Raw genomic sequence first — 72,089 nt, forward strand, 5'->3', positions numbered from 1 at the left:
CACCTGCCCTGCTGCCAGGACAGGCCCATGTTGTAGTCACTGCTTTACCTCCAGGGCTGAACTCAATGCCCAGTGAACTGACATGAATCAAGTCATTTCTCTGTTCAAAATTCTTCTGTGGCTTCTGATAACTCACCTTCTAAAATTGTCTCCCTCTCCCGTGTATGCTTGACATTGCTGCAGATTCCTTTCATTGATACATAAGCTAGTCATCCCTATCAATTAGTGATCATCCAGAGAAGCAGAACCAGCACACACACACACACACACACTTATTTGTTATAAGGAATTGGGCTTTACCATCATGGAGCTGTTGAAGCAGTTTCTGTAGGTGTTTTTATTCTTCACCTTGACGTCTACAGGCAGGCAGGAACAGAATATGGCGAGCAGGCTGAGCTCCCCTGAGCACAGACTGGACCCCAAGTGGACAGACTGAAACCTGTGTGGGTTTTTGTTGCCTGTGAGTAGAGGTCGAATGGAAACAAAGCTGGAAGCGAAACCCAGCCTGCTCAGTGATCCTGATAACATTGAGTTTGTTTCATCTTCTGGGAGTTTTCAACGTCAGACCAACCACTGCAAGAGGGCAGAAGCCAGATTCAAATCCATACCTTCCTGCTTGATTTCAAAGCTTGTATTTCCAGAGCCCATAACACACTACTTTATAAATTACCACATGACGTTATTGTCTGTTATTGCTGCTGCTCTACGTTCTGTCGCTCTTCCTCCACGTAGCTCCTCTCAACATATCATTGGGTCTTATCTGAGTTTCTTTCAGTGAACAGTTTCTCCTATTGGTCCCAAGTCTTCACCTTTGGCACTTTTATTAAAAACAGAATTTCCTCATTCTTAGGTTTTTGGCTCAGTGTACAATTTTCCTCTGTCCTTGAGATGATGAATTCTGGGAGAAATTGCTTCCTAAATCTTAAGCCCTCTCCATTCCAAACTGTAGAGTGCCTTTAATCTAATTATCTTATCTTGGCATCATGCCCTCATGGAATACAATACCTTCAGCATCCGTGTTCCCAATATAATTTATTTTCCAAATAACTCTTTGTTTTATTAATTCAAAATAAAGACTGTCAATATTTAATATTCCATTCTTGGTTAACAAAAATATATAAAATACTGTATAAGCATTTCCTCAGCTTGGTGGGTTCTTTATCTCTTACTGTAGCCTATGGTTTCCCACTCCACATTGGAGCACATGCTATCCAAAATGCCAGCAGGTGTGTGCTCTTCCGAGAGCTCGCAGGTGAGATTTTAGTGCACTATGAAGACATTTCTGTCTAGCACGGGGACTTTAAAGGCAAGCTCTGAAAACTGTGTCACTGCTGATATCTTCTCCCCTCAGGCAAGAGAACAGGGGACTTTAACAGGGGAAAGCAAAGGAGGCCTCAATCTTATTAACCTTATGCTTCCTTGCCCCCGGAAGCTGCCTCCAGGCCTGGCTCCCACTGGATGCCCTATCAGCTTTGGCAGGCAGGAGACAACACTTCTCTAACACAGGATGAATTACATAACTGACTTCCCAGATCTGAGGAGGCTAGATGTACAGACTGGGTTAGGCCTGTCCTGGTTTCTGAACAGCTGTTCCCAGCGGGCAGGATTTAAGGAGATCTTCCAGGCAGGGTATGTTACAAAGTCAGTCCAACGGGACAGCCCAGTATGGCATGGATGAGGGCTTCCCAAACTTGAGAAATCTGTGCACATTCTTTATGATACCATCTCAATTATGTTTTTCCTTATTTAACTCAAATCTTAGTTAAATGTATTTATTAAAAGAGTAAGCTTTATGTTGTCACTATAAATGGAAAATCAGCATGACCTGCCATAAAATATTTCGCTGTAATATCATTAATAAACATAGTGAAAACAATAACTATTTTCATTTAAAGAGATTCTAATATAGTTGGAATAATATCAACCATATTTGAAACTGTCTTCTATTCATTACTTAAAGAAAGTAGCATTGTCGAGATATAACTCATATCCCACACAATTCCAACATATATGGAGCTTGGAACTCATCACTCCTATCCTTACCAAAAAAGCTAAAAACCTGATATTAAACAATTTTTCTTGAATCTATCTGAGAATGGGGGTTATATGACAATCTGCCACTCTGAAATGTGTAGAGACAGTGAATCCAGAGTCACAGATGAGATTTTCTTACCTGGAGCAGAAGCTGCTGGAACTATAAGTTGTTAGGAAGACTTAAATGGAAATTTTGAAGAACTTTTGGAGGCTCCGTTCTGAGTACTGTGAGAATGAGAAACTCTTGGGGTTCTGTCTTAGTTGGGGACACCCGATTTTCATGAGTTTTAGCAACAGGAACCTTGCCAGGTCCTCATGGTGAAGACACCAGAAAGATTCCCTGGTGACTGTAATGGGAGGAGGGGAAGACTAATCTTTATGAAATCTGCCCAGTGTGTTCTCTGTAACAAATGCCTACTCTCCAGGATAAAAGACTTTACCAGAACCTTATCCTACATGGACAAAGAGCATTTCTCCCACTTCATCCCCTTCAGGAATTTCTGTCTCCTGTAAGGATGGAAAAAGGAAGGTCAGAGCCCAGGGACACAGGCCCACTAAAACAATAAGATTTAATCAAAAGATATAGAGCACTTCCCCTCCTCTGGACCTTATCACCACACCAAGAGGAGTTGAGTATATTCACAAGGGCTTGCAAAGAGAAAGAGCTGCAAGACACAGACTCTCCCTGAGGAGGAGTACTTAGGGAAACATGACATCAAAAAGGAATACAGAAATGACAACGCTAGGATAATTTGGTGCCTCTGACACCACAATTACAATAAAAATTAAATACAGTCCAATTCCTAGCCAGAATAACATAAAACTCACGCTAAAGGCCTATGACTTTGGGTCCTAATATCCAATATATCATGTTTGGCTTTCAACAAAAAATAGAAGTCATGCCAAAAGGCAACAAAAAACACATCTGAAGTGACAAAGTAATCATCAGAACCAGACTCAGGTATGACACAGATGTTGGAATTATCAGACAGGTGATTTAAAATAACTATGATTTATGTGTTAAGTGCTTTAATGGAAAAGATAAACAACATGCAGGGACAGATGGGTAATGTAAGCAGAGATGGAAACTCAGATAGTATTCAGAGGAAATGTTAGAATTAAAGAACACTGTAACCTAAATAAAGAATGCCTCTGATGAATTTAAATAAAAAATGACTTTGATGAGCTTGTCAGTAGACTGAACACCGCCAAGGGAAGAATCAGCTTGAAGACAGGTTGATAGAAAATTCCCAAACTAAAAGGCAAAGAATGAAAAGAAAATACGAAAACACAACATAACATCCAGGACCTGTGGATAAATTTCAAGAGATATAACATATATCTAATTGGAATATCAGAAGGAGAGGAAAGATAATGGAACAGAAGATTTGAAGTAATAATGTCCAAAATCTTTCTAAAATTAATGAAAAAACTAAACCATAGATCCAGGAAGTTGAGAGAATACCATGCATAACAATTATCAAAAAACAAACCCTACACATAGACATATCATATTTAAACTGTAGAAAGGCAAAGACAGAGAGAAAATCTTGAAAAAAGCCAGAGGGGGAGAAATACCTTACTTATAGAGGAACAAGGACAAGCAGTACACATTGATTCTTGTCACAAACTATGCAAAGAGGAAGAGAGTGGATTAAAATATTTAAATTGTTGAAAGACAAACAAAACAAACCATCTATAATTTTATGCCCAGTGAAATTATCCTTGAAAAATGAATGAGAAATAAAGACTTTCTCAGGCAAACAAAAACTAAGAGAATTAACTACTAGCAGATCTTCCCTCCAAGAAAGGTAAAAAGATGTTCTGTAGGGAGAAGGAAAATTATATAGATCAGAAACTCAGATCCACATAGAGAGAGAAACAATGTCAGAGAAGGAAAGAATGAAGGGAAGATATTTTATTTTTTTATTCTTAGTTGATCTAAAAGATACCTACTTGTGTTTAAAGTAATAACAATAATGTAATTGGTAATTACAGCATATATGTATATGAAATAAATGGCAGCAATGTCATAGGGGATGGGAGGGAGGAACTGAGAATGCTCTGTGATGCGGTAACTGCACTAACATGAAGTAGAATAGTGATATTTGATGGTAGAGTTAGATTAGCGTAAAACATATATTGAAAATTTCAGGGCAATCCCTAAATTTTTAAAAAAATAATTATTATTAATATGCTAAGAGAGGAGATCAAATGAAATCATATAAAATGCTCAATTAAAACCAGAGAAATCAGAAAAAAGAGAGAGGCAAAGAGAAATACAATAAAGTGAGAATAGTTACAAACATGGTACATAGTAATCCAACTATACCAATAATCATTTTAGTTGAAAATTATACTAATTAAAAATAGAGGTTGTCAGAGTGGATAAAACAAACAAGACTCAACTATATGTTGTCTACAAGAAATCCATGTTAAATATAAAGATGCAGATCAATTAAAAATAAAGAGGTGAATAAAGATATGCCAGGCTAATGCTAATCAAAAGGAATCCAGGGGCTGGCCTAGCGGTGTGGCGGTTAAGTTCCTGCGCTCCACTTTGGTGGCCCGAGGTTCACAGATGCAGATCCCAGGCGTGGACCTATGGCCCACTCATCACAGCATGCTGTGGCGGCATCCCACATACAAAATAGAGGAAGATTGGCACAGATTTTAGCTCAGTGACAATCTTCCTCAAGCAAAAAGAAGATTGGCAACAGGTGTTGTCTCAAGGACATAATCTTCCTCAACAAAAAAAACAAAAAACAAAAAACAGAAAAGGAATCCATAGTAACCATATTAATCTCAAACAAACTTCAGAAGAAGAAAAATGATCAAAAATAAAGAGAGGTATTACATAATGATAATGGAGTCAGTTCTCCAAGAAGAAACAAAAATCTCATTAAGCGTGCGATACCAGGGAAAAAATTACCACCCACCAGCACATTAGTAACACAAATTTCTTTGGTTCACAAAGCATTTTTGCATATGTAAACTTGGTTTATTTTCTGTCTGACTTTTTTTTAAGTATACTCTGTCTGAGTTTATTTACTGTGCAGATTACTTAATATAGGCTCAATGAGTTAAAACACCAGGGCAGGCCTTCCAGCCAGGGCTCCAGTCTCCAAGTCCTCATTTTCCACTCCCACATCTTGGGCTCTTTTTGTTACTTTTTTTACATAAGATGGACAATTCCCCTTCTCTATCCATACAATGACAACAACAACATAAGAATAATAATTATCATCATCATCATATCAATCTTTATTTGGTCTTATCTCTTAGCCCATGCTACTTGGAAGAAGATTGAATGAGCAATGTTTGTACATATTTTCTCTCCAAGAAGTAGTGTTAAAGTTATATACTAACTTGTTTTCCAATAAGATATATTTCTTCAGTTAGTTTCTTACTGGAGTCATAAGAAAAATAGGAAGGCATAGTACTGAGAGGTTCTGATGTTTTTTAGGTCCCTTTCCCTTAGGAAAAAAATGTAATAAATCCCAGATGAATAAACAGAACCAGACATGAAATTCCTGCTGTCAATCAGAAAAAGTGGAACTGGGGTTTATTCATATTTTCAGAAATTTTCATTTTCCTTCCAAGAAATGGTGTTAATGGCTCATAATGTGACAGATGAATATGATGAATATTATAATTGCCAGTGCTAACATGAAACCTCTCAAGGTCCTTAAAAAAAGACTAAATTGTACATTGTCTTCAGGGTATCACTGGGGGTATTGAAGCGATTTATTGAAATTATGCATTTTCAAGATTAAGAACAAAATATAGTATCACATATTTATTCGTAAGTATTTATTCAGTGCCTACAATGTGTCAGGAACTGTGCTAAGGGCAGTGGGTGAGGAAATAGTGCATTCAAACCACTATCAGATATTCACTATCAGGTTGTGGGATGAAAAAAATAGGTCTGCCTTTGAGGCCACAACGATAATAATTGGCATTGACTTGGCATCAACGTTAGTCTGAGCTCTTTTGCAATATGTTATTTCATTAAGTCTTTTCATCAATGTGTCACATGAAGACATTAAGATAAAAGGAGTTTGAGTAAACTACTTCAAACCACAGAGCACAAAAAGGACATTTTTGGCCTGTTTTTTTTTTTCCCCTCATGCCAGAGCAAGCAATCGTAAACAGTATGCCACTCTAGAATAGACGAAAGTAATGCTGCAGACACACCACACACCAACTACCAAGGCCAAAGCCAAACCATGGCTGCCACTATTTCTATCCAGCTCTGCATCTGCGCATCCACAGTCCATCCGACAGACCACCCTCATGAGCAGCAGTGACGGCCTCTGTGCCCACCTGGCAAGCTGGCCAATACCTCAGGCCTTCAAGTAATGGGTTATGTAGCCACAAAAAGAGAAACACAGTGATAGAGTGATCCATTGTGATAGATTCAATGGTCCTATCGCAAAATAGCATTTATTCGGCAGTGATTATACTCAAGGCACTACGTAGAGTGCTTTACGTGCATTGTCCTGAATCTTCACCTGCCGCCCACAGCCTGCAAGCAGTCATCATTGTTTCTGCCTGACAGGTGGTAACACCGAGAATCAGGGAGGATAAATAATTTTAAGTCCACACAGCTAAGGAGCATATATAAGTTTCAGCAAGTTCATACTATTTCTAGAATGATGTTCTTTCCACTTATTCTGGCACCAACTAGTATTTTGCTATTCAATTCTGACACTAGCTATTCAGAGTTGGCATCATATTCCACGGGTTTAAGGGTACGGCACCCAACAAAACTGTCCCCACTTGAGAAGTGAGCCACAGGTGGGATTCCCAGGCCAGCTGCACTTCTGACCAATTGGATATAAACCTGGGAGGCTCCTACAATGCCGCCCATGCTCAATAATTCTCTGGAAGGAAAAAGTAGCAGGGAAAGAAAGAGAAGACATATTCTTGACTCAGTATCCTATGTTGGGAGGAAAAAGGACAAGGTCATGGGCAAATGGTATAAAAGATGCATGTGTGCCCACTGCATTAAGCTGAACAGTCACATTGGGCCAGGTAGTAGACATGATGCCTGCGAGGGAAGCTGCGTGTCAGAGTGGCGAGAGAGGACTGACTTAGGAAGGAGATAACTTTGTCCGCAGGGCACCAACTGAAGGCTGAGAAAATGAATTATTGAATAAAATCATCCAAATTGAAACTGAGCCTGGATGCCTGGGAGCAGCAGTACTGGACATCATAGGTGGAATGCCCAGTGTGAGGTTAGCGGTGTTTTAGATAAGGTTTACGAATTCTTAGGTGGCTAAGATTTCTGGGCCGATCTCAGCAGAGTGAAAGAACACGTGAAAACCCTTTGCTATCATAATAACAACAGCCTTTTTTTCCTGAACAAGAGTATTATGCCAGTCACTGCTGGGCTCCCATATCTAAAAATTCTCGAGAGCACCCTCAAGGTAGTTTTACGCTTCTCATTTTACAAGTAATCTGAGGCTCAGAGAGGTTAAGCTAATTTGTCCAATGTCACAGAACTCCTAGCTGCAGAAGGCAGTGTTCTAACCCAGGCCCTGCTGGCTTCTAAGCCCCCACTTTTTCATTTTATCACGCTGCCTCGTCTACGGTATGAATGCTGGATTTTATCATCACACTCCCGACTTCCCAGTCTGCTCCAAACTTATCATCTCCCTCCTAATGATCCCTCTGGAAACCAAGCTGCTCAGCTTAATGAAACACAGGCCACTGTGACAGGAGCCAGACCCAGAGGGGCCCTCAGGATGGGACGAGGCCCAAATCTCTCCAACAGAGGATGTGAAAAATCGGCCTTCCTCGTTAATCACGCGGTGTCAACGATTCCACAACCACATGTACTTCTCAGCCAAATGAATTCCAAACACAGCCATCTCCACCAAGTGCAATTAGCAAGCCACAGATTTAATACTGGGGAAGTAAGTCAGTGTCAGGGGTGAGCAGTCCGAGTGGCTTTGTTCCTTCCCTGCCCTTGGACATGTGGAGGCGAGGCCTGTCCTCCCACAGCGCCCTGGAAAGATACAGATTTTATTTCTCCCGAGGTTCTGTAGTCTTCCTTTGCAATTGGCCTGCTGCCAGGAACACTAATCTGATTTCTCAGGCAAACTAATCCTATTTCTCCCTCAGGTGCAAATTTCCGCTCTCTAATCATTCCCCTCTTTGCACCTTTAATTAACAAGCTGCTGTGATCAAGCCATCAAACCTTTTAAGCCCACATTATTATTACATTTTAAATATCTGATGAAAGAACTTATACAGTAAGGTGTTAGCATTCTTCTCCCTCTGCACAGGCTTCACTTCGTTAATACGGGGGGTGGGGAAGCAACTTTGCTCAGGGGGGACATGCACATGGCTTTTGTGAATTTTCATGATTTCTTGCCAGTTCAGTCTTTCCTTCTGGTTCCAGTAACTCACTTTCTAAATGGCAGAGAGTGAAAAATCCCAATATTCTTTGTAATGCCAGGGAACGATAACCATACATACATTTTATTAGCACTTTGCAGGTTACAAAGCTCTCTCAACTTAATCAATTCAAGATTCTGGTTGCTGCCTCTCTCTCCAGGCTGCTCTCCCCATCCCCTACGTTGCTCTCTGTGCATCAACCCAGCCCCACAGACCGTCTTTCAGGTCCTTGAATGAGCCTGCTCTCTCCGCCACAGGACTCATGCTGTTTCTTCCAAGTGGGATGCCCTCTGCCTCTCCCCCCACCCACATTTCTTTCTTCACATCCCACTTCATCCAGGCACCTCCTACTCACTCTACATATTTTTGTTCCAACTTCACTTCCTCCAGGAAGCCTTCCCTGATTCGATTCCAAGTGAAGATACTTTCTCTGTATTGCATCTTGAGCTTGGGGTTTTCCGCCATAGCAATCAGCTCAGCTGCAATCTTGTATGCTATATTTATTCTATACGTACAGTTTTTGTGGTTGTTTCATTAATGCCTGCTGCCCCACTAGATTCTAACCTCTGGAGAAAGCGACCTTGGATGTGTATCATTTTATTCCCAGTGGACAGCACAGTGTTCTGCATATTGTGGCTGCTCCATACTTATTTACTGAATGATCTAATCTTATTGTATAGAAAACCCATTATGTGCATCTGCAGGTGCAGAAAGTGAGGCTTAGAAAGGTAATGTAACTTGCTAAAATTCTGTTAGTCAGTACTTGATACTATCAACAAATACAAACCCTAGTTTTCTAATTTCCACTCCATTGTTGTATCCACTGCCCCACAGACACACACATACACCCACACACATACACAAGGACACACACCACTTTTCCTGATGTTGAAGGACGGTGAGGAATGGTCTAACAGTCTGGCACTGTCTCTGGAGAAGAAAGACAGAAATCCAAGTCTATGCTATATACTCTACTGATTGGACGCTTATGGGAAAATTCTAGATGAGCCTCTCTTACCTTCAGTGCTCTGGCGTATAAAATGAGTGTGCCAGTCATAATGCTATTGTTTCTAGGCAGCAAACCCACCCTTTTATACTCTGCTTTCTGGTGCAGAGCTATGACTCAGCCAACAAAATTTCTGCTTTGAAAACTGACTCCGTTTTATCACGGGCCAATAGGGAGTGCTAGAGGAAGACTGGAAAACTGGAGGAGAAAGCAGGAGTGCATTCTTTCCTGCTCCTGTTCCTTCTGTCCTTCTGGTTTTGCTTCGTGTGTTTGTGAGCTTCACGGAAACAATGGTTCATTGAAATAAGTAGTTTATTCCAGTCTGCAGTCTTTGCAACACTGACAGAACCAGCCTCATCATCCCTCCAGATGCCAGCACGAGCTGACCAGCGCTCAGAAGTCTAAATCCCAACTCTGCAGAGTTCCTCCTCTGAACTTTTAAGTTTTAATAATTCCAACTTTTCCTCTTTGTTCCTGTTTTGTCTTTCCAGGTCTTCAAGACCTGGTTAACCATTACTATATTAATTTTTCTCTTTTAAAATAACCAGCATGGTTTCTATCCCCTAATTGGACCCTGACTGGTAATATGGACATGAATAAAATCTATCACATAAAGTTACTGTGGCAATGAGATGATAATATGTGAAAAAAATGTTTCCTGAATTGTAAAGGGTAACATAGTTGTCAATTTTTATCTTGTAGGATAATATATGGTGATTTCATATAACCCCAGCAGAACTACAATCATTTTGTAAATGCTACTGGGAGTTGTACTTTGTTCCAGTGTAAAAAGACCAGTTGCAATGGCTATAGCTATTCATAAATGAGGATGATTTATTATGAGGTGATAATTTTTCTCTCAGTGAAGAAATTCTAACCAAGGCTTCTTATAACTTCTATACATATGATATGAGAATTGACACACACATATATATTATGCATAGATATTTATATGTATACATTTAATATAATATAGACAAATAATATATGTATACATAAAATATATTTTATATTTACATATCTGTATTCATTAATTAAAACAACAATTCATTTTTTTAATATCGATATGTGTACATTACTTTGTAAAGCACTTAAAACAGTGAACAGAACATACTCTATAAGCAGCTTACATTTTAGTGGTGGAGATAGAACAAAACGCCAGGGAAACACAGTGCAGTGGGATAAGGGACACTGTGGAGATCAACACACATTGTTATGGGACCATGTAGGGTGGACTAGCCCCAGAGATGTGTACAAGTCAGCCAGAGAACTGGCTTAAACATCCCTTAAGAATAAGGGATAAGTTGTTGCTGTGGGTGGATTGGAGGAGGTGAGTGGGGCCAAGATAGGAAATGAGTGATGAGAGATGAGTTTGAATGAGAAATAGAGAAAGAACTGTGCTCTGTACTCTCTGTATTTCTCTCCCTCTTTCTGGTGAGCAAGGTTGGGTTCCAACATGCCTGATGGCTAAGCGTGCCCAGGTTGTGCCAATGAGAATAATGTGCATATCAGAGTTTGATTTGCACTTGGGCAGAAAAGAACCATTCTAATCTTTCCATTTCTGCGTTTTCCTCTTACTGGAGGAATTAGGGAAAAATTACATAATCAGAGATGCCAAAGCATAAGAACTTGTCTCATACAGTCTCTATTTTGAGAAAAGGTATCTATGATTATTCGAAATTTACAGCTGAGGCAACTGAAGTTTGGAGAGGTTTCTGGATGGCCTTGGGTTAGACAGACGGTGCATTTGTCAAGGAGGAGACCCCCTTTAAATCCTTTCACAATTCCGCACTGCTAGAATTGTATTCTTGTTTTTTGAAACATTTTTAAATTATTTTGTAAGGATTTCAAACTTTCATTTCAATGCAGAGTCTTAGTGTTTCTTATCTTGCTTCTGTTATTATGAATTCATTTTATTTTCTGATTTGGCTATAAAGCCCAGGGGAATTCCAGATTCGGGAAAAGTGGCTTGGCTATCACTTGAGCTAGTCACCAGCAGCACGTCTAGACCACTGAGAGTAAAATGAAATAGTCACATTTCAGGATCTGGTCGGACTTTCTGAAGCAGGGTAACCCTTGCAGTGTGGCAGGCTTTTGCAGGTATGGCTGGGAGGAAGCCTTTTAAGCAGTGTAATAAGGAGCCTGAAGGAATATGCGAGCTACAATACAGACATTTCTATAACAATAGAAATGTAAAATCTTTACATATTCAGTATTATTGAGACATCCAAGTATACACATACTCAACAACTTCCGCCTATACTTTGGGCATTCTCCATTTCTGAATCCTACCTTTTTCTCTTTTGAGTAACCCAAGAATGACAATGACCTAAAAAGTGATAACTACTCACCTCGGTGTACTGTGGGTCAGGGCATCCACGCCAAAGACAATTTCACCCCTCTTGCTGTGGTTTACCATTTTTAAAATGTCTTAAAATTCCTCCCCTGGAGGCAAACAGATAGTTATGTTTTTGACCATTGTTATCTGAAGGAGTAAATAATCGATTACATCAGTATCAAGAACATTCAGTGTCAAACTGTGAAGTGTTCCAACAGACAAGAGGAGATCGTCAGGAACCCCTGAGCTGGTAATATTCAGCCATAAAGGCAATTAGTGAGGGTGTGGTTCTTATGCAAGGGCTAGCCTCCAGCCACAGGTAGAGGTTGGGCTGGCAAGAGTGAAAATTCTGATGTTAGAGAGAATTGAAGATTTAAAAATATGTGGTGAGAAGGCAGAAAGCCAGAGACAGTAAGTGGCGTATGGGATTGCTCAAGTGTTATGAGTAACGTCAAATGCTCTGTCTTAGAGCAGAGTACTTTAAAAGTCCTCACGCCCTTCACCAGGACTTGTCTTAGGAACTGGGGCAGCGTTGTGTCTCAGTGTGGGAATCACGCAGTTCCACCTCTGGAAAGAAAAAATATACAGGGAGAAGAACCCAAGAAATGAACAGACATGTTCTAACGTGGGTCAGGGTGAGGTTAAATGGGGATGTAATTATCGTTCAGCAAGGAAAGGTCCAATATGCAGTCAAATTTGTGACATACACATACCCACAAACAAATATAAGCACATGCACATATAGATATACAAATATGCACATAATCATTTGCATATGCGTATATATACATATACATATACAACATATATACATAGTCAAGCATACACACATATGTACATATCTATATATGCACCCATCCACAGCTGTATGCATGTACATGCATGCATACAAGTACTCACATACATAGATTTAGTAAAGTCAGAGCAGGTTTTACAAATCAAATAACACTTAACTAATTCCCTACAGTTCACAAATGTTCTCAGATACATTATCTCATTTACACAGACAATCTGGATTCGCTCCCTCAGTGTTGTAGTCACCAAATCCTCTTTCCTAGGGTTATGGAATACCTGGCGTGAAGCTTGCCAAGCTGAACAGTGCCAGGGGCAATTTCCATTACAAGGTTTAAGCAGTCAGAGTAATTTCCTGTGGTGATTAGGAAAACAAACCTGGGCCCTGGACAAAGACCATACGATCATGCCAGAAAAGCCAGATATGTCCTTGGGTTCAAAGAATGAACGTATTATCTGGGAATGGAGGTCATGAGAGAGATAAACAAAGAATGGAAGAAAGGAATAGGTAAAAAAGGCAGACTGAGGGAAGATCATTCACTCCATATTCTACCCTGAACTGGAGCCCTATTGGCCACATACGACCCCAATTTATCAGTTGCCAGCTACACAATTTGCGTGGACATTGATCTGAGTTAAAGGCCCAGGGTTTGAGATGTAGAGTGTTTGTCATCATTTATCCTAAGTTGGAATGAGGTTTAGTGATCTCAGTTTCACATTGGAAGAAGTTTTATGAGACAAAAGTGGCATACAGTTACAAATACCTCTAATTTTGAACCAATTTCTACCAGAATTTGAGAGTTAAGAAATTTTGCTGTAAATGAAAAGTGGTGGACCGCCTCATTTTTAAGTGAAGTTAAATTACAGCAGGGTGCTGTCATTGAAGCTATGGAAAGACGAAGATACATCGCCCTTAGAAACAGCCGTGGCTCATTAACTATTGAAACTTATATTGCTGGTAAAATGCATACTCATATCATCGGACTGAAATAAATACTCTTTTTGGGAACTGGTTTGGATAAATCACTTACTGGGAAAAATGAGTCAGTTTAAAGAAAAAGAAGTCAGTTCTCAGCTAACAGTTAATACAGCTCATTGGCTCAATGCAACAATGGAATCATATAAGCTGAATGCTGAGCAGACAGTGGGAGGGCAGCTCCCCCAATTTATCATTTTTAACAAACAAGAAAACTCAGTTCTAGAAAGTTCAGGTAATTTACCTAAGGTAGGGCATAAGGTTAGTAGAGTGTCTCAGACTAGAGTCAAATTATTCTCAGTTTAAGCCAACTGCTTCCCACAATTAATGTGAGGAAAAGAGAATGTCTTTGCAATTTTTCTCAAAATTCAGTCTATTGACTTACTTCAGTCCTATAAAAATTAATAGTAGAAAATGTCTTCATCAGTAATTTAAACATAGATCAGGTTCTTTTCGAGACCAAAATGTAACAATGGTTGAAAAATATCCTGCGCGAGGCTGCATTATTTCTATTGGTAATAAACCTCCCACTTTCTTCTAGTTACTTCCACGCCTCAGCCGGCTACATTTGTGACATTTTATGTCATTAGACATTGCTTGCCTCCATGCTCACTTCTCACTAGCCATGTGACCATCAGTAAGTTCATCTCTCAGAAATTCTGTTTTCTTCTCTATAAAGTGGACTTTCTCTCCCACCTTCTTCAAAGGATTGTTGTAAAAAGGAAACGTGATGATGAGCAAATGTTATACATTTAAAATTTGCTAACAGGTTGAATCTTATGTTAAGTATTTTCCTCACAGGGTAATAGATGGAGAGAGCTGGAGGAAGCTATTGGAGGTGATAGGTAAGTTTATGGCATATATTGTGGTGATGGTTTCATGGGTACATACTTATCTCCAAATTCTTCAAGTTGTAGATATTAAATATGTACAGCTTTTTATATGTCAAATAAAAAAGAAGCGAACAGGAGAGTTAGAAAAAAGCCAAGAGGAGAGGAGTGTCTTCAACTGCATCAATGGCTAAAAGTCCAATACTCCAGCCTCTTCCTGCCCCATCTCTCACCACACCAATTCTCCCATTGGAACTGATTTGGTCAAAATGTCTCACTTACGGCCGGCCCGGTGGCACAGCAGTTAAGTGCACACGTTCTGCTTTGGCGGCCAGGGTTTTGCCAGTTCTGATCCCTGGTGCAGACATGGCACCGCTTGGCAAGCCGTGCTGTGATAGGTGTCCCACATAGAAAGCAGAGGAAGATGGGCATGGATGTTAGCTCGGGGCCAGTCTTCCTCAGCAAAAAGAGGAGGATTGGTAGCAGTTAGCTCAGAGCTAACCTTCCTCAAAAAAAAAAAAAAAAAGAAGAAGTCTAACTTAAAAAAGTGAGTGCACATAAAATAAATAATTATGCAGAAAAAACCCAAATACCACAAATCTGCTCTGGAAAGCCATTAATTCAGTAAATAGTTATGGAGATTTTACTCTGTGCAAATCTCTAAGATGGGTGCTGCTGAGCTGTGAGAGGAATCCCAGAGAGTTCTTTGTTTTTTGTTCTGTTTTGTCTTTTGCATTTTTTAAAATGCTTGGTTTTCATCTATAAGTTTTTAAATCTAGTAGAACAAAGTCGGTTAAGGCATAGTGAAATAAGAACGTAACCTAAGTATAAGCAAAATACTTGTAAGTGCCCGAAAGGAGTTAATTCTAACAAAAGATCAAAGAAGTCTTCCATGGAAGGTGTCATTTCAAATGTCTTGAAGATGCTGGACAATAAAAAAAGGAAGATCTTTCAAGGCTGTGTGAACAGATGGTATAAAAAGCAGAGAGACATAAAAATTTACTGGCAATCAGTCTGTTATGTCTAGAGTCTCGGATGCTGGAACAGAAGCAGTGCGGAAGGAGACTAAACAGATATGTGGGGTCTTATGCATTGATTTGAATATTACGCCAAGACGCTTAACTTTATTCTTTAGGCAGAATGAAAGAAAGCAATTTCTTCTCTCAACTTGGATCCAATGTGCTTATTAGTGTCTAAGTTTGTATTTATCATTTGGCAGTCAACTCATGACTCATTCCTGAGCATATTGTCCATTAAATAGGACTATGTCCCATTTATCATGTCCTGCGCTATTTCAGCCGTTTAACAAGACTAGGCCCCTCAGTCACACATTCTCTCCATTTCCTGTGCACCTGCTCTGTGACAGGCACAGTTTGGGGTTTTAGGCATATAGGACTAAATATGAAAATGACAGTGTTGCTGCATACATGTCCAGTCATGCAGAGGAGGCAGCTATGGAAACAAATAAACACGGCAAGTATTTGCAATCTAGGAAGGAGGGTTGTCAGTTGTCTTCTCAGGTAGAAGAAGGAAGCCAGATGGGTCAGCAGGGGGAGGAATGCTGGGAGAATCTAAACAGGATAGCAATGATGCTCACTTGAGGTTGAGCCCCTTACCAGGTTAGTGCAGGAAAGGAAAAAAGCTAAGCGGATCAAGTGCCAGAGGCAATGTATGTGAGTAAAATGTCGCAGTGGTAAATGTTTCATAAGTCAAGAAGAAGGTGAATTTTGGAGTTACAGAGGACATGGACTTGATATAAAATGATTCTTGCAGATGTGCTGTGATGAGATCTCCTTTGAAGCCCGGAAGCTGGCTGAGTCTCTGAGCCTCTAGTGCTCTAAAGATATGTTCCTCTGAGTTTGGCATCTGACAAGCACTCTTTATGAAATGTCTTTATAATTAGGTGCCAAGAAAATTTTTAGGTAGGTGTCTTCCTTCCTGATAATCATTTTTAGCTTACTGTGTTTTACTCTTTGCCATGGTAACCGGGAAGTGCAGAGACTAATTTGGTGCTTGACTAGTCCTCTTGGTTAGCATATTTCATTCTTTCTGTTTTCCATAATTATGATTTCTGTCAGTACTTGCTTTAAATTGTTTTGTGTATCATATTAGAGCATGCCAGCTATTCTTTTTGTCCCCTTTCTGCTGTGTGCACACACACACACACACACACACACCCCTGTAAGGCTCTCCCCCATACCTCCATGCAAGATGCCTTATTAATACTCAATAAAACTTATGAGAAGTGATTGAAATAGAAAAGGGCATTCCATTCATAGCTTTACTTACTCACGCACTCAAATATTTATTGATTGTTTGCTAAATTCTTCAATTTCAGACATTGAATTAGAATGGGTGGGGGGAGCACAAAGATTAATGAGAAAAGTTACTTGCCATCTTAATATGCAGTTGGCCAGACCAGAAAAGAAAAAGACCTGTTAACAGACAATTGAAGCACAATGAGCGAGCACAAAGGGAAGTGTGAAATGTTGCAGAAGAATGCATGATGGGGAAAGGAGCTCGCCATTTTCCAGCGCTAAGAGTTCGCCGTTGTTGCAGTTGTCCTACAACTGATATTTCATACAAGATGCAACCTAAGCTAATTAGGAAAAAACTATTAGCTTCACTTTATATATAAGGGCCCTAAGAGTTTAAGCAAATGGTCCCATAGATAGAAATTGTGTGTGTGTATGATGTGTGTGGTATTTGTGTGTGTGACAGAGAGAGGGATAATATTCCAATTTGAATCTTTTTGACTCCTAAGATGATTTCCTTTATCTGTCTGATTGAGTCAGCCCCCGAGGAGGAAGAGATCACCAACCATTTTTCTGGAGAGAATGATGGCTTTACATGTCAGCAACTGGCTTGTAGAGGGTCTTTGACCTTGGTAAAGTTACGTAAGCTTTCAAATCTTCATTTCCTTGTCTTTACCATGGAAGCAACGCCCAGAGTTTTGTTGGAAGGACGAATGTGGTTATGTATGAAAACGTTGAGTATTGTCCTTAATGCATAGGAAGTGCTGAATATATAATACTGTAAATAATAATTTATGGAATAAAGTGAGCTCCATGGGCAAAGGAAGATAAAGTTATCAGAAAAATAACTGCAGAAGAGCTGCAAGAAAGATATGTTCTAGAAACACCTTAAAAAGATACACCAAAATTTTTGAGGAGGTCACATGAATTATAGAGTCAATAATAAGTTTACCATATTTTTTTTCAAGTTAAGCTAAATCAGAAATCAAAATTACGTCTATAAGAAAAGAGATTTTGTAACATATATTAGGACGCATATTTGACTTCAGGAAGAGGCTATTTTCTTAGAGAGATTGATCATTTTAAGCTATCTTCATCACTGGCTTCCCTGTCTGTAATCTTTCCAACCACTAATGTATAGCTTCCACACTGAAATAAAACTCACCTCCTGAAATCCTAAGTTATTTCACTACCTTCATTAGAAATATTATTCATTCTCTGTTATTTGCCACATAAAATCCAAAACTCGTTTTATTCATCCAAGGCCTTCAAAATGTGGGATCAATGTACTCTTCCAATCTTGTCTTATCACACCGTTTACCATGGACCATAGCCACCAGACCTCCAGAGGTTAAATGGCATTTTCTGAACTTCAGACACATACTTCAAGGCTAACATTTATATAGGAGGAACGTAAAAGATGACCCATAAATGAGAAAACATTCTTATACTTTGAACCACTGCACATTTGCACATGATGCTCCCAAGACAGTAGTCAGACCCAGTCTCTGACATCACCTCCTCCTCTGTGCAGCCTTGCCCAGGGCACTGTGTACAAGAGGCAACGCGGGCTGTAAGGAAGAGTTGCAGGCTCTGTGCTCTCAGGGCATGTTGCAGGTCCTTAGTTTATAGTACTCTTGCATTTCATGATGCTAATTATTTTCATCTCCCTTAACTCCTGTTGACTATCATAGCTTTCTAATACATTTTAATGCACATTTTCTATTGTAATACAAGGCAGATTAAAAAGAATCATACCAAGTTTTGTAAATTAAATTAAGATAAATAAAACTTGAGATTTGAGCTAGAAAAAATTTGAAAACATATTCTAGTCCAATCCTTCCTTCTTTCAGCCGATGAAAAAAAAAAAAAAACTTAAAGAAACCAAACCAAAATGAAGCAAAAACTGAGTCCGAGAGAGAGAGAGTGATTTTGTCAAGATTATTGGTTGAGTTTTATAATTGAAGATTTTTGACTCAAAACAGTTTCTTCAGTGATTCTCCATGGTGCAGTTGGGACCTGCTTCCAGATACTTCACCTTTTAACTACAGTTTGGTATAGATGCCTTTAGTGCTTGTTTCTCTCCCTCCTTCCCACGTCTTGAATCTGTTCTCCTCTATCCAACACCCCCACACACCCACACCTCCAGGGCCCACATTGGCTCCCATTGGCCTTTGAAAAAATAGGAGAAATTCACATGCCTCATATTGGCCAAGCAGTGATCCGGAGACTTTCATTCGTGGTGGAGTTTGTGCGTATGTGTGTATTTTGTAATTAGAATAAGTACCTTAGTTCAGGTGAGAAAACTAGAGTTGGACATGGTTAAGTTAACACTATTTTAGCATTCCGTGATGGAGATGAAATGGCTGTTGAGGTAGCCTTAGTCCTGAAAAGATCTCAGCACTTCTAGTCCACTCATTCACGTCTCGTTCCTTCAACAAGTATCCTTTGAATCTCTAAAAAGTGCGCAGGAGTTGTTCACAGTTCTGAGGATCTCCAGGAGGAAAGACACACAGATATTTAATCATGTTATCCTGAGAAGACACAATGACGATATCCACAGGGAGTGCTTGTCACCAAGAGGAAGAAAGACTGACGTCAACGCATTGTTCTTCAAGGTTCTCTCCTTGAAAAACCTCACAAGGTCCCACATCCTCAAACTGCTCAGCCTGCCCCTCTCATCCTCAGGATGGTCAAGCATGGTCAAGATGCCTTCTAAGGCTGGATTTACAAAGTTGTCTGCTTTCCCCACTGATATTATTCAGCTGAAGCATCATCCTATGTGTTTTCTCTATGTCTTCCCAGACAATAGCCGTGCATTTGTAAATTACCGTTCTTTTAATAACAAATCATGACTAGATATTCTTCTCTCTCAGAAATATCGGCTATTTTCATAATGTTTAATGCCACACATCAAGGATTTAATCTATGTCTTTCTCAGAGCATGTCAAACGCAACTAAATTATAATGTCCTCAGAACACCATGTATTGGATTTCAAGATAAAGCAGATTACAGTAAATATTAATCTTTTGAAATTGATAGAATGAAATATTAAACTATTTCAAACAAGAATTTTAATGTGGAAATTCAATCTTTGTTAATATTTCTAGCATTCAAGCAGAGAGGAGCCAGGTGACAGGGTGATTATTCAAAGGTTACAGCTTATCTCATCGAGTTGCTGATATGTTAAATTGTTAGTTTTTTCTGCAGAATTATCTCAAGAGAGCATTTCTCCGTGTGAAACAAGAAAAGCCAATTGATCACCCGAGATGGATGACTCTAGTTCATCAGTCTGCTTATTTTTCTTTTTCTGAAATGGAGTTCTCTCTTTGATTGTTCTGTGATGCTTGCAGCTTCATAGTTGCTCAATCTATGATCTTAGGAAAAACATGGAGGTTATCTAATTAAATAAATGCTACTTTTCAGTAGTTCATTATGGTCACCATGGTTTCTAATGCAAAACTGTAACTTCAAGCATGGATATGCCTAGAAAATTTAAGTAAGAACAGTGACACAGACCACATAAATGTTCTAAAAAGTCTAGAGTACATGCTATGGTGTCACACAAAGTGTAAAGGAGTTGGGGGGGAATATCCACAGGGTTGTAAGATTAATGCTCCGCCACCTCCATGCTATGTTAACCTTGTATAAGTCAGTTTCTTGTAAAATGAGGGCAAAGATACTTTCTGATCACCCTCACAAGGTTGTTATAAAAATCAGATAATATCATATATAGAGAAAGATTGCATCAACTCAACAAAAGAACAACATCTAGGAGAATATCAGATACCAGATATTCCTTGTGGGAAGACTGCTTATGAATCGAAATATCCCGGAAGATTTTTTAAAAAGGGGTGTATTTTATGGTCCGGTCCTCTGGGGTAGTGGTTAAGTTTGGCACATTCCGAACTCAGCAGCCCGGGTTCACAGGTTCAGATTCTGGGGGGCAGACCTACACCACTCATCAGCCATGCTGTTGCAGCGACCTACACACAAAATAAAGGAAGACTGGCACAGATGTCAGCTCAAGGCTAATCTTCCCCAAGCAAACAAAGAGGAACATTGGCAACAGATGTTAGCTCAGGGCAAATCTTCTTCAGCAAAAAAATAAATAAATAAAAAAGGTGTGTTTTAATAAATTTGTTTCCTGACTGCAAGCTTATATATTTTATCACTAGAAGAGTAATAGCATGTTCCATTTAGGGTTTCTATTTAAAATTCAAAGTCATCTTTCTAAAGCCAGTCCATTTTTACACAGATGCACTTGCATTGGTTTTAATTAAAATTAAGTTTGTATTTGTCTGTCTCTGCACTGAGTGACTAATTATTTTTAATTGAAAAATTAAGAAATGCAATGTATTTTAAATGTGTGTTGTCTCTTTCAGATTTGGCTAGTGTGCTGATGCTTAATTAATGCAGATGATAATTTTAGCAGACCCTAAACAACTTATTAAAGCAAATAATAATTTACTCTGTGCTTGTTTTGTACCATGCTGGCCTTTATTTTAGATGCTTCATGGAGGCTCAGAGTTGAGTACCACAAAAAATCTGCCCACAGAAATTTCAGTGCGGACTTTGATTCAGTATTTATCTTCTTGATAAATTATTTGTATGACATTTTTGAAATGAAATAATATAACATTAAAAAAGGAAATACACGGATTAAACATTGCCAGAACCAGTAATAAGTAAATGCATGTATATAAATGTGTTTGTGTGTATTTGACATCTGCATAGAGACAACCTGTAACATAGGATGAAGACAGAAAGGTAGTTCTTTCCTCAGTCTCTGACCCTAACCTGAGTCACGGGATTCATGTCACAGCAAACAGAGGAGCTTCCTGTCTATTGCTCAGGCTCTGCCATGTGGGATAGCCCGCCCTCTCCACTGGTCCTCAGAATTCACCTCACACTGAGTAAGAGTGTTTTACACTAGATAGGAGAGGAGTAGGACGATTTAGATTGGTGACGCTGCCTTGTTTTTTGGGGGCACGGGGATCCCCAAAGAAAAAACCTGGGAGGTGAGGACCAGACAAGAATAATGCTGTGTCTTTGCTTATTTCAATGGTTCATATTGACAATGAATGGGAAAGTGAGGTTAGAAGTCCACACCATGTTAAGCAAAATGACGCTAGGTGAATGCTTGATGAACATTGGTGTTAGGGGAAAAGCCAAGGCTCAGGTTGCCCTTCTTCAGAACCAAGTGGAAAATTCCACCAGCATCCAAGAAGGCCATGACTGAAACAAAGGCCAGTAAATGCATTAGAAATCACCTGTGGGTCTTCTCTTTGTCATGACCAATACATGAATAAATCTGGTTGACACAAGCTTCAAAATACGCCCTGAATCTACCTAGTTACCATCCTAAGGGGCAGCTTCTATCATCTCCTGTTTATCTCCTAATATTTGTGCCAAACTTGCTCCTACAATCCATGGTCTTTCTACATCACCATGATCTTTCTAAACTCTAAGCTAATCATGACACTTTCCTACTTAAAACTTTCATGCAAAGCTTGCCATTGCAAATACAGTGATATCTAAACTTCTTGCAGTGATTGGTTCCAATGCCCTTTATGACCTTCTCTTGGCTGAATGTTCATCAACCTCCCTACAATGTACTCTGCTCTATCTCACTGATCTTTTCCTTGCTCCTTTAAAACTGCAACCCCTCTGCCTCAGGGCACTTGCTCCCAATGGCCATGAGCCAGATTTCCCTGTGTCATCTTCCAATATTTCTTTAGGATCTCAGGTTAAAGGTACCTCCTCAGAAAAGCCTTCCCATTGCATGCTATATGAAGCCCCTTGTGTTCGCCAATCCATTATTTCCTATTGCAAATTTAAGGGCTTATGATTTTATTAGTATTATCATCAGTGTCTGAAATAATTTTACTTTGTTTTTTGTCTTCCCCAAGATAAAGCAAGGTGCATAGAGACATTGCTGTTACTTGCTCAGTTTTGATTCCATTCAATTACCCATAGACAAGGAGAGCTAAAATAAATCTCTTAGTTCTCATAATGGTGCTTCTAAGAAAAACCGATTGCTTCTGTATATTTGGTTGGTCCATAGGTTGGCAGGATGGTTACTGTCCCCTGGAGAACACTCACAGCCTCGCAGACGATAGCAGTGACATGCCCAAGTTCAGGACGTGGATACGCTCCAGAATGAGATTCAAAACCAGATCCCCTGCGCCCTCAGTTCCCTGCTGGGGAGGGGAAGACGGAGGTAGACAGGGAATGTTAAGCAAAAGGTTATAGTTTTTAGAGTAAATGAATAAAATTTCACAAGAAAAATAAAATTAGCCTGATAGTAGGAATCCAGTTTTATTGTTTGGTTTTATACTGTTCATCATCAAATTTAGTTTAGTTTATATTACGGTGTTGTTTCATGAAAATGCGTTACAACTGCAAAATGTAAAGATAAACAAAATAGGAAATGTGAGGTCGTAGAAAGGACTTCAACTTAATGCTCTTTCGAAGTCTCTAAATAGTTTGTAGGATTTCTTTTCTTCTCTCTATATAAACTATATATTCTTCTCTCTATATAAACTACATATTCCATTGTCTTTAAGAACAATGCTTATACACAGATTTTACCCCCAATTGTTAAAATTCAAGTTCACTTTTTTAGTGTTCTAATATTGAGCCTCCAAATTTGCCGATGATAGCTTTCCTAACGCTGATTCAGCGAGGGATTTCAGAGAGCTTTGAATCGGCTTAATTCAGAAATCCAAGAATGTTTCTCCTGAGAATACTTGAGTAGTAGATAAGAATGATGATGTCAGTAATAACAACAGTTTTTTTAATTGAAATTTTTGCTATGTGCCAAAACTGTACTAACAAGAATTTGTTTCTATTTATTTTTCAAAAAAGCCCTTTGACATATGCATCATTTCTAGTTTGTAGATCAAAATATACTAGTTTAGGCAAATCACCATTTATATAACCGGGGTAGAGTAAGATTAGAACCAAGGGCGTTTGAGGGCAAAGCTTACTATTCCCACTGCTGCTGCTAACAAGAACAACAACAATAATAATATAGCAGAGACAGTGGAGCAGAGGAGGGAAAGGCAGAGAAGAAAATGGGAGGAGCTGAGGGCGAAGACAAGAAGAGAGGGTCCTCACTCAAAAGACTTTTCCACTTATTTTCTTATTGAATCTTTTGTATTCTGTGAAATGGGCAAGACTCGATGAGTGTTGGGCACTACAGAGGAGTACCGTTAGTGGATGGACAGGTGTACAAAGATAAGACAATATCCGAGGGGACACTGTCAAACTAGTCATGGCTTCAGAGGGTTCCTGAATGCCAGCACATTGGAGGTGGGGGGCCTAGAAACGCTATGGGAAGGCAGGGTTGAAAGCCACCCCACTCAGCAAACTGTGATGCTGACGTCCATGCCTGTTGCTAACCACTCCAAGAGCATGCCAAATGCTGAATCAGCACCAACTATAGGGGGTCAGTGTGGACAGAGGTACTCAAAAGGACTCTTTGCTAGGTACTTATTAGATGATCATGTTTGTGTACAGAAATAGAAAGATAGCAGACTGCAAGTACTGTGTTTTTTTTTTTTTTTTTTGAGGAAGGTTGACCCTGAGCTAACATCCATGCCCATCTTCCTCTACTTTATGTGTAGGATGCCTAAGACAGCATGGCTTGCCAAGCAGTGCATAGGTCTGCACCAGGATCCGAGGCTGTGAACCTCGGCCCGCCCAGGCAGAATGTGTGAACTTAACGACTGTGCCACAGGGCCAGCCCCAGACCGTATATTAAATTCAGTGTTTATGTAGTAGACATGAAACTTTGCACAATGTCTCCATGCTGTGACAATGCCTAGCAAACAATAAGCTCTGGAAAAGATTGAATCTCCTTACCCCTTCTCAAAGTCTCTTACATGTGGAAGAGACAAATCAGTGGACATGGGCAAATGGGAAAAAATGCGATCACAGTTCCAAGAGATGGCCACGTCATTCAGCACAGAAAGGTGTGAAGTCCTCAAGAAATGGCTTATAAGAAAAATTGTCACTGCCTTGAGAAACTTGGGATCGGGTTGCACAGACTGTCAGCTGAAAAAGAAATAGGAAGAAATATAAAGGGCCGTGAGTCAAGCACTGCCACTATCACCTCTGGACCACCAGCTTTGCAATAAGGCTTGAAGCAAACTGGGGAAGATAGGGGCACGTCTCAGAATGGACAGATTCCTCTTGTGTTGCCTTGGTCAAAACACGGTGGGCTGGGAGACTGAAGTGCTCCCAGTTAGGAGACCTCTGCTTCAGCACGAGCGCACTCTCTGACCATGAGTCTCTCAACTTATGCACATTCTTATTCTTTCCCATGGAAACAACACAGAACGAAATTAATATCATAGAACTTAAAAACAATGAGACAGCTTCGAGCTCATTGCCCTCAATCTGAAAGGAAAAGATACAAACAACAAGAAAGGAAACGAATGGCTGTAGAGTTCCCTCTACCAGCTCAGGAGGTATGCTGAAGCGTATATATATTTTTGGCATTTAATCCTCAGAATACAATGAGACATATATTCTTATCTGCGTTTTTCAGATAAAAAAGCCAGAGGCTCCGGTCATTTAGGTATAAATCTGCCTGGTGGTAAATTAGACCCACCAGGATTCCAAAACAGGCCTCATAGAACCTAAAAGCCCACAACATATATTACATACTTGAAAGGCATAGTGCCAGGTGCTGAGGGTTCCTCAAAATGATGAAAATCATGGAGAAATAAAGAACCATGGAGAGAGCACTGCACTTAGAGTCAAAAGACCTGGTTTTGAATCTGGTTGTCATTCACTAGTTGCCATTTTGTGTAAATCACAGAACGTCTCTGAGACTACATTCTCATTTCAAAAAAAAATGGAGATAATGGTAGTCTTTCTACAATGTGAGAATCCCACATCCAAAACCAATTGAAGTGTTTTATAAAAGTGAAAAACGTAATATGTAAATAGAGTCTATTTTTAGTGTAAGGAATAAACATTGGCATAATAGTAAATCAATACTTTGTTATGCTTCTCTTGTATTAATGATCTTGCTATATTTGTAATATCTATTTTTAAGTCTTGTTTTCATCCTACCCATGAGGACATGGAGAATCAAAAGTTTAATTTTTTTAAGCTAAGATATTAACACAAGGCCCAACAAACCACATATGCTAGTAAATATTTGTTGAATGTATGACAAACATCAGGAAAAAAAAAACTTACAGGGAGCAGAGAGAGGCTAAGAAATCGTTTTTGGGGGTCCTCAAAAGGCTTCATGGAGCAGGTCACCATTCAGTTACAGACAGAAGATTGAAAGCAAAGGTCTGCTAACAGCCAGGTCACATCAACTTCCAAGCCAACTGTGTTTCCTCCTGCAGAGGGCTTATTGTTTTATTCTTGGCTTGGCCTTGAGATCACTGGGACCATTCCACTTGTCTGAGCACATTGGTCTGGATTCCACTAGATTTGTAAGCTTCAGCAAGAGATTTCTAATAGCAGAGAAATCATGAGAGGGCAGTTTCCAGCTGGGTGCAAAATGGGGACAGACGTAATGTGGACTCTGCTCAAGTCAGTACCAAGCCTGAGTAATGAAGCCAGAGCAAATTACGGGAAGAAGGTCACGTGCTCATTCTTGGGAATTTTGCAAAGTCTAGAGACCCACTGAATCTTGCCCTAACCAAACCTTCTCTCCCAACTATGACAAGAGTGCACCATTTCTTAGAAAAGCTGTTAGTTAATTCAGACACTTTGCTCTTCACCTACTTATCCATCCAACCATCTGTCCATGCATCTATGCACTGATTTATTCATTTAGCAAGTGTGTATTTTGTGCCTGCTGGATTAAGATCTGGAAATAAAAAATGGGAAACAAGCACAAAACCAAACATAGTAGAAGCACGTGGCTCCTTCTCAGTACCCTGAAGTGGCTGCTTTCTCTGTGTTCAACCAAGTGCTTTATATACATTGCCAAATTTAATTCTTACAAAACACCTGAGTGGATTAAGCTTCCGAATGCAAATTTAGATTGCCCAAAAAAGACAAATTTGAAATCTAATGATGTTCCTATAGGATAAATTAGTCTTGATCTGGTGTTGAACACAATTAAATGGCTCTGCTTCTCTTGCAAACTCTATGGTCTGTTCTCAATCCTCTTTTGCCCATGGCTCACAGCTGCCTGTCTTAATCTTACTGTTTTAGGCACCGGAAGAAGCTCAGCGACCTTGTAAACCCTAGTTCATCTGAAGAAACCTTAGACACTCCTAGTCATTTCTTCTAAACCACTGAGAGCCCACTCTACTGCATTTATTCAATCAATCAACATTTATAGATGCCAGCTCTATGGCAGACACTGCTGAGCCCTGAAGAGACGAATAGAGATGAATAGAATGGTTACGGTTTGTGTCCTTACTTAGCTTTATCATTTATTGGGAAAGACATTATTCTAAGTAATTACTTTATTAATCACAAGTGTGCAGAGAGCTGTGATACCAAAGATAGTATGAAGAAACATATGTTGTTATGCTCTGGTTTCTTCCAGACTCTAAATCTTGACTCTGTCACCTATTTATTTAATCCAACTCCTCCACTTTGAGCTTTGACTCTAAACTATTTTTCTAGGATTGAGGCCTACATTACCACTTGGGGATTCCTATTTTTGGAAACTTCTAGAATATCCCAGGCCTAGCCTGCTGGGTCAGCTTCTTCCGGAGACATGGTCCCTCCCTCTGGTGGAGGGCTTCAGCACTCCTTGTCACAGAATCTGAGAGCTACTAGAAACTTTACAGTCAAATTGGTCTAATGGTACATAGCCTGGGTGCTCAGATTTCCAGGGATCATAAAAACAGGAAAATTTATATTAAGATCGTTTAAAAAATAATGGCTATAAAAATGATAATAATAACAATAACAACTAACATTGACTTAGCACTTTCTCTTTGCCTGGCACTGTCACATGCTCTTTGCCTGTTTTTCTCGTTTGGCCTTCCTATCAACTTTATGAAGTGGGCACTATTAGAATGCTGCTCCTATGGCTGAGTAAACTGAGGCCCGCGGATGGCAAAGACATGGCAAAGGTCACACAGCCACAGAATAAAACTTAAAAACAAGATATCTGACCCCAGATGCCATAGTTGAACTTTATGCTATATCACGTACCAGATTTATTCTGAGCAGGTGACTCAAATACGTAATAATTACGTTTTTTGAATGGAATTAGATCAACATGGCATAGTGGCACACTTATTCAGGCAGAGCAGAGTGCTCACTGGCAGGGATATATATTTTTAGTTAAATTTAGAGAAAATTATTCCTCTGCTTACTAAACTATAGGGCCCCAGGGGGGTAGACATTTGAGAAGAAATAATCATTTCCCTTTTTTGGAGTTAAAAAGTGAGGCTTAAAGAATCTACACAAACTACCCAGCTGATCATGGGAATCCAGAATGAAGTCTCTGTTTTTCAGATTCTCATTCCACAGATTAAGTCCATAGTTGGACCTTAAAACAGAATTGAAATGCTGCTTTAAAGGGGATCTAATTCAATAACCATTGGTTTAGTTGCAGGAAACCTCACATTTTTAATTAGGAAAGATTTCATGAAAGAATTGTAGTTTAAATGAGTTAAAAATTTTGTAACATTTCACTATGTAATAGATGGGAAGAAGGCATTCTCAGCCCAGGGAGAATGAAGTAAATTGTTGTGGGCTTGTTTTTTTTGAGGAAGATTATCCCTGAGCTAACTACTGCCAGTACTCCTCCTTTTGCTGAGGAAGACTGGCCCTGAGCTAACATCCATGCCCATCTTCCTCCACTTTATATGTGGGATGCCTACGACAGCATGGTGTGCCAAGCTGTGCTATGTCCACACCTGGGATCTGAACCAGCAAACCCCGGGCCACCAAGAAGCAGAACGTGGGCACTTAACTGCTGCAGCCACCGGACTGTGCCACGGGGTCTTCCCCCCTGCTCTGGATTTCTAATGCAGATTGCGCAAATTTTGCTTTTTTGAAGCATTCAAAACTTCTCAATGGGTTTCTAACCCTCTCCCTCTATGTCAATTACTGGAAATTAGGTATTTTCTTTCTTCACAGAGCAGAGAGACCATTGGATCCTCTGAAGGCAATTTATTATCATAGACATAACAATTTGTCCTCCAGGTTTCTCTGAGAAGAAAGGCCACACTTACTTGTACAGAGAAATTTCTTTTCAATGTGAACATTACACAGCTATAGACTAATGGTACTAACTGTCCTGAGTCTACCATATGCTCAGGGCCAGACATTGTATCACATATTTTATGTTATTTAATTCTCAAAAAGTACACTGATAAAACAAAACAAAACCAAAAACACATCAACTGCAACAACATCATCAGCAATAAAACACTTTATGTGTGGTCATCATCCTCATTTCAGACAGAAAAATTGAGCCTCTTAAATTAACAAACAATTAATAAGTGTTCCAAATCTATGTAGATAATAAGCGACTTGACTGTGATTCTCCACTCAAAATCAGGAAAATACACATTCTTCTCAAGAGCACATGAAACATTCTTCAAGATAGACCATGTGCTAGGCCATAAAACAAGTGTTAATAAATTTATAAGGATTGAAGTCAAAATACTTTCTCTGACATGAATGGAATAAAGTCAGAAATCATAATACCATAAAATATTTGGAGTATTTTCAAATCAATTCAATATCATAAAAATATTTGGAAAATTGAAAAATATGTGGAAATTAAACAATACATTCCTAAATAAGCAATGGGTCAAACAAGAAACCACAGGGAAAATTATAAAATACTTTGAAGTTAGTGAAAATGAAGACACGATATACCAAAACTTACAGGATGCACCTAAGCTTCCAGGATGCAATGCTTAAGAGGTAATTTATACCTGTCAATAGCTATATTTAAAAATAAATATCTCTAAACGATAAATGTCCACTTTAAGAAATGAAAACAATAACAATAATAGAAAAAACCAAGCTAAGCTTATAACACCCAGAAGTAATCTCTATCAAAATACCAGGTGACTTTTTTGCAGAAATTGACAAACTAGCCCTAAAATTTACATAGAAATTCAAGAGTCCGGATCCAGCCAGGTGGCGCAGCAAAGTTCGCACGTTCCGCTTCCAGGGCCCAGGGTTCCCATCCTGGGTGCAGACCTATACACCGCTTGTCAATCCATGCTGAGGTAGGTGTCCTACATATGAAGTAGAGGAAGATAGGCACAGATGTTAGCTCGGAGAGAGTCTTCCTCAGCAAAAAGAAGAGGATTGGTGGCAGATGTTAGCTCGGGGCTAATCTTCCTTAAAAAAATAAAATCAATAAAAATAAAAAATGTGAAAAAAATTCAAGAGTGCTAGGATAGCTAAAACAATCTTAAAAAGAAGAAATTTGAAGTACTTATACTTCCTGATTTCAAAACTTATTGTAAAGCTACTGTAATCAAGACAGTGTAATGTTGTCATAAAGATAGACATATAGATGAATGGAATCGAGTGTCCAAAAACAAACCCTTACATTGATGGTCAATTGATTTTCAGGAAGAGTACCAAGACAAGTCAATGGGAAAATAATAGTCTTTTCAACAAATCACGCTGGGACAATAGGATATCCACAGGCAAAACAATGATCTTGGGCTCCTACCTCACACTACGCATAACAATTAATTCAAAAGGAGTCATAGACCTAAAACTGTAAGATCTAAAAGTATAAAACTCTTAGAAGGCAACGTAGGAGTAAATCTTCATGACGTTGTATCAGGCAATACAGATCTTTCTTAACTTCCGATGGGATTACACCCAGATAAAATCATCATAATTTGAAAATACCATTAAGTTGAAAGTGCATTTAATACACCTGACCTGCAGACCATCACAACTTAGCTTAGCCTACCTACCTCAGCACACTTACATTAGCCTACAGATGAGCACAATCATCTAACACAAAGCCTATTTTATAATACAGTGTTGGATATCTCATGCAATTTATTGAATACTGTACTGAAAGTGAAAAATATCATGGTTGTCTGGGTACAGGATGGTTGCACATGTACTGGTTGTTTACCCTCGTGATCACGGGGCTCACTGGGAGCTGTGGCTGCTGCTACAGCCTGACTTCAAGAGAGACTATTGTACCTCATATTGTTAGCCTGGGAAAAGATCAAAATTAAAAATTCAAGGTGGGTTTGTACTGAATGCATATTGATTTCACACAATTGTAGAGTTGAAAAGTTGTAAGTCAAACTATCGTAAGTGGAGGACCATCTGTGGTTTCTTAGACATCACACGGAAAGCACAAGCAATTAAGAAAAAATAGATAAATCGAATTTCATAAAATTAAATAAAATATTTGTCCTTCAAAATAAACCACCAATACAGAAAAAAATCAACCCAAAGATGGGAGAAACATTTTAAAGTTACATGTCTAATAAGGGACTTGTTCCAGAATATACAAAGAACACTTTCAACTTAATAATAAAAACATAGTCAATCTAATTAAAATGATCAAAGAATTTGAATAGACATTTCTTCAAAGAAGATATACCAATGGTTAATAAAGACATGTAAAGATACTTAAAATCATTATTCATTAGGGAGCTGCATATCAGCATACAATGAGATATGGCTTCACACTGACTAGAGTAGTTAAAATCAAGAAGAGAGACAAGAATATGTTGGGAAGATGTAGAGAAATTGGAACTCTCTTATACTCCTGATGGGAATATAAAATGTTGTAGCCTCCATAGAAATAATTTGGCAGTTTTTTTAAATGTTAAATCTAGAGTTACAATATGATTCAGCAATTTCATTCTTAGGTATACCCAAGAAAATTTAAAATATATGTCCTCACAAAGAGCTTTACACAAATACTTATAGCAGCATTGTTCATAATAATCAAAAGTCAAAACAACCCACCTGTCTATCACCTGGTGAATGAATAAACAAACTGTGACGTTATCTATGCAAGAGAATATTGTTCATCAATAAAACGGGATAAAGTACTGGTACATGCTATAAAGGGATGAATGTTGAAAACGTTACGCTCAGAGAAAGAAGCTAGCTACACAGGCCACATATTGTATAACCCCACTTGTATGAAAATTCCAGAAAAAGCAAACTCATAGAGAGAAAGTATATTAATGTTTTCCAGAGGATGGAAGAAGGGGGCAATGGAGAGTGAGCGCTAGTGGGTATCTTTTTTGGGGTGTTGCAAAAGAATTCTAAAATTAGATAAGGGTGATGCTTACACAACTCTCTAAATATACGAAAAATCACTAAGTGGTACACATTAAAGGGGTGAATTCAGTGTCATCAATTATATATCAATAAAGCTGCTATTAAACGAATGAATCTCATTTAAGACTACACGACTGTACTGTTGCCATCTTGCTGAACTGTGAGATCCCTCCATCCTAAGTCTTACTGGAGCTTATACATCTTTGGGTGCTACTAACCTTGGAGACTTCTTTGCAAGGGCCAGATTCTATACTCCTATCTGTTTCCCCAAACTAGTGGAACCCCCTCTCACTCCAGGTCTTTACTGTTGCCCAGTGTGCTGAGTACACACACCCTAGAAAGTCCCTGTGATGTCAAGGCCACCTGATCACCAGCGTGGAGGGCAAGAGAGAGCCAACTTGGTAAGGCACTCATAGGTAGAGGTGTTAGCTGAGTTCTGTTGAACTGTACTGCTGAAGAAGATTATAAGATTATAAGATGATTATGTTTTGAGCGAGAAAATAGAGAAAGTTGCCAAAAATAAATTGAAACCCAGTGAGTTTTATATCATTTATCAGAGAACTTTTGGTTTGTGTTTGCAACCAGGTGAAACAACAACAAATACTGTGGAATAAAGTTAATGTGTATTCAGAGCAGCTTATTAGATAAAAATGGGAGAAAAAAACAATACTGCAAGCTCTGTTTGTTTTAGTCAAAGTGTGTTTATGATAGCAGTTAATTTTGCAGTGTTATATTAGGAGATACTTTAAAAAAATGAATGAGATAAATTTTTACAGCAGGAAAAACAATGATGCTGTTAAATTTTAAAGGAAACTGAGATTCTGAATGAGAAAGCAGGAGAAACTTTTGCCAAAGTAGTCTATGATTTTGGCTGTATTCTGAGATCTTTCCTTGATGAAAACACTGAGTTAAGAAGACAGAAATTCAATTTTATGAGTATGGAAGATCTTCCATGAAAGAATGAACTTCCAGAGAATAATTTACTAATTCATTTTGTTTAACAGCTATTTACTGAGCATTTTTTTATTTGGCCTTGCGCTGTCTTAACCATTAAATTATAGGAAAAAACAAGATACAAATTCAAATTCTCCTTTTGGGTCCCAACAGCCCACCCTCCACTCTGCTGACAGGGTGAACTGTAAAGAACATAAATCCAATCAGATTTAAAATATAATCCAAATTTCTTACTTGGACTCGAAAAGCTCAACTTGGTCTTAGAGGTTTCCCTTACTGGCTTTAAACTAGGAGAATCTGGTCTCTTTGCAAAGAATGTCCTTTCCCCAGATCCTCCATCATTTACGTCTCAGCTACTTCTCGGAGGGCTAACTCAGTCATCCAGTGCCTGGTGGTCCACCAGACACTCCACAATTGTATTCCCTTTCTATGATTACTCACTTTATGAATTTCTCATGTTTATTTTTCATTTTGAAAAACAGGTTCTGTCTCCCGCTGATAAAATGTAGGTGCTCAAACATCTTCTCTGCTTCCTCACTTCTACATCCTTTGTGCCACATTGTACCACATCAAAAGGAACTCAGTAAATATTTGATGTGTGAACGATTTCTGGCCTCAGTGGGGTTTATAAACATTGAAGCAAATTAATGCCATTAAATGTAGGGAGTGTCACATGTAAAGATCTTCAACATCACTAATTATTAGGGAAATGCAAATTAACACCACAGTGAGATAGCACCTTATGCCTGTCAGAATGGTTATCATTAAAAAGACAAGAAATAAGCACTGGAGAAGATGTGGAGAAAAGGGAAACTTCGTACACTGCTGATTCCTCAAAAAATTAAAAATAGAACTACCATCTGATTCAGCTATTCCAAAGAACACAAAAACACCAATTTGAAAAGATACGTGCACCCGTATGTTCATCGCAGCATTATTCATAATAGCTAAGACTTGGAAACAACCTAGGTGTCCATCAGTGGTTGAATGGATAAAGAAGATGTGGTATATACACATATATATACAATAAGGTACTACTCAGACATAAAAAAAAGGTAACATCTTGCCATTTGCAACAACATGGATGGACCCTGAGTGTACTATGTTAAGTGAAGCAAGTCAGACAGAGGAAGACAGATGCTGTATTATTTCACTCATATGTGGAAGATAAACAAACAAACACACAGATATGGAGGATAAAGTGGTGGTTACCAGAGGGGAAGGAGTGTGGGGAAGGGAAAAAGGGGTAAAGGGGCACACGTGTATGGTGACAGGTGGTAACTAGACCTTTGGGGTGAACTCAATATAGTCTACATAGGAGTCAAATTTTAATGATGTACACTTGAAATTTATGTAATGTTATTAACCAATGTTACCTCAAAAAAAAATGTAAGGAGTGCTATGAAGGGATGGTTTACTATAAGATGAGAATATAAAATGGTGGACTGGGAGACCTACCCTGGAGAGTCAGAAAGTTCCTTGGTTAAACAAAAGCTAAGGAGGTGGCCATAATAAGAGCTGTAGTGCAGAGCTGTGGACCAGGAGTGGTGGAGAGAATGTTGGAGCCTTGTTAATATTTGAAGAAAGCTTATGATTGTTAAATATAAATTTGCTCACTCACTAATTAATTAACGAAACCACAAATACTTGGGTATCTACTCTAGGTAGCGACGTAACTCAGAAATGAGAATGTCCTGGTAAATAAAAGAGACAGAGGCCCAAGCTCTCTAGGAAATCCCTGTCCAGGGTTCTGGGCATTCGGCTTACTTGGTTTCCAGCACCTTCTTATGTAGGACACTGTTCTTCCCTGATCTGACCAACAGCTTCAGCTACCATTCAGCTTGACTCCACTTCAGTCCCCAAAAAGCCTACCAGCTTTGCCTTCCAGACTTTTTGCTTAGGCAGAATACTTCTCAACCTATGAAGGAGAAAGAAAGTGAATTAGGAAGACATATCATGTGATGGCTAATTTTATGTGTTATCGTCTGGGCCATGGCATCTGCAGATATCTGGTCAAATGTTATTCTGGATGTTTTTGTGTGAGTGTTTTTGGATGAGATTAACATTTAAATTAGTAGGCTGAGTAAAGCAGACTGCTCTCCATAATGTAGGTGGACCTCATTTAATCAGTTGAAAGCCTGAAAAGAACAAAGAGACTGACCCCTCCCCCGAGTAAGAGAGAATTCTCCTGCCTAATAGCCTTTGAATCAGGACATCAGCTTTTTTCTTGTCTTCAGACTTGAACCGAAACCTCAGCTCTTCCTGGGTCGCAAGCCTTGGATGAGAACTATACCACTGGCTCTCCTGCTTCTTAGTTCTTCACAGTTGGACTAGAACTATACCGTTGGCTGTCCTGAGTCTCCAGTTTGCTGACTCATTCCACAGATCTTGGGACTTACCTGGTACCATTATTGTGTGAGCCTATTCCTTATAATAAATCATACATATATATACACATATATGTATTTATATATATACACATACACACACATCCTATTGATTTTGTTTCTCTAGAGAACCCTAATATACATAATAAAAATAACATGTAAACATCAAAACTATCTACCAACTCATTAAATAACGAAAACTTATTTTATTGACTACCACATTGGAAAGAACTGATAACCCTTAACACTGCCTCTAACATTAGAGTGGTGATTGGCCAGTCAACAGCAGACTCGAGAGGCCTCCTGAAAGCTTTACACACTTGACAGCAAACTTGCAGCTCTCTTTCATCCGATGTCGAATCACAGGGTAAACTCAACATATTTGAGTTATCAATTTCCCTTTGGGACTGCACTTATTTTTCTCCCATCAATGCATCTATTCATCCAACCATCCATTTGTCTATGTATCCACCTGTCTATTTGTCTATCCATCCACACATATATTCATTGTTTTTATCAATTTATTCCACAAATGCTTCCCGCTTACATTCTATATGCTGATGCTGATCTAAGCTCTGAAATATCCCAAAAGAAATACATGGAATCCACCCCAAAACAGCTCACAGTTTCTCAGAGAGACACATCAGTGGAAAGTGGAAAAATAGCAATTCTCCCTCAGGAAAAATGACCCCAAAACTCCAAGGACACAGTTATTCATAGACTCTATGATAGAGATCTGAATGGCAAGTTTTTGGAGCAAAGAGAAAAGAAAAGAAGCTAATGAAAGAACCATGGCGTACAGATGACCCAGCAAAGTAGAAATGTTTGTCTACTGCAGCAAACTGCACACCGTATCCAGGACAGGCAGAGAGCAAAGGGCACGGGCTCCATGTTTGGCCCTGCCACTTCCTAGCTCAACCTCAGTAGGAAAGACGGTGATTTGCTCTGAATCTGTTTCCTCATCTGTAACATGGAAACAATAGTCACTCCCTTACCACGTTGCTATGCTGATTAAATAAGATAAAAACGCATATTGATTTCCTGTTCCAGTGCTGAAAATCAATGGATAGCCCATGGTCTATTCTAGAGCATGGCAGAGGATTCAATGTTATTCTCTGAGTGTGTAAGCCCAGACCTTGCTTGAAACATATCTCCCACTGTTATTTGATTTGGTCTATTACATCTTTATGAAAATGTCACAAGTCATGTTATTGTGATTTTTTGCAAAGGGACAGAGGCTATATTTTAACACACATTGGTTATAGCATAATCAATCTAGCATTGGTAAAAATCAATGTTTTTTTGTGATTCGTGTCATGTTAGATTACTTGCATATGTGCGTACTTTTCCTTCTCAAATCTAATATTTCAATTTATTAATCAAGTCGCAGTGAGCCACATACTAGAAGCCTTGCGTTCAATATGGGACTTTGTTTCTTAGAAACTTGGTAATGTACGACCCATCACTGAAGGCTGAAACACCGCAGCTCTTTCTCTAATAAGCGGGGGAGGTCCCCTCCCCAAATCCATTTCTAACAACTCAGGCATAGTTGATTAAATCGCACACCTCCCCTCCCTCTTCCTGTCCAAGAAATGCAAGATGCTGAAACTGAAGAGATGTTGATTAAGATGATGTTGGACAATTAATTACTCACCATGATAACCTCTGACCTGTGCAAGTTATTTCTATTTTAATCAGTTAAGACTCCCAATTAGCAGATAATTACATTCTTGTGTTTTAATCAAGCCGTGGGCAGCAGGGAAAGCTGGTGAAGTACAACTCAAGTAAAGAATTCATTTTGAGGTAACGTTTTTTTAACTAAGAGTTTGAAAAGGATAATTATTTCAATTATTTTACTTCTGTTACCTGGAGTTCTCTTCAAACAGGATTTTTTTGTGTTAAAGCACAATCTCTCAGACAGGACATGTGTTTGGGTATAAAAACTACCAAACGTGAATCAGAGAGCAGGAAGTACAGCTTGTGTGTGCAGTCTGATCAAGGGAAAAATGTAAGGTCTGCCAGACGCATATCCCCAAGGGGCCAACTCTACTCTTTTGAAGCACAAGCTATAAGAAAAGAGAGAATGACTTGAGAATTTTTTAAATCAACAACCTGGCATAATATTGATGTACAAGAAAAGAAAAAAGCCTAGCATAAATATGTTATTTCCAGTATTATTATTGAGTAAAAATTAAATAATTAACAAGAAAATGTTGGTGGGAAAAGCTCACATGGAAAATGTTTAATTAACCTGTGATATATCTATTTTATTGAGTAATATGCACGCATTTTAAAAAAGACAAAAAATGTAATTTATCAGAACACAAAAGTTTGTATATTACCTAATCAAATCTATGCAAATATACATATGCATATTTAAAGCCCATGCAGAAGCTAATGACTAATAGGAAAAATCTACAAAGTCTTTGTTTTTGCATAATGAGATTATAAATATTATGTTTTTCCTTTTGTTTTATGTTCTGCCAATTTATGCTTCTCATGGAATTCATTTTAAAGTAATTTTAGAAACACTTGACTATAGTATTCTTCGAGGAAGACTGACATGTAAGTTTTTGGGCCTAAATAGAAACCATAGCCATGAAAGCATCAGCTTCACATTGCAAACCAAACCTGATGGATCGATGGCCGGTGAATTTCCTGATACTTTGCATTGAGAAGAAATGTGAGTGCATATGCAGGCTGGGCAGGAAACAATGCCGAGTGTGGTGATAATGTGTGCTGTAAACAAGAAGGAACCCTGGCAGTCTTCTGCGTGTGTGTTTGCTGCGCCCGATGGTGGTCAATGGGAGTGATCTGGAGTCACAAATGCTGGCCTGGCCTCTGAACTAGCTAGGGGGCTGGAATTTCTCAAAGTCATTGCGCCTCAAAGTGTTCATCATTGGCATCACCTAGGAGCCTGTCAGAAGTGCAGAATCTCGTGCTCTACCCAGGTATATGAGTCAAAATCGGCATTTAATTAAGATCTCAAGGTGACTTGAAGGTATACCAATGTTTAAGAAGCTGTGCTCCAGCTCAGTAGTTTATCATCTGTAAAAGGGATTCATAGCATCAAACTAGTGTGGTTTTTAGAAAAAACGTAATAATGCAAGTGAAATGCTTATTTCAATACCTGATACATACTAAATAGTAAATAATAGCACATATATTATTATCACGTTTCTCCAATATTTTCTGAACCTCAGCTATTTTATAAATATATTGAGATTCTACCAAAATCATACAGGTTCATGGATATTTGCAGTCTAAACTCAGAAGAAAACTAACTCAACCTCCTAGAACATTCATATCAACATCAAATTGCACATAGTGAACACTGACGAGGCCAGGATCTGGAAGAGCTCAGAGTCATTGAGCAAAGATGCAATCATTTTAGATCGATGAAGGAAAAGTGGGGACTTAAATATTTGCAATCATTCTGATAAAAACTGAAATATAAAAATTCACCCACAGAAAATCCAGTTCTCCAGAGTGCAAATTCCCTGAACGTTCCAGTAAATTGAAGTTCTTATTCAAATATGCAGACTTTGCCCCCCACCTTCTCCAGTCACTTCAGTCCCATCCTTTCTTTTTATTCTCAGCCCAAGCCATTTAACCTATAGAATTTTGGCAACTTTTGAATCAGGGCTTTATCAGAGAAACAAGACAGGACAAAAATAAAGAGGAGTAGAGTCAGTTATAGCTATGTAATTTATGCATGCACTTCTTAATTTCATTCACATGTATTTCACATATATTATTTCATTATTTACCCAATATCTATAATACTCCCCTAAGAAAAATAAATGTTTTCTTTCTCTCTCTCTCTCTCTTTTTTTCTGGGTGAGGAAGATTGGCCCTGAGCTAACAACATCTGTTGCCAATCTTCCTTCTTTTTTTTTCCTCCCTGAAGCCCCAGCACATAGTTGTATATTCTAGTTGTAAGTCATTCCTGCCTCGCCATGTGGGATGCCTCCACAGCATGGCTTGATGAGCAGTATGTAAGTCTGCGTCACACACATGACACTAAATGTAAGTATTTTGGCAGCAAGGGTCTGTCACACTCCACTTTGGTCTTTGCAGTGCAAAAGAGAGTCCATACGTGAACTGTTACATGAGGAAGGAATGAATGAATGGAAAACGTAAAATAAAGAAAAGGCTTAAAGATTCAGTTGCATATTTTGATATCACTGGTTCGCATTCCATGACTAGAACAACTCTAAAGTTTCTTCGTGCACTAAAATCGTATGACTATTTTTTCTGTTTCCTAGCCTCCTTCATCCTCAGATAGCTCATCTTAAAACTTAAAAAAGAAAGAAAGGGAGAGAGGGGGTGGGCCCTGTGGCCAAGTGGTTGGGTTCGCATGCTCTGCTTTGGTGGCCTGGGGTTCGCCGGTTCAGATCCTGGGTTAATTAATTAATAGATCTAGTTGCAATGTAATTAGTGCTTTTATAAAAAGAAGTGACCTCACAGTACAGGGAATGGAGTAGCTAAGAGCACCCTTTGAAGAGAAAACTTCTGTCATTTGGGAAACATTATGATCATGATTTTAATTTCTGGTAAATTAATTAAAGCTTCAAGGGTATTCACTTGCTGAATTTTCTCTCTCCTTAACATGCCACACAAAATAATCTCTCTCCTCATCTGTGGTCAACTACTGCATCTCCTTCCATGTTGTTCTGTGCATCACTTTCCCCTCTGCAAGTGGGATGCTGACCTAATGCATTCAGAGGGGACAGGAGGGCGGCAGGGAGATGTATTGCTGTCTGTGCCATGATATCCTGGCTGAACACACACTGTTAGGTAGGCAGCCACGCGTTTTGGTTGACAGAGCTGCCTGTGACCCGTGTGACAGGGATTAATGGGCTTCTATTCTTGGCGTCTTACCTTACTGAACCTGAGGTCACCTTTGTTGTTTGGAGATACTCCCAGACTTTCCTGCCTGCCCTTGACAGCTCCCATCTTTGCCTTTGGGTCCACTGATTTAGCCTGACTGTCCTTCCTCTGAAGTGAATAGTCAGAGAGAAGACAGAGCCATAATAAATACAGAGGAGGCCTGACTTTCTGAAAAGCAAGAAATGTCAAGCTTGTGTTAAATTTGAGTCAAGATCTTTATTATGAAAGCTAATGTTTTTGTATTCCAGGATACAAGAATCACTCTGTCCCTCTGGCCATTGGTTTTTCCTTCCATTAAGAGAGAGAATTGAAATAATCACTCATTTGAATAAATGCATATCCAATCAGACTCAAGAGCCTCTAGTTGACATCTATGTTATAATCCAGAAGGTGTTTTGATTTGATTGTGGTATGTTTGCTTTTGTTTCTTGAGTACCGAATGATGACTTTAAGATTCCCTATAGCAAATTCACAAATTTATATTTTGTTTTCTAAAGGCAACTTCAAGCTAGCAAGAAACTATCTGTAGAAATTGTCACGCTATCCCTTAATTCCTCAGGTCCTGCAAACTCACTGAGGTCATCATTTTCTGGTTGTGCTTCTGTTTCAGGGCTGATTTATTCTTATAAGTCCCATTCTTGCCTTTGGCAATCGTTTAACGTGGCACTAAATAATTGGCAGTTATAACAACCGTGACATTTTCTATTACAAGTAAAAGAAGATCTGATAAAAATTGTCTTGTATAAAATAAAATAGAATGTATTGGTTCCCATTATTGAGGAGTGACTAAATAGACTTAGTTTCAGGAAAGACTGAAAACAGGTGCTCAATACATGTTATGTAGATTTCATTAATTTTCTCTGTTTTTGTTATGGATTGAATTATGTCCCTCCAAAATCCACATGTTAAAGCCCGACACTCCAATGTGACTGGATTTGGAGACAGGGTCTTTAAGGAGGAGATTAAGGTTAAATGAAGTCATAAGAGTTGGGTCCTAATCAGATAAGACTGGTGTCCTAAGAAGAGGAAGAGAGATTTCTCATTCTCTCTCCACACACACACACATAAGAAAGACCATGTGAGGACACCATGAGAAGGCAGCCATCTGCAAGCAGCAAGAGAGATCTCACCAGAACCTGACCATACTGGCAGTCTGATATCAGACTTCCAGCCTCCAGAACTGTGAAAAAAATAAATTTCTGTTGTTAAAGCCATGCAGGCTATGGTATTTTGTTACAGCAGCCTCAGCTGACTAATACAGTTTTTTGTTGCGTGTTCACTCCTTGTGATAGGTTAAAGATGGCTACACATTCTTTGTTACCACTCCCACTGAAAGTTGGAAAATAGTTTCCAACGACTTGAGCCTGGGCTTGCCTCAGTGACTTGTTTGGCCAACAGAATGCAAGAGAAGTGATATTTTGGGACTTGTCAAGCTGGGTCATAAGAAGCCTTGTAGTCTTCTTCTAGTTTCTTCTAGAATACTTACCCTGGGGGGAACCGGTCACCATGTAATAAAAACACGTGGAATTAGGGGTATAGACAGTAGAGAGAATTAGGTTAGATATTGTGAGAAAGTGTTAAGAATTTTGTGGTACTTAATAATAATAATGGTACTATCTAATATTGAGTGAAGGCTCAATGTGTGTCAGGCCTTGGACTAAGTGATTTATACACACTTTTTAAAAAAAATTACACAGATTTAAAAAACATATATCCTTGTTTAAAATCTATGAGATAAAAAGTTTTACTGTGCCCAGTTCAAAGACAGGGAAACTGAAGCCTAAAGATTAAGTGGCTTGACTGAGATCATTCAGCTGTTAACTGTCAAAAATAAGATTTTACTGACTCAATAATCCTAGCTCTCAATCACCATGCAATTCTCCTTGTTCTTTCCCTGGTTCATGGTTTTCTTGGTACAGCATTGCCCATCATATTGGACTTGGTACCTTGATTTGTCTAATTCAGCCCGAATTGGCACTTTGTTGTGGCTCTCGTTATGTAACATAATGTAACGCAAATACGTATTACCTAATATAATGATAATGTTATTTACCACTTGTCATCTACAATAATGTTAACTGCAGTTTGTTTATTAAGCTAGACATTTTAAAACAATTATTTCATCTTCTCTCGATGATTCTCAAAGGCAGATATTTGCGTCTTCATTGAGCAGAGGAGGAAGCTGGATCTTAGGAAAGCATCGACTGGTGGACATCCAATGTGAGGCTGCACAGCTGTGTGGCCAGGCACCACTTGTCTCTTACGGTTGTGGTTCTAAAACACCTTCTTTGGTGAAACTCAGATCCTTCTCCTCTTTCATCACTACATGGAGTTGCTAAGGTTTCAGTAAGGCAAGGATGAGCTACAGCCATCCGTCTTACTACTGCTGCGCAAGCTTGGGCAGGAGTGCCCTCAAAGAGCAAAGTGTTTCATTTGTTCAATTCATCAAAGATCTGCCGTCATTCATATTATGCATTGAGCTACCAATGCCCTGGCCTTTAGTCTCCCAGTGCAGCCTGCAGTTAAATCGAGCTGAGAATTTTTAGGTGAAGGGGCACGTGAAGATAGAAGGCAGACAGAAGGGGAATTTAATGTCAATTTGCTTCATCGCTCTAGCCCAGATCAGTCAGATATATCAGGATTTATTATTACAACCTTCCTTTGGTCTGATAATCTGAGAGCCTATGAGCTGGAAAGTGGGTTGACAGAGTGGATTACATACAAAAAACAATTTTAAAGCCACACTGGAAAATCTCTATTTCTATAGTCATATCTTTCTTTGGGACCAGCTTGACCAAGAGTATTTATTTATAGACTGGTCTCCAAATCACGCTTGGACATTACAAACAACAAATCTATACCATACGGCGGAAGTTTGACACCTGAGGCCATGGATGCCCAGTGATGCCGGCAATGTGTGCATCAAAGTGGAAGCAGCATGTCTTTGAAGTCAGATCCCTGGGTGCAGAGACAATTCTGAAAGTTTTTAACTGTGAGACTTTGGGTAAATGGGTCAACTTTTCAGGACCTCAGTTTCTTTTCTATAAAATGGAGATGAACAGACCTGCTTCATAAGGTAACTTCACAGAGAAACTTCAAATATTACCAAGGAGAATGCATATAAATTATCTCATGCCATACATGATTTTTATGTTTAAGTGAATGACGGCTACTGCAGTTTGTTAATGTGGGAGTATATTTGCTGTAATCCTTTTGTGAGTTTGAAATTGCATTTTTCTACTAAAATTACATGAACAAAAGAGCTGTTAAGACAATATAATTGGCATAATACATAAAATACCAGAAACATTTTCTTAGCTGTGCTAAATTCTAGAATATTTGGCCAAAAAATCATAGTATATGTACAAACATGTATTTGTACATAGGATGTACATATTTTTATACATGTATTCCATCCATGTATAAAATTAAATCATTAAATCATTCTTTATTCATATATTAGATTCTGACATTTAGTAGGCATTCTAGGAACAAAGAAGGGTGAAATCAGATTCTAGATTTATGGCTAACACCATGGGTTTTAGATTTATACTTGTTCAAATCTTGACCCACTTTTACTAGTTTTATGTCAGGGACACTTTTGATGTAACTAAAAGACCATAGGATTTACAACAGAATCAATGCAGAATTTTAAAAACTAACTATTGACTCTTGGGTCTCAGTTTCCTCATCTGTAAAACTGAGAAAGAAATAGAATCATGAGTTTATTTTGACAAATTAAATATAACAATGTCTATAGAACACTTAGCAGTTCTGAGCTTATTGATAAAACACTGCAATAAATAGTAGCCATTATTTGATCATTAAACCCTCAAGGATACTGAGTTACATTGCTTTAACTATAGTGTAAGACAATATAAAAAGAGAAAATAAAGAATCCTTTAAAAATAAAAAAATCCTGTTCACTTATCAACATTCTATATGTTTAAAAATCATCTCATGAAATAAATGAAGTAGGAATTTTACTTGTATTTTAAAGGCAGAAAAACCAAAGACAAGAAAGCTTGCTAAGAGGTCAATCCTGGTAGCTGCTGGCACTTTTCTGTTTAGAACTCTGTGGTGGTCGACCTGTGCCCATAGTGCTCCATAGGCAAGACAAGAAGTAGGTAAACGAGGCTGAACCTGGGGTCCAAGGAGGAGATGAACATCCAGAGAGTTTTGATCAATCATAGCAATTCCAACAGTGAGTGAGGATAGAAAGGAATGAATCAGGGCAGGGCTCAACAACTTCATCTCATGTTTATTCCATAGGAGATGAGCACTTGGTTCACATGTTGAAATCAGAGAAATATTTCTCATTTCAACAAAGACATATTCACGATGCTATTTTCTTAAGATACTCAGCATATCCAGAACTTTCTTCCTGCCTCCTCCCCACATTTAATGGAGGGGTTGAGTTCAGCAAGTATTTCACTTAACTTCTAACTCTAAATTAAGAAAATCAACAATACATCAGTGATGATAAATGATGGTTGACACTTGGCCTGAGCACGGAGTTTTCGAGAGGAAGGGAAGGAATTGTGGCAAACCAGAGCACTCATGCTCCATCTAAGTTGGCTGCTCCATATCAGTTCTTACCCACTGTTGCCTTGAAGTGTCTGTTTCCCTTACCATGAGTTTTTCCAAGAGAAGCCTACTATCAGCTTGTGTTAAATCTCCCAACTTATAAGTGTTGAGAAATGATTTTTAAAAACTATACAGCCAATGAAAATTTGATCCCTTTATTGCAATTTTGTAACCTTTGTATGGAGAGAATTTATTCATCTTTTTTACTTCTAGTTAGGAGCTGAGTACATTCTGAAGCCTAAGTCTGTGAAACTAGAGTCAATTCTCTCAATGATTAGTAATGTACTCAGTACACTTTCAGTGTGTATGACCATGTTATGGTTGTCCAGTCAGCTACGTTCAAGCTTGGTCAGGAATGGGCATTTGGCAAAGCTAATTGAACACACATATGAAAATGTTCATTGACCAGGAATCTCGATATTCAGAAAGATCCGTGTTTCTATTAGCTGTACTTAGAAAGATGTTGGATTCATTCTTTCCACATGAAAGTAGAAAATAGGCACAGCTATTCCAAATCTATATATAATTTTAATTCTTCTGTGTGTTGTTCAAATCCTTTTGTGATCTGTACCCTATATACCTCCACAATTATACCACTTGTATATACTCTATACTCTAGTCATTTCACTTTTTTAGACTTCCAAAAACACACATGCTTTTCTTCTCCTTGGAGGCACAAATATTCATTTCACTTCTTGGAATGTCCTAGACTCCTTGTACAGCTTTAAAACTACCTCCTGATTCTGAAGTCTCAGCAGCAACATCTCTCTGAAGCCTTATAACGCCCCTGCCCCTGAGCATAGTTGATGAATGCATTAGTGTGATCCCTGAGTCTCACATAGTTGGCCACCAAAGCTTTTATTCACATTCCTTTGCAATCATTGTTTTAAATATATGTCTTCCCAACTAGCCCATAAGCTCCTCTAAAGTCAAAGTAGTATTCTACTGATCTTGAAATCTTCAGGGTAGCAGTTTGCCCAACATTCAATAGATTCTCTTGTTAATAATTTAATGAAAGGTCATGTATTTTCACACACATCTATCCCTTCTATGGCTTCTAATTAAACATATTATGATTGCAAAAAATGAGAGTTTTAAAATTTTGACAGAGTCAATTGGTGATGCAAAAGCAAGCTAGCCATCATTTGTTTCTTCTATCATTTGTTTCATCAGCATCAATTAAGATGAAGTATTCAGACTTTGCTGGAAATAAAAATTGAAGTTGATGATAAACACTATGAAAGGTAAGCAGATCATCTCCTTTCCATGCTGAATAAGGACTGAAAATTTTAGGAACCAAATCACCACAGTGTTGAAAACCAACCCCATTAGCACTACTTGACGGTCCATGTCTATATTCACGGTAACTCTAAATTGTGCCGTTATTTCAATTTTCTAAAGAGCAGAACAACTTCCTTTCCACAACTTTCATTTTCCTGCTTAAGATAAGGATGCAACATTTGTCCAGCCACATTGCACCCTTTAATTGATAAACAATGATGGGAGTTAGGTGAAATTCTTCTCTTTGAATCTTTGTGAATGAACGTGCAAAGGTTATTTCCTGAGGATGCTGGAGCGGGGAGTGGAAAGAAGAAAATGTTCAATAGTATTGAAGAATTGGACCAATAACTTTCTCCTATATTTGAAACTGAATGGGAGGAACACGATAAGATAGATTTGTTCACTTATGAAACATATATCATGTAGATATTCTTGGGCAGGTATTGAGCTAGTTGATAGAGTTACAGAATGATTGGGACGCTATCCCTTGTCTTGGAAAGCTCACAGTTCCGTAGACAAAGCAGACACATAGCCTGAAACTAAAAATGCAGAGTGGGAAGATGAAAGGAAGAACAGGGTGCTATAAAAACAAGAAGGTTAATTTGCCTAATTAAACAGCAAGTTGAGATTCAAACCCATGACGGTCTGCCTGATTAGGGGCGAAAGCAAAAACTCATATTCATCAAGCTGCTTAAAAATTCTCATTTGATGCCAATACATATCCTAATTGTCTCTCATAATTTTCATAACAATTTCTTATTTTTTCCCTTCTTACACAAAATATTATCAAATGTATTAAAAGAACAGCATAGAATCTGTCATGAATGCAATCTAATATCCAACAATTAGGGATCCACTTTTCTGAAGAAATAATGATTCAATGCACAAATGTTGTGGCAAGATATTCTCTCCTCTCAGAGGCAAACATAACCGCTGACGCAGATGAGCGCTTTGTCAGGGGTGTGGAACACAGATAGAAATATAAACTTGACCAGAGACAGACTGTCGGGGTGAGAGACGGGAGCGTTTGATCAGAGAAAGGCAGTTAGTGCCAAAGAGAACTTGCAACTGTCACTCTCTTAGAATGAGCTTCTAAGATATGACGAACAGAATTGTTCCTACTAGTGCTCTTCATTTTAACAAAGAGTCTTTAAATGCCTGCTGGCTTTCACTTTCAAACCCCGAAATTTCTAGGACTGAGAAAATGATGTCTCATTCTCACTCTTCCACGTTTCTCCCCCTTCCGTCCAAGTGCCACCATTGGATGGTGCATTGGGATTGCTTTGTCCAGAACCCTTTCTGTTAGAGGTTACACTTCAATTTCAGGGTGTTCAGGAAAGGAGTGATTATCCACTTGGGTGATGATACAGCCAAATAAAGAAGAAAGCAGAGCCATTAAATATAAAAAATACAAACTGGAGTTTAAAATCAACAGTGTTCAGAACCAAATAAGTTTCTGATTATGTCTGGGCTGTGGAGTAGCAAAGCTATGCTACCAGAAAGATTGCAAAAGCAATTAAAACTAAGAAGAGGTTTCGAAAATGGCTAAAAGCTCAAATGAGGGGGAAAAAAGTTGAAAAGAAAAGAAAATCAGACCCTTGCCAGCCATTTTCACCCATTGGGAACCCCAGCTTATCTGTCCCACTTAACCCTAACTAGCTGTAATCCCGGAACATCACAGGTGCTTCACCAGTGCTCGCCTTTCACATACGCCTCACTCCCACTCAGGCAAGATTTCCTGCCCATCCAGATAATTTCTCTACACCTTCAAACACACACCCAGATGTCAGGGCTCCCGAGAATCCTGTCCTGCCTCCTCAGGATAGAGCGCTTTCTCCCTCCCCTAACTGCCTCCACATTCTGCTTCTTGGTTTGTTGCATTTGTTACATTTACCAGAGTGCAACCTCATCCTCACTTCCTTCCTACATCCTCACCAAACTTTAGGGCAGAATCTATGCCTTTGTGTTCCAAGAAATTCAACTCAGACAGAACCTCCCAAGAGTCAAAGAGGCTTCAATGAAGCAGCAGCTGTGAATGGTTGAGAATAAAAGAATTGTTGCTTCTGGTGTTATTTTAGGAAAAGACAAACCAGAGCTTGTAAGCATATGGATCCAAAGATTCAACCGTCTAGCTGCATTTGGCTAAGAAGAGGCATGCCACATGAGCAGTCACTCCTCTAGCACCTTTTCCAGGAGGGACACTTCTTTAACACTTTTAAACTAATGTATTGGCCTGTTCATAAGAGTATGATGCAAAGATATTAGAATCAGGTTGAAAGCAAGATTTTAAGCAAGCTTAACCAAGCACCCCAGCCCCCAGCCCCTCTGGCCCAAGCCCATGTTATGTCTCTCGGCACGCTGGGCTGATGTTAGAAACCTAACAGCACATCTGAATACAGCCATGGAAAACATTTTTTGATTAAACAGCTTGCTCTCTCCCTCCATCCCAACTCTCTCTCTCTTCCTTTTTCTGTGTGTGTATGTGTGTGTGTGCGTGTCTTTCCTTCTTTAAAGCACGGCCTCTGGATCCTTTGTTTTTTTTAAGAAGATTAGCCCTGAGCTAACATCTGCTGCCAATCCTCCTCTTTTTGCTGAGGAAGACTGGCCCTGAGCCAACATCCATGCCCATCTTCCTCTACTTTATACGTGGGACACCTGCCACAGAATGGCTTGTCAAGCGGTGCCATGTCCACACCCGGGATCAGAACCTGGGAACCCCGGGCCGCTGAAGCGGAATGTGCAAACTTAACTACTGCGCCACTGGCTCGGCCCTAGATGCTTGATTCTTTCAGTAACTATTTGTGTGATAGTAGAAATTTTGTAACCTATCTATGCGTTCAGTGTTGACATGCCAAATGGAAGCAATAGCTGTCCATACCAGCCATACAGACCAAGAATTTATTATGTCAAGATAACAAGACCTAATGTTAGGTGAATCAAAAATAGACAATTTTTATATAGAATATTAGAGAAAGATTAGCAACTGCACTGAAAGTATAAAAATAGCTATCCATTAATTTTCTATAGCAATTTATGATGAAGAATGAATAAAAATGTTTACAAGACATGCTCTTGATAACGAAAGATTTTTACCTTCATTTAATCCAACCAGTATTATTAGAAAAAGGTGCTTTTTCTTCTAATATCTCTTTCCCTGGGATTTGTTGCCAAGGAACAAGGCTACACAGGGAGAGAAGAGGATTGTGGAGAAGATTTGCAACAAAATCTTGCAATTTAGAGATAAATGTATTTCTCTCTACACCACAGAGTCATTGTTAAGTTGGAGGCTGAGACTAAGGTAAGTGATTTTATTTTTAAATCAACTTCAAGTCATATTTTGACCAGATAAATTTTATAGGATTGTATCCTAAAGGGAAAAAATGAAAATGGGAGAAAACAATATATTACAAACATTTATTGTTTCTTGACTATCTTATTAAGCGTCAAAAAGACAAAAAACATCCACCAATAAGGGAATGTTTGAGTAAGTGTTGATTTTCAACTGGGTGAAAGATTGTGTAGCTGCTAGAATTATAATTATGATGCTTATGGAATATACTGCCTGTGGATCTTATGATGCTTTGGATGTGTGAACTCTTTAGTGGGTGGGGCCGCTTCTGGAACTAGCATGTGAATACTTTGCTCTAATATGACTTAATAGGAAATAAGGTTGCTATGCCCGTGTCCAGATATACATGTCCTATGTCTGCGAGAGCATGTATAACATACATATTCCACACGCTGGACGTGTTAAGGAAGTAGTGAGAAGTTGACAAAGAGCAATCTTGTGTACAGAGGGCAGCTCTAAGGACCGATGGGATGCAAGAGAAGTAGAAAATACAGTAGAATTCATTACCCACGTTCACCAAGTCCTATCAATTTCTGGATGGTTTGATCACCTCTAAGTATCAGGAGGGTTGAGGCTTTCTCCAAGCTGTTAACTGTCATATTTTCTAGAAACTTTGTGGAGCCTGGAAACTTAGAAGTCCTTCGTAAATATAAGGTGGTGGATTTTGCATTTCAGCAAGAGAGAGACATAAATAATTATGATATATGAGAAAAATTGTACCGCATATAGTCCTATCCAAACGATATTTCTTCCTGAGTTATTTCCCGAAGTAAGATCCATGGACTATTTATACCAGAACCATTTGGAGTGGGTTATATGTTTCTGTTTTTGTTTTTCTATGCAGATACCTGGGGCCCAATGGAAGACTTCCATTGTATTCACATTTTTTGGAATGAGGATTGTCAAACTGCATTTTAAAACTATTTCTATTAGGAATTCCTAGTAACATAAAAAATTTAAGGACTACTTCCAGAGTATGTCAATATGGGATAGTTCAAAATAACCACACCCACACACTAGATAAAAGGTTTCTTAACCTCAGCAATATTGATATTTCAGTTCAAATAATTCTTTGTTGGAGGGGCTGTCCTGTGCATTGTAGAAAAATTGTAGAATAGTGTCTCTGACTTCTTTTCAATAGAGTCAAGTAGCAGGCTCTCAGTTTTCGCATCAAAAATGTCTCCAGGGCTGGCCCCGTGGCCGAGTGGTTAAGCTCACATGCTTCGCTGCAGGCGGCCTAGTGTTTCGTTGGTTCAAATCCTGGGTGCGGACATGGCACTGCTCATCAGGCCATGCTGAGGTGGCGTCCCACATGCCACAACTAGAAGGACCCACAATGAAGAATATACAACTATATACCGGGGGGCTTTGGGAGAAAAAGGACAAATAAAATCTTTAAAAAAAAAAAATGTCTCCAGACTTTGCCAAGTATCTTGGGGGGGGAATCACTCCACTTGAGAACCACAGCTTCAGAAGGACAAATGCACGGTTCATTATGCAGCTATTTTAAACTCTTCATATACACAAAGATATAAATATCTGATGCAATCTGCTAATTCTCATTCTTTCTCACTTAGAAACCTAGTAAAAAAATCTGTAATTATGTGGGGCTTGAGGACGTATGATGCTGAGTATCATGGGCTGAACTGTGTTCCCCCAAAATTCATATGTTGAATTCCTAACCCCCCACTACCTCAGAATGTGATTGTACATGTAGAAAGGGTCTTTAAAGGGATAATTAAGTTAAAAGGAGGTCAGTGGATCCTAATCCAATGTGACTGATGTCCTTATAAGAAGAGGAAATTAGGATACAGACACACAGAAGGAAAACCGTGTGAAGAGACAGCAAGAGGACAGCCAGACTCAGGCAAGGGGAGAGGCCTCAGGAGAAACTAACCCTGCCAGTACCTTGATATTGAACTTCTAGTCTTCAGAATTGTGAGAAAATAAATTTCTGTCTAAGCCACCCAGTCTGTGGTGCTTTGTTGTGGCTGTCCGAGCAAACTGACACAACTAGGTAATACAGATCTCCCTGTTGATGTTCCAATGTCTCCATCTCTTTCAGATGAAGGATAATTGTTAATACTACATGCAGTTTTGCTAACATGGTATTTTGGTGAAGAAGTATAGAAGAAATGACCAGACTAAGGAGTCAGAGAGATCTATTTTCAAATATTGCCTCTTCTACTGACTTCCATATGATATTTGACGTGTTTATTAATTTCTGAGAGACATAGCTTTGGAATCTGTAAAATGGGGATAATAGTCTCCATTTTGGTCAGAGTTGAGGGCAAGAAGGAAAAACTTCTCTAGATCTTTTAAGCAGGAAGTTCTTTAATACAAGGAATTGGGCCTGAAGAAGTGCTTTATAGACTTAGTGTCCAGGAATGATTCCCATGCCAATGCAGAAGTGATCCAACCAGGTACCCTTACCTCTGAAGCAATCACTGGACTCATGCCCATAGATTCTATCCACAGTCAAGAAGACATTGGTGCCACTGGAGTCTCCACAATGTCCCCCAACATCCAGAAAGGTGGAGAATAAACACTAGAGTGAGGCCACATAAAATATTTCTGTGTTTTTCCTTGGCATCAGAAAAAAAGCAAATTACATTGAAATGTGGTCTTTGTCCCACAGATAATCAGCTATAATTAATATCTGTAGTAACCAGATAGATCAGACTTATAGGTCATCCCTGAATTAATTTATTCTGTGTTTAATTCAATAATCCACTTGTTCATTTATTCATTCATTTCATTGTTCATCATCCACAATCATAATAATTTGCTCATAAAACATAATCATGATATGAACACTTATCTTTTGATTTCTTTTTATATGATGGCGGCGGCGAAGTTCATTATATATGTTCTTTGAAATACATCTAATAATGCAACAAGGTAACTATCATTATCTTCTTTGTAAAAAATGCAAAAACTGAAGCTTAGTGTGGTCCCTTTATTTATTCTACTGATATTTATTGAGTTCTTATCACGTGTGAGGCAGTGGGCCAGATTCTAGGGACTCAAAGATAAGATACACAGAGTCCCTGCCCTTACAACACTGATGACCTAGTGGCAGATGTAATCAAGTGAACATATGAGCAATGACAGTGGGCTGAGGGCTTGGCAGTTTGGATGTGGAGCTTCACTCACCAAACGTCATGGTGGCGGGGGAAGTGTGTTTTCATCGGTAAAATGCATCCGATTTCCATCCTCTATAGAAGCATCACTGAATCCTTCATTACAGATTCTATGATTTCATTAGTCAGGTCACTCTAAATTGGGCCTACGGCACTTCCCAATTAATAGATCAGCAGTAATCAGCAGCTAATTATTCCCTTGACTATAGCTGATTTCCTCTCGAGGTGGAGAATGGGCAACATGCAGGAGAAGGTTGAAAAGCAGCACAGTCACACTGTCACAGGAGTCTGAGTCCAATGGGACCAGAGACCATGATGGCAAATGTGAATGCGTGGAGGGATAAGGCAGGAGATAGGGTGCCAAGAAGGGCAACAGAGTCACAAATAAGCAATAAAGGATCGAATCACAGACTTAGAGTTGGACTATATGTTAGAGATGATACAGTCCAACGTCCTCACTGAAGAAAATAGAGGCCAAGAAATGCAGATACACCTGAGCCTAACTGGGCCCTTGGAGATTTTTAGATTCTCATAAAATTGAGGTTACATATATTTTGATTCTAGCCTCACCACTCACTGGTGTGTGATCCTGGGTGGGTTATAAGGTTTCCTTTGCACCGGATTCTTTTTCTATAAAATGAGGAAAACGTTGTAAATACCTCAGAGATGCTGTAATGGGGACATGATTAAACGAATATGAAGCCCTTAGAACAGTGGCTGGCAAATTTTGTTTTTAATATTGATTAAATGTTGATTGTTTTAGTTTTATTATCACCAATATAATTTATACTAGTATAACCACAGCTACTGCTATGTGTGTCATTACTGTTTTCACTTGGAATGTACATTCACTCTTTCAATGATTTTTTACCAAGTACCTCCTCTGTGCCAATCTAGAAGATGTAGGCCATCCCTTCTGGGACTTTCCTGCCTGCTGGAGAGATGGAAACAAAAATAAAATCCTGTTTTCTACAGAATGCACACTGTTACTTGCAAAGGTATATATAGAGAAGAAGAGTAATGATATATGGAATTTAACCCAAGCTTGGTGTGGGGACAAACAAGGAAGGTTATTTATAAGAACTGCATGTTCAACTAATCAAGATTACAGAAATATTAAGTAGCAATACTAGAACGTGAACGCAGGAAAGCTAATTTTGGGATCCCTTCTCATGACCACTATACTCAAGAGCCTCCCAATCTGTGATGAATGGACTTGATTGGAAGTGAAAAATAAGTACGTAACAACAACTTCAGGGTTGGGAATTAGGAATCAGCTTACCTTAATGTGTCTCTTCATTAAAATCAGAATTTAATTCCCACTGAAGAAAATGTTTCTATCAACCTTGTGCTGTATCATTCTGAATTGGATTACAATTCATGAAATGCAGGCTCATTTAAAATGGTGTCATTAACAAATTGTTTGGCAAATGTTAAAGGAAGGTATAGATACTTAAAAATTCTTAATTAATCTTTGGAAATGTAGCATCATAAGCTCATGCAAATTAATTGGATCAAAATAAGTGAGAAAATTAGAGAGACAGGTTTTAAGCCTCCTTGTCATTTAGATTTACACACAGCATCCATTTATATAGAAACTACTGTATGCCAGTCACTGTACTACACTCTCAAAGTTAGTCCTCCAGATGAGCTGAAGAAGTATGATATTGTCCTTATTGCACTGATTGAAGAAATCTACTCAGAAGAGTTAGGAATTTGTTTAAAGTCGCAAAGACAGGAAATAGAGACCCAGGATGAAAGCTAAGAATATATGATCCCAAAGGTGATGATTGTTATTCTATTCTACTTAAAAGTTTTCAGCATAGAATAATTGGAACATATATTCACAGAAAAAGGAGCTAAAGTGATCTTGATTTGTGTTAGTAGAACAGGGAGCTAGAAGCTAGCCTGGCTGTAGTTCACGCGGCTTTCTGTCTTGGTTGATTCTGGAAGGCCAGAGGTCGTTTCTTATTATTTCTTCTTATGTTATTTATGATATCTGCAATGGAAAAGGAGCTGGACTATGAATAGAGGTATTTTGATTCCTGAACAGGCGTTCATTGAATTTAGGTTCAGATAGCCTATATTTACTGTGCATCTATGGTATGCTGGCACTAACAATAGCATGTCTTCACTCTGGTTTCTATTTCTCTCTCTGTCTCTCTTTCTTTGTCTGTCTCTTTCTCTTCCTGTCTTTTTTCCTTGCCTTTTATTTATTTTTGTTTCTCAACCAAATTATTCTTTGAAGTCTGCTCCAAGGATCTGACTTAACATAAGGCCAGCTCAGAAGAAATCATAGCAGGCGATGGGAAGAGAAACACGTTAAATCTTGATAATTTTGCATGAGCTACCATACTCAGTTGTCTACTCCTGGATATATCTGGGTACCCCTTGCCTTGAATTGCTACTTTTTTTCCATCTTGAAATCTACAACAGGAGTTTCCCAAACCTAATGCTTTACCACAATTTGTATCCTGATTCTACTTGGGAACCCAAGAAACACATCAGTGACTTGGAAAATGGAGCAGAGGCTGGACATATTGGAGGTGGGTGTGTTTGGTTATATCATAAAGCAAAGTCTGAAAGAATTTGTAGGAGCCTAATCCCACTACCCACAACCCCTGCTACCCTCTCCCCACACATACAAACACCAGTAGCTCTAAATTCCACCCACGCCCAGGCTTGGGTATATCTGCCGCCTCTCCTGCGGGATGTCTAGTCATATCTTATAGTCTCTGACCTTTACAAGTCATTTTTGGAATTTACAATAACCAAGAGAACTCCAAGACTCTTGAGTGCAGTGTGCCTCTTCTTAGGTTCTTAGAACAAAACGGAATGATTGCTTCCACACGCAGAGGAGTAAGAAAGCAAAAAAAAATCATAGCTCTAGACTCTGCTCCTAGAATTTGATCATGAATCTCTATTTAGCTCAAGTTAGGGATTTAATTTTCTCATTAGAGACTTTTCTTATGTATTTTTTATGAACAGGGTGGGGGGGTCAAGACTCCCTCAAAAAATTATTCATTCATTATTGACATTTATTTGTGTGTGGGTGTATGTGTGTTATTTATATATGCCTTCTTCACTGGGATATAAGTTTCAAGGGAGCAGGAGCCATTTCTATTCTGTTTGTCACTCACCAACACAGTGCTGTATACTTGCTTTTGACGTCACTGAAAAATATCTGTTAAAAAATAACGTTATTTAATAAATAACAGTAAAAAACTAAAATCCTTTCTACCACTAAAAATATGTATTATTTTACTTATATCCCTTTGGTAATAAACATCACTTCTTTCCCATCATTTTATATTTGTAGAACTATCCTGATACACTAGGCTTTTTGCTGCCTTATGTCACCAGATAGCTTAGTGAAGGACTTTCCTTCTAGTCATATTTGATTAATTTGTTCTAGGAATAGAACATAGGACTCATGCCTGATTGTCCCTGTGCAGATTGACTATGCTGCTGTCTTCCAAAGAAGCCCGGGCAGAGATCATCATAAAATGACTTCAAGAGCATGACACATTGAAAGAAGGCCCTCAGAGCGCTGTGGCATTTGTAATGAGATGAAATGGCTGTCGACAAACTTACAAATCTTTTTGGGAAGTCCTGACATCAGTTTCTTTCGTTCAGGTGATGCTGCCTGTCAGCGCCCTTGACAGCTGCATAATAAGCACAAAAGGTCCTCTGCTCCGGGACAGCTGCAGCGCAGGAGAGGGAGCATGGAAGGGGTGTCATCTGCAGCTGACAGCCTTCTCGATGGTGAGAAGACTTGGAGCTGCCATGGGCGTCTCAGTCAGTAACCAGTCTTTCCCTTCATGTCAGTTTCCAGCCTGACCTCAGGTTAAGTGATGTGATGGGATGACCCTTATGAGTCTAACAGATACAGTCACTCAAATGCTGTGAAATCCTTCTCAATGGAACCAAAGGTACCTGGCTCAGAAAGGGTGAATGCAAATAAAGCCAGTCACCCAGAAGACTGCTCCAGGGCGAGATAAATAACCCTGCTTTAACAATTTTCTGGCAGTATATGCAGTCATTTGCAAAGGACTTTCACAGACATTATCCTATTTATTCCTCAAAATAACCCGTGGCATAAGACAAACAGGTACAATTATCAGCATTTTATCAATAAGTCCATTGAGATTAAGAAAGATCGAATGGCTTGCCCAAGGCTGAATAGCTAGCCGTTGATTAATGGCAGCTTAAACATAACCTTCTTGTCTTTAGGTCCACAATGATGCAGATTTGCAAAGACAGGTCAAAAGCACTGACTGACAGAGGCTTACTGAAGTGACGCTTTAAATGCTATCTGATGTCATATCTGGCTTCCCTGTCCCCCACCAGTGTTTTCAAAGGTAAGTGCCCAGAATCCATCTACTTTGTCAGTTGATTATATTCACACTCATCAAAGAAAATATACAAAACACTCTACTTGATGCTTATGCATGCTTTCTATTTTTACTTAGTCTTCACAACAGCTCTGTGAATTGGTTCCTATTATCCATATTTACCAAATGAGCAGTTAGAATTCCTGAAAACCTGATGAGATCACACAGTAAAAAATCTTAGAACTAGGCCTTGAACTCCTGTGGTTTGACCTTGTCTGGATGATCTTCTCTATGCCAAGATTCCCGAAAGTTGAATACGCAAACATTTTCAGGATCTCAAAAGTTCTAATTTTCAAATTTTGATATTAAAAAAAGATTAGTTAGGAGAATATTTTATTCACTTGAGTGATGATGACGTAAATAGATGAGTGCGACCACATACGTTGGAGACCAATTTTTGAGTTTGTGTTTACACGCTTGTAGGAAATCAAACTCACTCAATGTGGCTGATTATTCTTTAGTGTCACATCTCTTCAACTGAGAATTCACGATTTGTTGAGTAGCACTCTGTCTGTTCTCTGCATTCGGTCCATGTCAGTTTCGTTCAAATCAACACAAACATGCTTTGTAGGACCTACATGAAGGTTTTGAGATAAGTACTGTGCAAAAAAGAGATGGTTAGACTTTCCTGTTTTCAGAGACCATCTGCATAGTCTGTGAGTGTACGAGGGTCATAAAATAGGATAAGAATTCAGGTAAGACTCTTACTTTCATAGCCGAATGTCAAATCTGTCTCTTGTCCTGTGCCATCTAAAGAATTTGACACTGTTTAAAAACAGCGACATATGTAAAAGTGTTTACCATAATGGCTGGCACACAGTAAGCCAGACAAAAAGAACACATACTCTATGACTCCATTTATACAAAATTCTAGGAAAAGCAAACTAATCTATAAGGACATAGAGCGGATAAGTGGTCGCCTGATTAGGAGGGAACACAGGGAGGGGTTGGTAGAAGAGAATGCAAAGAGACACGGGAAACTTGGGGGTGATAGACTTGTTCACAGTGGTAATGGTTTCACATGTGTGTGTATATATGTGTCAAAACTTGTCCAATTGTACATTTCAATACAATATGTGTAGCTTATTATATATAAATTATACCTCAATAAAATTCTTTCAAAAAGAAAAGAATGGTAATGATTTTTGAAATTTGATCAATAATTTTATATAAGCAATTTAAACTTCTAGTCAATTATATTTAGATTAAATGGACTAGAAAAGAATGAGAACATTATATGTCCGTCTGGTGATTATATGACCAGAACAAGCTAGTCCCTTGATTTCTAGGTTATAATTATTGGGATCTATGCTCCAAAGCTTACTGATACTTTCCTATCTCTGACACTAGGTTTTTCTTAGCTAAGTTCTGCCAGACTGCACCCTTGGCTTCAGACTTTTTCAAGTTGAGTATAAGGTCTTTATCTCCTAATCTTTTTTCCAATTTAAATGGTAAACATCTCTTCAATTCATGTATAAAGTTAAATATACATTTTATTTGTATATATTATAAAGTCTTTGTTCATATGCGCATATTCTTACTTGCAATATTAAATATTACTTTGACAAGAAAATGTGTTTATGGAAAAGGAGTCGAATTCCATTATAAAGATTTTTCAAGAGATGTGAGTAAACCAAATTATGCCTTTAAGCTTTCAGAATTCAAAAAAGAAAAAGTAATATCTAATTAAATATTTAATGAATAGTAAAACTGTGGAGATAACTTCAATATACAAAACGGAAATAATAAAGCAAGTTATGATGCACGAACTTGACGTACTTTTATGTAGCCATTAAAATGATAATTATGAAGACTATAAAGCAAAATGAAATGCTTATAATAAAATAGTGAGTGACAAAGGCAGAATGCAAGATCATATCTACGCTGTAATTAGGTTTTGCACAACCGATATTTATGGAGTTCCCATCTCAGTGTCAAGCATTGTTCTAGGTCCTGAAGTTACAGGAATAAATAGAAGACCGCCTACAGCTTCAAGGAGCTCGGTCTAGTTGGAGAGACTGACATGAAGAAAATGAGTACAATAACCTGTAAGACCTGCTGTAATAATTATATAGAGAGCGTAAAAGTAGGTCAGAAGAAGCAGTAGTAAAATTCATGGAGTAAACTAGAAAAACTTCCCAGAGAAATAGATATCTGTGTATGTCTACTGGCCAGAGAGCAACAGTATCTGAAATGAGAATCCCCTTGATATTTCTGAGAGACATGCAGAGGTCAAGTAAACCATTTCCTTAGCAATGGCAACCACTAGGCATATCCCAGATGGCCCAGTTCTCTCTCAACTGCTCCAGTCGTCACCTGTCCACATCCTGATCTAGTGTCTTAGCAAACTGAGAAGTTTACAACGTATAATTATTGACTATAATCACCATACTGTGCATTAGATCTCTAGAACTTATTTATCTGCTAGTCTCAAGTCTTTACCCTTAAAGAACATTTCACATATAATCTCTGGCTGCTTTTGTGCTACAAGGGCAGAACTGAGTAGTAGTGACAGAGAGCATACAACTGCAAAGCCTAAGAGATCTGACCTTTGCAAGAAAAGTTTGCTAATCCCTGGAATAGAAAATAGTCTGAACAGTGGTTCTACCATTCATTGTGTCTATAATTATTTATTTATTTTACTTTTGGTAATGATTTAATTCAAATAAATCCTTCTAGCAGCAATGAGATGAAACTTTAACAAAAATATCAAGGACTATATTTCTGTTTCTCGATGAAATTGATGGAGAATATGAACCTTGCACAAGATATTTGATGGTATTTATCTTCCACTGCTGGGGTCAACAGTAATAGCACTGATCACTTGAAAACCAAAAAATATCAATCTGCCTCAACATGTACTTAAACTGTTAGAAGTAATTTTAACGAGTCTGTGCCTGAAGACGATAATTTCACCTGTATGATTGTTTTTACTCATCACAGTGTAGAACAGGGCTTTTACTGTGGATTAAATTCCTATTGTGCTAAATTAAGTTGTTTATTTTTCTATTCCAAGTTTCTTTGCGCAGTTAGAAAAGTAAAGTATAATCATTGATGTGTTGGTTGCATTAGCAGAAGAAGATCTTTTCAGACAGTTAAATGATGGTTTTAAATCGGCATCACTAGATGTCTCAAACAGGGAATCTATTCATTCCAGTACTGGTTCTTTTTTTTTTTCCATCAAACTCAACTCATAGAATCAAACCAAATCTTTTGGAAGTTCACTACGTTAAGAGTGAACATTAATACGACATTAACATAAGTGCTTTGCAAATTCAGTCCAAAGTTCTAAAAAGGAAAATACAAAACACTTGTTTTTGTGGTATAGAATATAAAAACAATTTTGGTGCAGTACATTGTGTGGTAAAAGCAATGTTCTTACTAAATTAAGAAATCAACAGAGCAGACATATACTTGGAATTGATTGTGTTGCACAACCAAATAATTTCTTGCATAGTGGATAATCATGACTACATTAAACAGACTCCAATAGATCCACCAATGCAATTAAAGTCATGTTTGTCAAAATCTACAAATATATTTATAAATACACACTTCAAATGAAGGCACTGCAAAATGTTGGCAAATGGGTGGTCTTAATTACAAAAAAGACTTAAGAATGATAACCCATGCTCTGTCTCACTATTATCAAGTATCAATCAAATTTTTGAAATGTTTGACACTTTAGACTACTTTGACTACTTTGTGTAGAATTGGCATTGTTTCTTCCTTAAAGGTTGCTGGACAAGGTCATCACAAGGACATGATTATTAGGTGAACTGTGAGTGGGACCTGGGCAGTTGGAAGCTCCTCATCCACTCCTGTGTACTTGGAATGTATGCTCTGCCCACTGTTCCCACAGTAGGAGCTGTTTCAAGGATGCAGCCTTAAGAGAGCAACGTTTTGTTGAGACCCTCGGGATGGTGTACATGACTAAACCCCGTTGAGGCCTCTATACAAACTTTTAAGATTATGGTGGGCAGGTTCAGAGATCTACCTGTCTTGAGGCCACCCAAGACAAGCCTTGTTTGTAAGTTGCCTTGCTTATTAAAACCACACCTGTCTGGGGCTGGCCCCATGGCCGAGTGGCTAAGTTCACGCGCTCCGCTGCAGGCGGCCCAGTGTTTCGTTGGTTCGAATCCTGGGCATGGACATGGCACTGCTCATCAAACCACGCTGAGGCGGCGTCCCACATGCCACAAACAGAAGGACACACAACTAAGAATGTGCAACTATGTACTGGGGGACTTTAGGGAGAAAAAGGAAAAACATAGAATCTTTAAAAAAAAAAAAAACCCACACCTATCCATCTAGAGTGGCCTGCCTCTTTCTTCAGTCTCTCCTCGTCCTTCATGTACAGGGCTCAGTTTCGGATTTCACCCAGGAAGCTCCCAAGTTTGCAAACCAACAAATATACGGTAAAATTGACAGTAAAACCATCTGGGACTTTCACTGTTGGAAAGCGTTCATTGTTGGAAAATTTTCAACTACAAATTCAGTGTCTTGAATAGATATAAGACTAGTCATATTATTTAGTTCTTCTTCAGTGAAATTTGGCAGTACCTGTCTTTCAAGAAATTTATCCATTCATAAGTTGCCAGATTACGTGCATAATGTTTCCATAACATTTCTATATTAGACTCTTAATGTCTGTGAGTTCTCTGTTATTGCTCTCTCTTTCATTCTGAGATTGGTAACATGGATCTTCTCTCTCTCTATTCTTGATCAGTCTGGCCAGTGGTTTATCAATTTGATCTTTTCCAAAAACCAACTGATTTAATTGATTTTCTGTATTGTTTTTCTGTTTTCAATTGTATGGATTTTTGTTCTCACCTTTATTATTTCCTTTCTTCTGCTTACTTTGGATTTAATTCACTCTTCACTTTGTTTCTTATGGTAGAAGCTTAGATTATTGATTTGAGACTTTATCTCTTTCCTATTGTAAGAATTTAATGTTTTGAAACTCTTTTAAATATATGTTAACTACAAGCTACAAATTTTCATGTTGCCACATTCATTTTCTTTACATTCAAAATATATTCTAATTTCCTTAATTATTCCACACTTGTCTCATCAGGTTATTTAGAAGTGTGGTCTTCAATTTCCAATTTTGACATTTTTCCAGAAATCTTTGTTATTTAATTGTTATTTTTACAGAGCATATATTGTGTGATTACAACTCAATTAAAATAATTGGAATTTGTTCTATGGCCTAGAATATGTTCTACTTTGGTGAGTGTTTCATGTGCACTTGAAAATAACTTTATTCTGCTATTATTGGGTGAAGCGTTCTGTGAATAACAATTCCTGTTTGTTGATAGTTCTTCAGATATTGTATATCCTTACTGATTTTCTGTGTACTTGTTCTGTAGATTACTAAGAGAGGGGAGACACAATCCCCCCCTATAATTATGAGTTTGTCTATTTCTTCTTGCCGTTCTACTAGTTTTTGCTTCATGAATTTTGAATCCCTGTTGGGTTATTTATGTTTTGAGAGGACTTGACTCCTTTATTATGTAAGGTTATTTTTTTAACAGTAACAATCTTTTTCTGGAACCTACCTTTTCTTAAATTAATGCAATCACCTGAGCTTTTATTCTTTTGACTAGTGATTTGATGTTCTATATGTTTTTCCTCTGTTCCTTGCTAACGTATCTGTATCATTATACTTGAAGAAGGTTCTTTTGTAGGTAGAATTTTTATTTGGCCTAAAAATATTTTCTTTTAATTGCTGCTTTTACACCACTATATTTAATGCAATTATGATTTGATTGAATTAAATCTACCATCTTGTTTGTTGTTTTGCATTTGTTATTTAGATTTTATTTACTTTTTTCTACCAAGTTTTAAATTGTGCATCATGTAAGATCTCATGTTATCTGCTATTGGCTTATTATTTGTATCTCTTTTTTAAAAAAATATTTTTTACCTTAAGTATGTGTGTGTATAGATAGATACAAAAACACATATAAGTATTAATTTAACCACAATATATCTTTAAGTAATAGTATATGGCTTCATGTGTAGTGTGAGAAATTTTAACCAAAATAATTCTTATTCTTTCCTCCTATTCTGTGTACTATTGTCCTTGTACAATGAGTTTCTACATATGATATTAATCCAAAAGACTATTCTATCACTTTTGATTTAGTCAGTCAATTATCTTTCAGAATGATGTAAAAAAAATTTGGATACTATTCAAGCAGTAACAAACCATTGGAAAATTTCATGAGTCAGAGAAAGAGGTAAGATTTGACACCATGCCAACCACTGAGGGCAAAAGGATGGATCTGATACAGTTCCACTGTGAAGAAGGCCCTGCCCAATAACAACGACAGACAAGTACACAGGCAATTTCAGCATAATGTTTCAAGTTGTTAGAGATAAAAGTTTGTAAGTTAGATAAGTAAAAAAAGTTGTAAAGAAAGACAAAACAGAGCACTCACTCATTTGTAGGGTTTTGGGAAGGTGGGCATCCAAGGATGCTTCCTGTGGGAGGCAGTCCTGAGTCTTGAGTGAGGACTAGAAAGTATCAGATGAAAAAAGGGGAAAATGACACTTAGTTTTACACTAAACATCTTTAAAGCATATAAGATTGTTTTTACTCTAGTCTTGTGAATAGGAAACATCATATCTGTGATTTAATTAAGAGACTGAGGTCCCCATCAGGTCATAGAGTTACAGAGTTGTGCGAAGATTCCAGTGGAAACTGCAGCAGCTCTTTATACAGCAAGGTCTCATGCACAGTTTATTTAGGTCATCCCTCGAATTCCGTTCCTATAGATTTCGTAAAGAATAGCATACAACAGATAAGGATGGAATCTGCAAATATGAGAAAGCAAAGTATGCTCAAATGCATCACTACCTATGGGGAGGATACGTAGGCTTTGATTCTGTGGTTCTGATCTACAGCCACAGAGGTGTGTGTTTGTTTTATGCTGAGGAAGAGTCACCCTGAGCTCATATCTACTGCCCATCTCCCTCTTTTTGTATGTGAGCTGCTGCCACAGCATGTCCACTGACCCAGTGATGCAGGTCTGTGCCCAGGAACTGAACCTGGGCTGGAGTGTGCTGAACTTAACCAATAGGCCATTGGGGCTAGCCCACAGAGCTGTTTTTTATGTGTTAGAAATCTATGGATATACGATGGAGGTGCAGAGTAAGCTTTAGAGAATGATTCATATGTTCGTTGTTGTGATGACGCTGGTGGTTTCACAAGTGTATACATTTGTCAAAGCTTATCAAATTGTTTAGTTTACATACATGCAGTTTATTATATGTCAATTATACTTGATAAAGCTGTTAAAGAAAAAAAATCTATGCGTGGAGAAGTCACTACTTACCTCATATCCCCTAGATTTTCATTTTGGGGTGCTATTGCAATAGTAAATCAGATTGGCACTGAGATCATCTCACTTCTGACCCATGCTCCTTGCTTCCATTGGAAACAGGGTTTTCTGACATGAGAGAGAGCACTTATTAAATGTGGGATGCCATCTCAGCGTAGCTAGATGAGTGGTGCCATGTCTGTGATCAGGACTCGAACTGGCGAAACCCTGGGCCAAGGAAGCAGAGCACGTGAACTTAACCACTTGGCCATGGGGCCGGCCCATAATGCGAGGTTTTTAAAATCTGTCTGGAACATCTTCACCTGAGACTCTGCATGCCAGCAGAGTCTAATGCTAATGCCAATGGTGAGATAGGCACATTTATGTCATCTATGAATGATGGTTTTATTAAGCAAATAATTGAAGAAGTCATATAGAGGGTGAAAATTTTAATTAATTCAGTATTGCCTGGATGGCCCCTGGACACAGGCACTAAGCTAAGCCCTGGATAAGCAAAAGTAAATAACACCAGGAAACTCCAGAGGACAGTCAGTTCTACTCAGGGAGGAAGGCAGTTTAAAGCAATAGAGTGGGTAAGTGTCAGAGAGAGCCATATGCACGGTGCCATGACACCTGAGAACAGGGAGCCAGCGAAGAATGTGGGGAGAAGGGAATGTCCTCTCATTGGAGGGATTAAGATTTTTATTACATTTCACATTACGATATTATTTTGTTTTGCTGAATGCACCAAGAACATTTAAATCAGGGCCTAAGGTTTGTTATTCACCATCTTTTTATGTGCTATTTCTTTGCTCAGTCTCAATCTGGGATTATGGAAAAGACTGAGCTTTTTGGTAAGACTTGGGTGTGTGTGAGTTTCAATTATTTATTATATTGAACTGGGGGTAAATGGTAGATTAGTCAAACAGAATTGTACGTATTTGACATAGATCACCTGTGTGAACCTGGGAAGCCCATTTATATAGTATATGATGTTATACACACACACACACACACACACACACGTACATATAGAATAGGAAACATAATATATTTTTTTCATTTGGGATTAAGATACCCCAAGATTCAAATTATCTAAATCACAGAAGAATGATTTTCTATTTATATAAATTCATTTCCAATCTTCATTTCTTGACCATGCTATTAAAAATTGGATAAATTATTTTGTATGAATCTATCAGCTTCACGCTGTCTGAACTCCTTTCACTTTTTCTACCAGCTGGTTTTTTAAAATGTTTTGACATAAAACATGCACACCCATACAGAGATGTTTTAAATTAAAACTCCAGTTGTACAAGAGAATACTGGTGATACTTTAACAATGAGTTTATAAAAAGGTAACAGAGAAAAAAGCAAGAAAGGTGTCACCCATTTTATCAGTCAGGAAAAATATAAATTATTTTTATTTTAACAGGATCTGAGGAAAAAATCTTGTAAGTTTTAGTTCATTGTAAAAGTTATAATAAAAGAATTAAAATTTTTGATCAGAAAGAGACCAGCAACCGTGGGATGGGTGGTTACAAAAGAACTTAAGAATTTTGCCTTGCATAGTATGTCCCACTCATTTTTCAGCAAAGACCATTACAAAGTGAAACACTGAAAGAAGATAGAAATATTTTTAAGATTTATAGACAATATCTAGAGCATCAAGAACTTTCTTTCTCTCCCTCTCTCTCCCTGTCTCTCTCTCTTATTTAATTAATTTATTTATTTGAGGAAACTAGCCCTGAGCTAACATCTGCTGCCAATCCTCCTCTTTTTTTTCCCCCTGAGGAAGGTTGGCCGTGAGCTAACGTTCATGCCCATCTTCCTCTACTTAATATGTGGGACTCCTGCCACAGCATGATTTGATAAGCGGTGCATAGGTCCGTACCTGGGATCCGAACCAGGAAACCCTGGGCCGCTGAAGTGGAGCGTGCAAACTAAACTACTGTGCCACTCGGTCGGTCCCTCTCTCTCTTTTATTCTTAATACAATATTAGTAATTTAAGAAATATTCTTTAGGAGACATAATATCTTACCTTACTCCAAAATTTTAGTTTATTTGCCTGAATTATTTGTCTTATGAGTTTTAATTATTTGTTACATTGATGTGGCGATGAATGATTGATCAGTTAAACAGAATTGTCAGTATTTAACAAAGATTTGAGAAAAGATATTTACATATGGCCTCGCTAAAGTATACATATTCAAAGGTGAGGGCTTTCCATATTGAAGCAGCATGGTTGACGCCTAGCAATTATGCAGTATAATTACATGACCAATAAATGACCCAAATATTAAATTTTATTTACGTGTTTGCTAAAACATTAGCATGGAAATGTTATAAAAGTGTGATATCACCATATTCATGTTAGTTAATATATATCAATACTATGCAGCTACAAAGCTATTGAAACAATTTCTATAAAAAATTAAAACAGTAGCTACAGTTATTTATTCATTCACAGTTTGTGGTAATTTGTTATGGAGGCCCTAGGAACACAACACATATACTAAAAAAAATTATTGTTTATCTAAAATTCAAATTTAACTGGACATCCTGTAGTTTAATTTGCTAAACCTGGCAGCCCTACTTTAGATAAATTCTCTTATTTAATTCTCTCCACAACTATGAGAACTAAGCCTTATTTGTTCTGCTTTTCACTAAGAAACTGAACTCTAAGGCTTTTTACAACTCTCCTAATAACTAAACTGTCAATAAAGCGAGTCAGAATTCAAACTTGGGGCTTTCTAACTCATAATCTTCAGCTCTTAATTGCTACACTATAGTATGACGAGTCCAGAGAATTTCAAGATAACCAATATGAGTAGAGTGTAACACACAATGCCTGTGGAAAGATATTTCTATCATCATCATTTTAGTTACCACCACCTCTTGGAGGAGTAGTGACTGGGCTTCCAGTAATGTCCGGTTTCACTCTAACTGAATGTTGTGAAGATTTATTTTGCAAGGCTTTGCTGGTGCTCTTCCCTTTCCATGAATTGAGAGAGTTGTGCTAGCATGTGCCCCACGTCCATCCCAATGCTGATATATGATGATCTACAGAAGGTAAATAATCCTGGAAAACCATAGGCACTGAAAAACAGCTACTCCAACTTGTGATGAACCTGCCAATAATGCTGACGGTGGAAACACAAGTTTAGATGCGGTGGAAATTATCCTCTGGTTTAATGCTATGCTTTAAGACAATCTTTTGACTTCTAAAAAAGTTGATGTTCAGCAGTTTTGGAGATACATATGCAGTAAGCAATCACATTGCTTTTAAATCTTTAATTGAAAAACAACTCCGGGAAACCTGAACTGATTTTTCTCAAATTCTTACGGAGAGTGATTAAGACATCAGGCTAACACCAACCTCTACACAGTGTAGCAAGAAGAGTGAGTTATTTTCAGAGAGCAATAAGAAGGTAAAAATAGAGTTCAAGTGAAATCTGTGAGCATAGTTGAAACAGGGTGTTGTGGCAAATATTCTCTGGTATAATGTGTATCTCCTTTTATAAGGATTCACAAAATGGTGCAGGGAACATGGTAGCTAGCCTCTGAGCACAATTAGAATAAAATCCGTGTTAGTTTGACAAAGAGAACAGGTTTTTTGTTTTTTTTTTTTTTAATATATGTTTCAGGGTAGGATGAGATATTAGTGAAAGAGATAAACACCACCCATATCTTTTAGGAGATTTGTAAACAAAAAATGGCTATATACTTCCAGAACACCTAACAGGAGTCAGTAGAATTATTGGGCAGATTACCTTCAGTGGCCGAGTTACTGCTGTGAGTTCACCAACTCATTTTATTTTCTACCTAAATACACAAAAAGACCACAGCTTCTAGTCCTCTTGTACATCAGTGAGGTCCATTCTGTCCATGAAATGTAATGGGAGATATTTGCCCTTTTCAGGCCTACCTCCTAAATTGTTGCACAACATTTTCCATACTCTCTCCCACTCACCCATGAGCTCACACTTGGAGACTCTGAGATGGCTAAGTCACATGATGGAAGGGGCTTTGATCACTACCACCTGGAGGAAAGCCATAGGGGAGATAGGGTCAACTAAGTATATCCACATCAAACTCTGCTTAAGTGAGAAGTAGATATTTGTTATGCTAAAGCCACCCGGTGAGATTTGGGTATTATTTGTTATATCAGCCAGCGTTATTTTTATTTGACAAATAGATGCCATGGTTCTGTAAAATTGCAAGAGACTTTAAAAACCTTTAGGCACAATAACCAAAAGACAGGCTGATAAAGGATATTATAGAAATTAGCTCTAGATCCATGCATTATCTGGGCTTCTTTCTCTCTGTCTTAGAGTTTGACATTCTCTCTGTTGACTTTCTACCCACATTTAATTGTTCATTTTAAACTCTCTATTCATTTTTCTTTTACTTGTAATTAATATTGATTTGAAGTAGTTCTTTTTATCTTATTGGTTATTGGCTAGAGTTTTGTTTTTCATGCTTTATCTAAAAAGTAGATAAGAAGGTCAGTTTTCTTGATTTACAATTTTACTCGTACATTGGTATTGTGAAGCTTGCAAATGATTCTTTTTATTTATTTTCTAAATTTAAATAAAAGATCCTCAAAGCACTTGAACCAGCTTGACAACAATTCTCTCAAAATATTTTTTCTGGTTATGTGATTCTAACGTACTTTCAGTTTTATGTGCATATCCATCCATTCATTCATTGTTCAGCAAATATGTATGAATTCTATCATGTGTGCCGTTACGTATTGAGGGTAGAGCAGCAAAGAAAGCAGGAGTTCGCCCCATGAGCTTGAAATATGAAAAGTAAGAATTTGCTGTAGTTACTATAAAATAATTTTTTGTTTGTTTGCTTTCGTGGGATTTACAGAGGGTGTAGGGAGGGAGAAGGAGAAAGAGAAAAACTCCTATACTCTTCTGAGATGATGAGCACCAAAGACCATTAATCTTAGGGTGACGGTGTTTAATTTTGGCAACATCATGAGGAAGCACGTGTTACAGTAAGTCCCAGTTGGGTTTCCCACTCTGAGTTGCTTCAACTGGACTCTTCTCTGGATTCTGTTTAGTTTGGGTTCAGTCAGTGGGAAGCTTTAAGAAATCAGAGGTGGGGTGTTTCTTCCCTGGTACCCCCTGATTGGCACACATTCTCTGGCCAGGGCGACGTCCCTCTACAATTATTGTCGGACAGTCTGTCTGGCAGCTGTTCCTCCTGGCTTCCGTTCTCACCGGGCTCCAGTAACACTATTTCTTCCCCTTGATCCTTCAGCCCTAGGGATAGCAATGAGTTCCCACTCTGTGCCATCTCTCAGTGCCTCAGCATCTCCTGGGAGAGGTCTTTTTTTAATTCATTTAATTTTTTCTCCTCCTTTACCTTGTCCACATCTCTGGGCAAGGAAGGAAAGATGGCAGAATACGTGGTGGTATCAGAATCTGTAACTGTCTTCTAAATACTTCTAAACATGAATGTGAATGGCTAGGGGTGGGTAAATAACAGTGTCAATGAAACACGGAAGATGCTGCAAGCAAATTCCATCAGCCTGGAGTGAAGGGTACTTATATGAGGGTGGAGCACAATCACTTGTACGATTTGATTAACAGTCTAGGGAAGAATTTTAATTACATCATCTCATGATTCATGTCAGAAGTTTTGTGAATTAAGAAGCAAATAATTAATAATCCATTGAATGGATGAAAAACTGAACTCTTGGAAGTTGACATTTTTCCAAGTTCTCTTGCTAATATGGGTGGAGTCAGGACCAAGACAAAGCTTAGAGGAGTCTCTTTTATTCTAATTGCATCCATCTTTCAGTTCTAAATTAATAAAAACTTCGGATCAGAAATATTTCCTCAATTTAATAAAAAAAGAAAATCTAAAATACGTAGTTTGAGGAATTGTTAAAACTTTTATAACAAATTTTGCCTAATTGTTTTTGGTAGATAAAATTAAAATTGACAGTATTTTCAATATGGGAAAAATCAATGTCAAATTAATTTTTATTTGATATGTGTATAGAGGAGTCTGTAACATTCAGAAGGGCTGTGTGTCTGTATACATCTAGTTTTTAATTATAAGTAGTTTTAATCATTCACAAAAATAGGAAAGAGTGTATTAATTCACCTCTATGTGACTATCAAAGAGTCCTAGAAATTACCAAGATTTTGGTACATTTGCTTCTTAAATCTCCTACTTTATTTTATTTTATATACTATCTTATATATAGAAAAAAAGAAGATATCACATGATTTTACCCACTCATATTTTAACACAAATCTCTAAGATTTCTGAACATTTTCTTATGTAACAACTAGGAAATTAACAATGATTACTTGGTATTATCTAAGATTGAGGCTATATTCAAATTTTCCCACTAGTCTAAAATGTGTCTTTGATACAATTAGGATCCAAATAGCTTATACTGGTTACATATTTTAAAATAAATATTGCTTTTTTTAATATAAATTGTTCTCCCAAATGTTTGTATATTTATTTTCAATCATTGAATTGCTTTTTGGAAAACTTAGAACTTGTCCAATGAACTATTCCGTGTTCTATATTGATAGGATTGTTATTTCAAAGTGATGTATAACTTAGTCCTCTGTCCTCTGTTTCTCTTGTAAAAAAGAAAATTAACATTAAATTGTTAATTTTGATAAAAGTTTAACTTGTTTGGCAAGAATAATTCATATGCTGTGTTAAATATAAACATTAGCAGTCACAAAATCTTTCACTATCCCACTTTTAATTTAGTTATAGTTCATTAGTGGTCTCAGATTCTCAGACGATGACCGACAGATGACTTCATTGAGAAGATATTTGGGGTGTTTTTTTTGCTTTTTTTTTAATGAATATTTCATTGTATATTTTGGATATTAACCCCTTATCTGATATGTGGTTTGCAAATACCTTCTCCCAATTGTTAGGTTGTCTTTTCGTTTTGTTGATGGTTTCCTTTGCTGTGCAGAAGCTTTTTAGTTTGATGTAGTCCCATTTGTTCATTTTTTCTTTTGTTTCCCTTGCCCAGTCAGACGTGGGACTTGAAAATATGCTGCTCAGACCAATGTCATAGAACGTACTGCCTCTGTTTTCTTCTAGAAATCTCATGGTTTCGGGTCTTACATTCAAGTCTTTAATCCATTTTGAGTTGATTTTTGTGCATGGTGTAAAAAAAAAAAAACACATAGCATTGGAGATTGGACTGGTGGTTACCATTGGGGAAGGGGGGAGGGGGGAGGGCAAAAGGGGTGATTAGGGTCACATGTGAGGGGATGCACTATAATTAGTGTTCGGGTGGTGAACATGATGTAATGTATCCAGAATTTGAAATATGATGTATATTTGAAAAAAATAAAGATTTAAAAAAAATGAATATTTCATCTAATGATTTCATCCATTGATATCTGTTGCCTGGAAGGCAAAATGGCAGTAAGGTGATTTTTCTAAGTCTGTAATTCTTTCTGTTTTTATTATCTGTAATTGTTGTATAAAGAACTAACCCTCATCAACCAGAGGTATTTCACTGAAACACATTTATCAAAGGGAAGTAGGATAAATATTTAATGTTTTCCCTTTATTGCCAATTTTATGAGTAAGGAGAGTCTTTTTTCTTCAATGGTAAGTATATATAGCAAGATTTGATTTGTTAATATCTTGTTAAGAATCTGTGTGTGTATAGTCATAAAGGATTTTAGTCTATAATTTTACTTGTGTGTGTGTGTAATTTCTTTGTCAAGCTTTGAAATAAGGATTATACCCACCTCATAAAATAAGATGGAAAGTGCTCTCTCTATTATCTTCTAAAAGAGTTTGTATTAGATTTTTTAAAATTTTATTTTAGTATTTGAAAGTAATCACTAGTGAAACCATGGACCTGGAGATTTTTATGTGGGATGATT

Source organism: Equus quagga, chromosome 16 (assembly GCF_021613505.1).
Source record: "Equus quagga isolate Etosha38 chromosome 16, UCLA_HA_Equagga_1.0, whole genome shotgun sequence".
Lineage (NCBI taxonomy): Eukaryota > Metazoa > Chordata > Mammalia > Perissodactyla > Equidae > Equus > Equus quagga.